Source organism: Pempheris klunzingeri, chromosome 14 (assembly GCF_042242105.1).
Source record: "Pempheris klunzingeri isolate RE-2024b chromosome 14, fPemKlu1.hap1, whole genome shotgun sequence".
Lineage (NCBI taxonomy): Eukaryota > Metazoa > Chordata > Actinopteri > Acropomatiformes > Pempheridae > Pempheris > Pempheris klunzingeri.
The window spans coordinates 7,648,387-7,720,475 of record NC_092025.1 but is presented as its reverse complement, the minus strand read 5'-3'; the positions used below and the strand labels follow the sequence as shown (position 1 = coordinate 7,720,475).

Below are 72,089 nucleotides of genomic sequence, written 5' to 3'. Positions count from 1 at the left end.
AATCACTGAAATATAAAAATCCTAATAAAAACATGTCCCCCATATCTAACCCTAACAGAATGTTTTTTTTCATTAAACAGAGCATCACACAAGTGTATGACATCAGAGCGTTAATAAGAAAAATCTGGACTTCATTCTCAGTAACCCCACCTTTACCTCCCTGAGTCAGCTGCTTTCTGTTTTACAAGGCCTCAGACAAAACACAGAAAAGCTGGAAAAGAGCTATCTGTATTCCCTCGCAGCGACATCTTTGTTTTCCCAAAAACCCATGGGCAGATAATTCTGCAATTCTGATTGGATGACTAGTGACAGCGCACAAAATAATGACTTTGCTAATTGCAACACAACATTTTCAGCATGCCAGAGACTGCGGTTGCCTTTGCTGTATATTGATCAGACATGGTTGCTTTTGCTGTATATTGATCACACAAAACACACACACCACCAGGCTCCCAAAATATAGCCTAAGTATGCGGTTTGATCTCAAAACTCCTAACTATCTCATACCACAAAACTTCAAAAGATGCAAGTCATAGGGAGCCAAGCTTGACCTAAAGTTCAGGTTTTTGAAATAATTCAAAAACACATCAGGGATGGGGGAGTGGCAGACTGAAACATCTCCTCCAGCTGGAGACCTATTGGATAGGCCTGCCTCGGGGCAGCTATTACTCCAGGCCAGAGTGAGTTTAGTTTAGCCTTTTCTGGTGATTTTATTTCTGTTTGTACATTTGACCATTTGCGTACGTGTCTTCTTTTAAGCAACTTAAAAAAAACATAGTGTTGCTCTCATGTGCAGATATTTAGGGGTAGTAAAAACTTACAGGAGTGGATGTATAAACTGGGAGGCATTTCATTTCCAGACACAACATATTATAGTAATGTATAACATGATTTCTATGAGATATTACAGTTATGACACTGTGGCTGTGGAAACGTACACCACTGTTTTAGTTGTATACATTTTGGAGGGGTGGCCCACCGCTCGAAATAACTTCCGCCGCTGCTTTAGAATTTTATGACGAGTTCAGAGCTGTTCGCTCCACTGAACTCAAACGAATGGTCGTCCGCTCGGTCTCCACTTTGAGGATAAGCAACTGTGACAGTGACAGGAAGTCAATCACTCACAAATTCATGACAACCAAATGAACGAGAGTGCGGGTAACTTACAACAATGTCTCCTCAGACAGACAGACAAGCAGCGCAGAGGATAGGATTATGTTACCAGAGAACGAGAGGAAATGCAGATGTAACTAGTTCATCTTTGTTTAGTTTTAACAAAACATTCCCAATGTTTTCTCTATGTTCATGGCCCTCTAATTATTACTAATAATATATCATGAAATAATGTTCCAGCTAACATTAATTAAATTATTGCACAATTCATTTAACATGATTAACTAATTACATTTTCAGAAGAGTTGGTTAAAATATTTCTCCAATAAGAGAAAAATGCCTGATACCCATGAAGAAGATAGTCAGGTAACATTACTTTTGCTCAGGAGGGTCTCGAGGTTCATAGCAGTGCCCTGAAGTTTGAAAGGGAGAGAAATAGCATTAGGTATGAAGAAGTAAATGCAATATGTGTACAGAAATATGTTTTAAAGTTGGTCTTGCATTCAAGTGTTATTTTAGTTCATATTTATAAATCACCCATTGATGCTAACTCTGTACGCCAACAGCACGTATACCACCCAGGTACAACAAAACCCTTTCCCCCACCCGCTGCTGAAAAAAATCTTCAAGGAAACACTGTAGACCATGTTGCACCTGGAAAAATGTTCTCATTCTTGCTCTGGCTCACATTTTTATAGTGTGGGACTTTCAAATATTATCAAAGATATTCAATTCCCAGTCAAACTACATCACCTTGTCATAAGTGTATAATGGAGACATTGTGATGCGACCTGCGGTTCAGCCTGTTCCACGGTCCCACAGCTTGTGTGACATGTGACAAAATAAATCCCACCGTACTTCTTTCAAGAAAGCCATATAAATAGATTTAGAGAGGAGAAAGAAGATTGCCTGATGATTGCCTGATGGGATGTTAACATCAGGTAGACAAGCTATTTGTTGTACCATGGAGAATTCATTGCGGACCTCACAAGACAGGAGATACACAGATTGTTTTTGCTTTGAGCTACAAAGCATAGCTGCCAATGTCATTTTCCCCAACTGTACTTTGGAAAGACACAATGAATCAGTCGTCACTGTCCCTTAGCTCAATCCAAGCTGTCACAGTCTATGAAAGAGTAAATGAGTTATGGGAACATAAGCAAGAGCAAGTATTGTGAAAAGCAATCATCACTGGCCAAAGAGCCATCTCTTCAAAGGAGCTTTAGGAAGGCAGTGATGTGTTGCTCTACAGCCTTAAACAAAAAGACATTAAAAATAAGTATTACGGAAAAAAATAAGAATTATTTAAACACCATACACTTGTTGGTTCAATTCAAAGGCTGAGGGGATGGAAAAGTTTTACAGGAGACGAAGTTGGTGCTGCATGAATGAAACATGATGGCAACAGAAAGCTATTTAAAATGATGGAATATGGAGCCATTGATCAATTGATCAATACTTCTCTGTATAACTGTTGCAACATCAATAAGAAAATAAAGACATCACATCCTCATGTGAGTTTACTTGTTATCTATGAGCCATTCAGAAACAATTCTTTGGTCAAATGCATGTTTTTCAATTAACAGGGAAACAACTAGGACGTCTGCTTTGGAATCTTTGGCTTAATAAAGTGACATACTGAGCTGCTTATGATGAATTCGTACTACATGAACATATATTGAAATTCCCGGATTTGCAATGCGCACCAGGTGATGTTGTAGGTAATTCATATCTGTCAAGTGCTGATCCAAAACCTCAGCTGCATGTACCCCGACCTGCTGATCACAGGAATTATGGTTAAGGGGAAGGATGGGCAATGGGCCCCAGTGAAAAATCTTCACCCTCTGGCAGTGCCCCATGGAAACGCCCCAAACGCTGTACGGATTCAAACATATCAGGGATTATTAAGAGACCTGAGAACAAGGTCAAAGACTTGCAGAAGAACACAGAGCAAGTTAAACTTAACTTCCACTTCATCCCCGAGGCTCTGAAAATACTTAGGAGATAGTTGAGGCAGGCTCTGTTGAAAGCTCCCCCGCCGGCACGCAAAGCTTTACTTTTGATGTTAATTCCTTGAAAGCTGTTTCTTTAGCTGGGGATTAGTGCATGAAGAGCTAGGCTTACCATGCTCTGGCTAATAAAGATGAAACATCTAACACAGGTACTCTTACATGCACTCGCCTGGGAACAGTGCCTATAAAGTTGCCTTAATTATAGGGAACTCATTTCGCTTCAGTAAGTGTAAGAATAGGACGACATTTGTACTTTGAAAATGCTGTGGTATTAAATGTTGAAAATCCTTTGTATTCTTTAGACACAAGTCTTGAGGTAAAATAATGAGTATATAGGCACATCACTTTCTCAGCTCATGTGATCAAAGCTGCCTGCAGTACGCTCTCAGCCTCCCCAGCTTAGGTCTCCTCACCATACCGCAAAAGACTGACAATTATGAAGTGTGTCCATTACAGCTGCTGATTAGCCTCCATGTCTGTTCTGGCTTGAGCGACTGTTGTAGCTAATGATTCTGTGACAGCGTGCATAGAAAAGCGACACCACAATTCATCTGCTCGGCCAAAATCTTGGTGATTAATAGGTGTTTCACAAGAACATTCGCCCCTTTGAATATTTGAAATGGTTCTCCCCATCACTGAGTCCTCTGCTCTGACAGTTTAAGAAGTAAATTAATCAATCCAATCACTGCATCCATCCTGCTTTCAAGTACAATGAATGGCTTTCCTTTCATCACTTACTTGGCTATTTTCCAATAACTAATACCAAGATGATTAATTCCAGTGACCTTTATTTACTATAACTATAACTATAGGTATTGAACATTGCACTACACATATTGACAGGGAGGCAATATCAGCTAATTACCTCAATAAGGTTTATAACCTGCTTTGTGTATTAAAATATAAAGCAACCTCAAACAAAAAATCCTGCTATCACCCAGCTCAGTGAAATTTCATTAGTTGTTGGATCACGTAGAGAATGGACAAATGCGCCTCTGTTTGTTTATTCTGTGTTCATCCTTGCCATTTGTGTCCTATGCAAACCTATTTTAGAAGGTATATTTTGATTATGGATAAATCTATGACCCAGTTTGCTCTTACGGGAAATGCATTAATACACTGTCGTCACGGTTGTCACCTTGCATACAGTTATATCACAAGGCAGGAAGGCACAATTATGTTAAAGCCAATGGGGTCTGTAAGAGGGTGGTAAATCTTATCTATCTAATCTATAATGATATGGCAGGAAAACACATTTGCCCCACTTGTCATCATGCATATTTTGTGTACTTGGAAAAAAAACATTAAACATCTGCATAAAAGACTCTAAGGGGAAATGGTCGCTGAAATTCCTGTCAAGTTGTAATTTTTAAAAGCTGTTAATTAAACCATTAATTTCCTTGTTTCATGGGGCCAAATTGCCTCACTGGCAAACATTCCCTTAGCATTTCATTGTCTATGTTGTAATTACCGATTGTCAACAATATTGTCCTTGCACAATTGTCCTAACTTTGTCACTGTGGGTAACAAATCTAACAAATGTGTCTTTCACATTGCACTGGCATTTTACAGTCTATGCTGGGCTATTTCTGAATGCTCAGGCACAGTGAGGAAAAGGTGATTCACCTGTATATAGATGACATTAGACTCCATTTCCTGAGGGCTCCAAAGAAAAACATAAATCATCACCCTTCTGTCAGAGTAAATGCGTTCTTTGGTGCAATTTCACCGTGGAAGTCAGGTACATTTAGCTGGTTCACTTACTGCCCAAAGCCAAATTTAAGATTGAACAACCCCACTGCATTCCCTGGCACACAGCCTTTATTGGCCATTGCCAGTTAAAATCTTAACACAGTAATTATCTTTAACCCTTACTTGTAACACATTCAGTGTGTCACTCATGGTCACACCTAAGAACCATACACATTTACTGGGTTAAACAGAGAGAGTGATTTAAAAAAAAAAAAGTGCAATGGCTGTGTTTTCACATACAGTGTCTTCAGGGTGATAGTTTATATTTTCTTTGACACCTCAGGACTGGGACCCCAAATGTCAGCCATTAGCGTACCAAGGCATACATCACTACATGTAAACACAGACGCAAAGAAAACACAGTGAAATGGAAAAATGCAAAGAACTGTAGATTTAACGCCTAGGGAAGTAAAGTCAGCGGCTGCATTGTCCAAAATACAGTTAGTCAAGTTATGTGGTGCATGATGGGATAAATGAAAACCTCAATCCATTTTTATGTAGCCTAAGGACTGTCAAGTGCCAGTGATCTTTCTCGCCTTTTACACAATACCAGTAGAATGTTCTTGTTTTTCATAAAAACATCTGAATTCCACATCTCACCACTTAGGAGACTTAGGATATAGTTGTTCTTGTGGCTTGACATTTGGTATGTAAAGGAAGTATTAAGCAAAAGATAATGTGTGACAGTAATACAAATTAATGTGTGATATTACACAAAGGTTACAACAAAAACATGTTTCCTGCATTGTGTAAATGTATGATCTAACTGTGTCTTGCATTGTACTGTGCAGATTATGAACTTTGCCACTGAATGTGCAAAATGAGAAAAAAAAAAAAAAAAGAAGGACCAAATGGCTTTGATTTGCTGCAAGAGAGAACATAAATCCAGTTTTATACTCCAAAGTAGTGTACAGCTGACATAATTTTTGGATTCTTGTAATTATCTTATTTTTCAATAGTATAAAACTCATTGCTATGAATTGCATCACATGAGAATTCAATTCTTACACCCAGGCAAAACAAGGGAGAGAATGGCATTACTCGCTGATGTCATCAGATAAGTTGGCATGGAGAGGCACTATTAAAACAGTAAGGATGAACGTAGCTTGTATTACTGGGACATGTCATCAGCACATAGGTAGCAGGGATCCACAATGATTCCATCAAGTGCCAGAGAATATTTCTTAACTATAAAAACTGATAAAGGCCAAATTTGCCCCAATAAACCAGACTGAAGACAGGAGGTAAAGAGAAGAGAGAGGCATATGTGCAGTATATTTTCCCCTCAGGATTCCCCCACAGTATGATTAATGCAAAGTGTTAGAAAAGGATGATTAATATAACACTTCACATGTTATCTAATAGCTTAAAGACAGCAGAGGTCCCTTAAATGTTAAAGGGATGGGCATGTCACTTTACCATGACCCAGTCCCTCATGGAAAATCTAAACGTGGACACTTATTAACTATTCACCTCAGTCGTTTCCCTTTCTTTCTGGTAAGATGCTCTTTAACCTTTAGTTCACCGGAAAAGGAAATGAATTCATAAAATCATTAAAAATGCTGGCAATCTAGCTGCTGTGGTTCCATCTCAGCCACCTCCCAAACAAGCGCAATGAACTGGGTCCAAAACGGGCCATCTTTCCGAACCATTAAATAAGCGAATTAATAATTCATTGTTGTGCATGCAGCTTGAAACTTTGAGTTGAATTGGTATGTAAGCACATTTACTGACGCTGATTTAAAGAAAGGTGGTTTTTGTTCGGCACCATTTCATGAATGATGATTGCTTATGCGATAGTGTGTGTTTAATATCTGGTTGAATGAGTCTTTAGAAAGGGAGTGCGTTAAATTACCTCGCATGATTAGCTTTGAATTACTGTAAGGGACTTAAATAACATTATTGGACAAACTGACCTGCGTCCAATAAAACGCTGGTTGATTTTATTGGACAGCACCTTGTGTCACATCATGCATACATAAGCCGTTAAAAGGGCAGTGTCCACTTGCCAAAAAATTCACTGAGCGAATGCAGCTTGTTGTTTGAGGACATCAAATTTAAAGGCTCTGAGACTCATTAAGCTGTTGGTCTTTAAAGACTGGCAAGGCAAGGATGCAAGCCCTGGACCTGACCTGGCTACAGTTACAGTACATACAAAACTACAGTATACAATACAGTATGTATTGAATAACTCTGATCAAACACTGCCCCTTTAATCCACTACAATAGTTGAGTCCAGGTTCCAAAGTATTAAGACTGAAAGAAATATCTCAAGTATCTAATCACTCCTTCAGACATTACTGTGCAAAAATCTCACTTTTTAATGTATCTTACACGCGTTATCACATGGATAATAAATTTTAATGACAGTCTATACTCAGGCATTACCTCATTAAGTACACTTTGTTTAATGTGATAACTGTGGAATGACTTGCTGAGATGGTGGTTGATGGATACCTTGTCTGTTAATTGCAATTGTGTATTTTATGCTGCACAGTGAAGTGACTTGTTGAGGAGATGAATGTTTTCTTATCTAACCGCGTCCCTGGGCTGTTGTGTTGGAACCATATTATTAATAGCATCGCTATTGATGAACTGTCAAGTGCTCAGCATTCGGCAGATGGACACTCGTATTGATAACATGTTTGAGGCTAGGGGCCATGTTCCATTTACAGAGCTGAGGGATAGCAGTGTATGTGCTGTATCATACTTGACAGCTGCACCAACACTAATTTGGAGTTGTTCATTACTGTATGATGTGCGTTTTAGATTAATACCCCAGAGCCACATAACAATGCATGTTCCCCTTTAAAGAATTTCAGTTCAGTGTGCATGTCAATGTTTGAGCGTGCATAGATGTTTTCCTTTAACAGGGATTGCTTCTTGTTTGAAAAGGAGAAAACAGAAAGGCAGGGAATAAAAATGAGCCAACCACCTTACCAGCTTTAACACCGTTATCCCTGTAGTGGCGCCCAATCAGGATAAGTGCTTTATATTGATTCAGCAGTCTGTTTCAGGCCCTGCTTTTGATTTCCCCCATTAGGTCAACAGAGAAGGTGAACCTATTATCAGCATGCTTCATCTTGATAACTACCATTTGTTTTTTGTTTGTTGATACCGGTTGCTCCTATACTGGATTGTGTGTATGTGCATGTGTGTGCACGAGTAAGAAGAAGAAAAAGAAGAAGCAGAAGCAGAAGCAGAGATCTGCTTCAGTCTCTCAAAGCGTGACATTTAGATGGGCGCTTGATGTGCGAGAGTTATGAGTTGTACTCATCCGTCTCTGATATTTAGTATAAAGTCTATAAATGCTGCAAACGAAACGAAATAAGGGTGAGTAATTTGGAATGAGGACTGTTACGACGAGGTTGAATTATAATCTCATCAAGAGCCTGTAGATAATCCTCTATACGTCAGTTCATAAAAAAAAAAAAAAAAAAATCGAAGGCCCTGGATTCTGAGCTGTCAAATCACAGGAGCTCACTTTTTGCCATGATACTGAAAAAGTTCAACATGGGTTTTTTAATGCAAGCTTCAGATATTTAATAGCCGTCTGCCAAAATCAAAGTAATATTTCACCAAAATGTACAGAAAGTCACACCACATCTATCTATACCCAGATTTAAACGTAGAAGCAGATACCAGTGAGTGTACATGCACATGAATGGCCTGAAAATGGCCACATGTACTGTAAGTCATTACAAAGTCATTTTGAGTTTTAAATAACAGAGATAAGCCCAAATCTTTAATATGAAAAACATGAAATTTCTAATTTGGATACACTGATATTAATCAGTATATTCTGGCATTCAATGCGAGATTAAAATCACTAAGCAGCGCAGAAAATATTAAAAACACACTGCCTCACCTAAAATCCCTTCTGAGTGGAGTTTTAGCCCACAGTCAGGACAAAACTCACACTTTGAATACTAATTAGCATGAGCAACAGTAATGGGCATCATTATGTGCTGAAAACACATTTACAGTGGAAACAGCAGAAAAAATGTCTGCCTTTTGTAACCGCAAAGAAATCTTTGGTGAAAACCCTAATTTATTTATGACTGACCGTCATCTCCATCTTGCACAAATAAAAAAAAAAGCTGTGGCTTTCTTAGAAGCTAGTGACACATATGTTTTTCTCTGTGACAAATAAGGAAGATAAGCAGGATATCAGAACGAATCCTGTCTGGGGATAAAGATCGACAATCAAGACTGTCCTGATATCCTCTGCTGTCTGCCACAGCTCCATTTCTTCTTGCTCCAGGGAAAAAACTGCATCGTGTCATCCAGCTGAGAGGGTCATTGCTTGCCAGTTGCTCTCCACTGAGCAGTCGCCTAATGCCAGAGCAAAGAGGAGGGCAGGGAGGATTGCCTCCGACACTGCCCACCCAGGCAATCAACTGTTGGAGGATTTGTGGGAGGTGGAATTAGTCCATCTCCACTGGCTCTGCCTGCTGCTTCTGCAGCCTCTTCCCGATACCTGTCCGCCTACTCAGTTAGCCCTCCAACCTGAACTACATCTCTCAGCTGACTGCCTCCATACAAACCCTACATGCTGAATGATCCTCTCTGTTTATCTACCGAAAACCAGTTGCACTACCACGTTTTCCTTTGCAGTACTGTCATCTTTCCAAAAAGAAAAGCTTCTCTGATGACTCTTAACAGTTTCAGTGAGATAAGGGACCCAATTTAACATATTCCATTTATTTCATTTTATCTAACATCTGAAGTCTTAAGTCTGTCGCTATCATACATTCTTTTGCTGTAGGTTTCTCTATTGTCTACTCCAGTGGTTCCCAGCCTTTTTTGTCTGACTTACTCTCGCTGCCTTGTCAGATGAGCTCAAGTACTCCTTTGACACCACCCATCATGTTCCAATGTGTTCATTGAAATTCCTCGTGAACTGGATGTTATTTAACACTATTAACTCTATAAAGGTCAATCCTGTTATACTGATAGAATTGTTAAAATAACAAACAGTCACCTACAATGACCTGATCTGTTTTTTTGTTTTTTTTTCCTTTTTTCAGTAGATTCAGCGTCAGAGAGGCAGAAGCAGAACATTTCAACCATTTATCTGTGCATTTTAGCTATCAATTTTGACTTCCCTGCTTGCAAGTAACTAGCTCTTTTGGCTCTCAGTTTCTGGTGTTGGCATTAATCCAGCTTTTAATTTCTCTTTAAGGGGGATTTATGCGTTAACTCAGGTTGGTGAGAGACATGTACTCTGAACTCAGCCTATCATTGATAGCTGGTGACAATAAGCGTACTGAAGAGTAGCCTCACACTGATTTGTAATCCTATTTGTGTGTTTATTTCCCTCCATATATATGAAAACAAACCATATAATATATATAAAAAATATATATAATATTATACCACATTGGTGATTGTATATAGGAGGCTGTTTTCATCCAATTCCTGGACAGGAAATCTGGATAGAAAAAGGAAAAGATTAATGCTTTTCTCTCCCTCTATAGCTACTGACTTGCACTGGAGCATTGCCAGCTGCTCCACTGAAGCTCCTGTTTCCACGACACTGTTTCCAAGACACTCTTGTTAAACTAGGTGCCCCCTCAGTGTAAATACTGTACATCAGTGTGAGGCAGTGCTTTCATAAAAAATGGACATTCTAGCACAGCAGAGTTTGTGAAACATTTGCATTTGTTTCTGCAAGGCTATACGATTCATACAACAGAAGAATAAAATCCCCGTGTCAGCTTTCACTGGAAGATCATGCAATACCTATGCACTCTATAACACAGCAGTGAGGAGTTTATCATTTTATTCACCAACACTTCAAAAGCGAAGTCCTGCTGAAAACTGGCAATGCGCACTCTCCTGGTGCAGGAGGTTGGCCCAGAGGTAGGGATGCCGACTGATGAATGAAAGGCTGCCGTTTTGATTTCTGGTAGCAGCAACCTGTGGGTGTACAACGCTGGAAACTACAGGGTGACTGATAATACATCCACATTACATAGAGCCATCATGGAGTCCCTTTGAATGTGGCACTGAAGCCCAAACTGCTCCAACAGCACCGCAGACGAGACAATCGCGCTCTGTGGCCTTTCCAATTAAACACATGTGTCAAATAGGCTATTTGTGTGTGTATCTACAAGGGGTGTTCTGATTAGTAGATTAGCTGATGTAATGTTCATCTCGGCCTCCAACTGAAATATATAGCAGCAATGGCAATCAGCCAGGAAAATGTGCCACTTTTTTAGTGGAAATTAATTTGTAAATTAAATTGCAAAGAGTGGTAATTAATTTATATGTTACAGGCTTTACCTGAGGCATAGAACATTTACAAATTTAGATATTAATCCATTTTGGCATGTTTTGACATTGATAGATTTCAGTTAATTAGAATTGGTTTGATGAAGCACTCCTACAACTACTCCAAATACAGGGAAGAGAATGAGAAGCTTTGAGAAAGGTAAGTTATATAGAATGGTACGCCCTACACATATACACTATCCCGTGTTTCAAATATCTAAGTGACACACATTTTAATGACTAATCAGGAATGTTACACAGAGAAATGCCAATTGCCAGAGGGAATTTTAGTTTTGACGGGTTCTGCCTAATAATTGTCAAGCCTTTGAATCACTATGTTGAAAAATGGCGCTGGTATGACATGAGCACTAACAAGAACTGACACAAAAATATTAATTATTTCAGCATACAGCTGCAAAAAAAAGAAAAAAAAATCATATTCCAACTTGTTTTTTGAGATTTATGTGTTGTGAGTATTGTGTAAATACCCTGTTAAAAGCCATCATATGCAGTTTGATATATTTGTTTCTTATTGCAACATGTATACTTCTTGAATAACAATACTCATAAATCAGCATTATTATTTTGTGCCAGAGGATCAGTTACTTTTTGTTTTCTAAATAATAACCCAAAACAGAATTGCTGAATCATAAGCACAAATGTTTGCTGTGTTGCAACAGTATTATTTCCTGAATTAAGTATTATTTATCAAACCCTGCTGTGAAAGCAGTGGAGTGTTACAACCTTGGTGATAGTTCAGTTGAAAGCCGGATCAGTTAATAGCCGTTTTTGTCCCTGACCATTTCAGTAATGATACATTTTGTTGTTTTTACATGTGCCAAGGTTATGGTTGAGAAATGTTTGCGGTATTTCCACTGTGAAAACACTGTTTTAGCTACCGGAGGGGGAGGCTGTTAAAACTCTGTCCATATAATAACCATATTCCATTAGAAAAAGATTAGACAGATGCTGACCTCTACAGGTATGATGTTGCCTTGCATTCTTGACAGATATCACTTCAAATTATAGAGCACATTAGGGGGCTTTTATCAGAATTAAAAACTGAAATCAATTGCTATCATCAACAACCCACAAATCGTACTAGGCAATGTTTGCAAGCATGCATGTACTATTTAGATGCTTCAAGATAGGAAGACACTAGTTCATTAAATTGAGCAAAACGCTGAGCATGAGGTGCTGTAAGAAGTGCGGTCTTGCTGAGGCACTGATAGATAATGAAATGTCTCACTGGAGCCAAAATGTAGTGGCAGAGCAACAGGGAGGCAGACAGCTAAACCAAATAACTGGGCTATCAGCCTCTACTGACAAACAGCCACAAGCCTGACTGAACTGGGAAAAATAGAGCAGTGGAGAAGACACGGTGGCAATGGAGCACAAAGTGGAGATGACAGCCTTTAGGACACAAGTGACAGCAATTGAGGGTAGACTGAGTACAAGTGAGTGTCAGGCAGAGGGAAAAGCCATGCTGGTACAACAAGCATTAATGGTGACTGGCACATGAGCTAAAGACAAACATAGGGGTCTCATGCACATGGTCCTCTCAAGATGCGACTTGTTGTTTCCTGGTCAACTGAGGAGTATATAACGATTTCACACTGCATAGATTTTTGAACCTTTTTTCAGGTGAAGTTGACAGAGTTTGCTTGTACTTTTTCAGTCCTGCCAAGCCTCTGACTTACAATAAGGTCCACAGGAGCTGCTTGGGTTGCATACTTTAGTTAAGGGCATCTCACACCACGGAAATGACAAGTGGTCTTTAACTCTCGAGGTTGAAAATTGAACAGTGCTTACTTAAATCGAATCAAAAAGCAGTAGCACTCAAACTATTTGATATGTCACAGTGATTGCTCGGGGACTGTCTGGTATGATGTCTCTAGTCTAGTCTAGTCTACCAACCAACAAATTTTAAACTTTAAAAGAGTGTGTGACCTCATATTGGAAGACATATGGGTCCCATACAAGTTCACAGAAATGAATAAATCAAGAGGACATCCAGAGGTCGCAAAAAGGGGATCTCCTGAGTGAATGGTAAATGGTCTGTATTTGTATAGCGCCTTTCTAGTTATTACTACTCAAAGCGCTTTACATCACATCCTCATTCACCCATTCACACATCATTCATGCAGGAGGAATGTAATTTGGAGGAGACTATTCTTTCATACTCATTCACACACTGAAGCCATGCTTCAGGAGCAAGTTGGGGTTCAGTGTGACCCATAGGAGCTGGGGATCGAACCCCCGACCTTCTGATTGAGGGACGACCCACTCTACCATTGAGCCACAGCCGCCCCTGAAAAGAACAGTCTCCCCTTATAACACTATATATTGTAATATAGCCTTACACCCTAAGATGCACATACAGGAATTCATCATATCACTCATCCACTGGTAGAAATTAATCACCTACATGACTGATAGCATGAAAGGAATCCAGGGCAATTAAGCAGCGGCAGTGAGACTACGTTTGACAGGAACGACTGCTACATTTACAAACACAAGCAATTTTAGGGATTTACATGATCCTAGATGATCCCAGTGATGGCAAGTTCACTGTTGTACTGTTTTAGAGGCATGTTACATCAATGTAATGCTCATAATATTTGCCATAGAGTGGAGCTGTATGTGTGGTTGCAGTGTAGGTCTAATACTTGGTAGTGTTAAAATGTACACACGGGAAATAGGCAAAATAAGTGTGAATACACCAATGAATCCGCTGGACCGTATCAGCTCTGACCCTATGAAGCAAATTGAGTGTCAACCTGACGTGACCGATCCATACTTAATAACTTTCTTCTTCAACATTCTAACAATATTTATTACTTTATATTTTATTACTTTCATTCAGTCAAGGTAGGTCGTCAACTCGGGGCTCAACTGTAATTGCTCAAGTGCAATGACAAGCTCTGTGCGCTCAGACTATGTGACCGTCAACAAGCACACTTGCTGTTTTGGTTCACGTAGGTGCAGCAGTGCAAAAAACATTTGCAAGTGTTTAAGGGTTTAATTAGCATTAGCAACACTAATGGGCATCACTGTGGGCTGAAAACAGACTTAACGGTCAGCGGATCAAACAGCAGAAGCAACACCTGACATGCTAGGTGAAGTAGAATGTAGATCGAAGGGAGTGCTAATTAACAAATGTGCTCTCAGCCAGTCACAACACCAGTGTCATCTCTCTGAAGCAGCTGTGCCGAGCACAGTCAGTTATGACAACGATCCTTCAAGTTCCACAAATGAAGAATCAGCTTATCCAGGACATCATATTGTTGCTTGGATGGTGCACACTGAACACACAGCCCCACAAATCTGCAGCCAGAGGCAGATGGCGTGGGGTTTTTAACAGTTAATTAGTACAATGATGATATAAACAAATATAGAATACAGTTTAGTAAAGCTGATTATAGCTGCATAAATCCAATGCTATTTCAGTCATATTAAACTATGAACAATTGAATTTTTTTTAAAGAAAAAGTTGGAATATTGGCTCCTCCGGTGATCCTACGTCTCAGATATGAAAAGGCAGAATACTGAGTTATAATGGAGCCGCCGGACGCGTGTATAAGTGTATGTGGTTATTTTTTTAACAGTCTGGCTTCATGTGCACATGATCTAATGAAGGAGAAACCAGTGGACGGTCGTGCGTGATGGCGCTGCGCTCAGGCACTTTTCAAACCAGAGGCAGCAGATTTATCAACATGTGTCCTGCTGCCTGAGATGGCTGCAGGGATTTAATGGACTTAAGGAGAAGCTTTTCATACAGTATAAGGCAGCTGAGGACAACATGTACCGTAGGGATCACTCATCATTTTTAGATCAGTGCAGATGGTTTTCCGACATTCAATCAATCAATCAATCTTTATTTATACAGCGCCAATTCACAACAGCGTTATCTCAAGACGCTTTCCATAAAGAGCAGGTTTAGACCAAACTCTTTAATTAGAGAGAGACCCAACGATTCAAGAATTCAAAATTAAGGATTCAAGAATCCCCACATGAGCAAGCATCAGATATTATATTGAGCAACAGTGGCAGGAAAAACTCCCCTTTAACGGGAAGAAACCTCGAACAGACCCAGACTCAATGTGGGCGGCTTCTGTAGGGGTCTGCATTGGGTGGAGGTTGGACAGAGAGACAGAGAGGGAGAGAGACAACACAAACAGCAACCAACCTGTTCCTGTTGAACCACATTAAAAGTTGTTTATCGATGCCCATTTAAATGCATCTACTGGCAGAGGAGTGTTTAATTAGATGGATTTATTTACATTTTAAGAGCTATTGTGTTATTGCAGTGCATTTGCTCCAAATATGTTTGCTGCCGTTGACAAATTCATCAGATTAGCAGCAGACCAACGGTGCATCAGGACCACACTTGGTTCTGAGGCTGCCATTCTCAGTGCAAACAGCAAAGTGCCAAAAGTTTGCTTAGCACTGCCTCGTTTGAATGAGCATCAATGCAATGTAAAGTAAATTTTAAGATCAGAAAAATACCATTTCTAGTGCCAATGCATTTCTGGCTTCATGTTACCTCACACAAAAATAATGCAAATTAGCTCCACACAGTGAGGTTTACACAGCTCTTTTTTTACCCAAATTTAAGATACACTGTTGCCCATAAAGTTGGAATAATTGTTCAATACCCCCAATTTTGTTAAAGCCTGAATCCACAGTTTGCAAAGGTTAATTGTGGTTTAAGTTTCACTGTAATATGTTTGGAAGAGTTTGATCAATAAAGTTGAGAAGATATACACAGATATACAAATCACATTGTCACAATCATTTCATGAGAAGAGGTAAAAAACATTTTATTCCAACTTTATAGGCAACATTGTATATGAAATAGATAAAACATGCAAAGCACAGGTATCGGATTGGGGTTCAACATAAAACCTATTATGGTACTTTTTCTTTTAAATGAACTGATATTGGTCCATATATTCAGCTATTTTGACATTTTATTGCATTGATATGTAGATGTGACATCCTAATGTCTTGTTTCTTTTTGTTTGATTTTGATTTATTTACTGTGCTTGCTTATATTATGCAGCATTATATTATCACAGCAAATCCTGCATTTTTACAGCAAAGCGTGTCGAACAAACACTATTCTTCTTGTAAAGTTTTCAGATAAGGTTTATCAGCTTGTTGTTCTGTTCTATATGAATATAGCATTTTTATCACAGCCAGGGTATCTTACGGAATGCAAAGCCCAACGATGTTTTTCCTCTTATCATCAGAACGGATTCATTGATGAAAACAAGGGTCAAAAACAAAATATTATTTTAGATTGGTTATCCAAGGCCTTGAATAAAACAGATTACAATATAGGATTGGTTTAGATCCTAATGGTACCCACCCAACACCATATACTGTGAAGATATGGTGACATGATAGTATTGTACTAAAACCCAATATTGCCACTATTCTAAAGCCATAACAGTGCTGACTTAACTGGTGGAGCTTTACTTATCTAGTGAGACAAACATTATGGGACACCTAAATTGAAAATCCAGAAAATCTATTTTGATATAATACCAAAAGCTATTAAATAACCATGCTTCCAATTATATGCAGTTATTACAGCTCTTACAGTCCTTGTTCAGTGCACAGGAAGTGATCTGCTTCATAAATGTATGCGTTAGCAGTCAAAGCTAACGATATCCGGTGTTGGGTGACTGGGTCAGAGTATCTTAGTATCTCCTCCGTCTCCTCCAAATGACATTCCTCCTGTATGAATGATGTGTGAATGGGTGAATGAGGATGTCATGTAAAGCGCTTTGAGTAGTTGAAATAACTAGAAAGGCGCTATACAAATACAGACCATTTACCATTTATACTGAAACACTGGTATGGACGAGTCAAAGTGGCAAGATACACTTTGGACACATGACAGCTATGAGGGGACGACACCGCTCAGAAGAAGAAGCAAAACTAAGCTTGGAAAAAAAAAAAAATAAGTCACATAGATATGCTTGGTTAACAATAGCCAGTTATTGATTGTCTGACACAGAAGGCTGACATAATAATAGGTTTGGGCTGATAGAGGATGAGAGATCGAAGGAGCCAGCAATGAAAAAAGCAGGCTGCTATATTAAAACGTGAATAAAATATTGAAATGAGAGCAATCCAGCATGTTACAAGAACCATGACGGTATACAGGCCAATGCAGCAAAGCAGCAAAGTGGCAATAAGAGATTACAATACTTCTAATATACCTCAGATTTGCCAGTTTTTTTAATACAATTAATGCAGCCTAATACACTGGTCCAGCAACATTTGCAGTCTTACTTCAAAATTAGGTTGTTCAAACTGCAGAGGTGTTGATTCAACTTTTTGGGCATTTTAGAGGCTTTTATTTGTGCTGTTGAATCCATTGCATTCTACCGTGCTTCTAATATTTTGCCCAATCCCTTTATATCACTGAGGGTGGACTAAATAGGCCTACCTCTCAGTGTTGTATAGTTGGGTGAGGTATTGTTTTTTATGGCTATTGTTTTAGCCTTCACTGGTTTAAGTTAGGTGTGCCATCACTGGCAAATGAGTTTAATTCCACAGAGGGTCAGGCATATAAGTTTCAGACAGATTTATTAGCAAGCTTAGAGGGTATTCAACAAGGAGGATCGACCAGACTGCTCTCCCATGAAGGGCACAGTGACCCAACCAGAATAAACAACAAAAGGGAGCGCACACACACAAACACTGTGCATACCCAACAAACCACTGACTGTCTTATTACATAACATTCACATTGCAACACCATGAACAGTGTTGAGGGTGCAACAGCACATCAGAAGAACAACAAAACCATGATATTAAAAAAAGAAAAAAAACATTATACTATTATACGTTTAGTAAAAATGAGGGGAAAGTATGGGAAAACAAAGCTTCCTATGCTGCAATACAAGTCGGAGCTCGTTTGAGTCAGTTACAGAGAGGGCTGTGTGGCAGGAGCTAGATACCTGTTTAGGAGGGGGTTAACCGGGGTGGCCTGACCTGGATCGTGCCAACCCCTGAGGTGTTAGCTTCACTAGCTTGTTTAGCTCTGCCTGGTCCTCCTCATTTTTTCCTCAAGTGCTGCTGCATTTCACCTGCATGACGCTGGTCGACCAGTTGCTCACATCATATATTAGCCAAAGAATGAGAATGAGGTGTGGTTTCCACCATTGGCAGCTTATGGCCGTCTGAGAGAAGTCCCTGTGCACAGGGGGCCTAAACCAAACGCCACATGAAGTCCACAGTATGGCAGTACTGGTAAACATTTCTGTGATATTCAGTGAATCATGGTGGTGGAATAACAAGACAGCTGGATTTACACAGGTAGTGTACTTGAGCAGTTTGAACTACTTTCCCTGCATGAGCAAATCCATTTTGTGCAGCTTTATACTTCAACTGTTATGCTTTTATGCCACTGTATTTGTCTGACAGTTTGTTACTACTATACAAAGCATATAAAGAGTAAAATATGATACATTACCTACCTACTTTAACTTGGATAAAATTACATGACCAACTTCAAGAGTAAAATACCACTTGCGCATGAACGCAACAGGAATGATAACCCATAAATATGATATTTGACAATATGCCATTCACATTTCTCTGCATAATTAAGTCTGGTTTCATATTTGATATTTTAACTTTACATGTATATCATTGTGCAGGCGGGACTTTTATTTGTAATGGAGAACCGCTATACAGGCCCTTTACAAAGCAGCTATTCTAAATTGTCATAGAGGGAAAAGCACAGGTGTTATTAATACCTCGGCTCTGTGAGCTGTGGTAGTGTGAACAGCTAAATGCAATTCAGCCATCTTTCTCTCTTTTTTTTTTTTTTTTATTCACACCTGTGTTTTTCCCACTGTGACATGTCAAAATGTCTTCTGTGAAAAAGGTCTGTTGCTACTTTTACTTTAAGGTCTTGCACACCACCTCAGGTGTTTCTTCTGGACGGTCAGACCTTCACTCAGGTTGAACGTGGGTGGAAGAAGCTGAGGTCACGGGGCTTCATGTACGAAGGCTGGTACAGCTTTAATTTGTCCCACACAAACATGTGCAACAGCACTAACAGGAGAGCGAGGGAGACGTGAATTAAGCACTGTCGGCAGTGTCTGTACAAACACAGTCCTGATAAATGGTCTAATCAGCCAAAATAATTAGAATACTCTGTGGGGGTTTACCATGGGTGTGCAGAGTCTTAAAAGTAAAGGATCGGGATACCTCTTAGACCATTGATGAATACATTTTAAAAAACTGGTTTATGCATTTATCTAGCAAAAGGTCCAAAATAAGTTTTGGTTTCACCATTTCAAACGGATTTGCCATTTTCTTTCCTTTTTATGATTGTAAATTGAATGTCCATGGGGGTTTGGGCTGTGGGTGACCTGAGTGTCATGCAGCGGTCTAAATGACAGTTGCATTGTCAGCATACACAGACACTGTACATGTCCCACTCTGGTTTAAAGGCCCAACTGTCACATCACAGTAGGGTCCTGATGGTCTGCATTCAAATTACAGCCTGTACGATTGGCAGGAAAATATATTTAAAAATTGTGTATATAACACGGATTTGGAACTGGGACTTTTTTTTAAATTGATTTTATTGAAACCTCCCATGTCACATTTTTGGTATAATAAAATAAGAACATGATAAGCGGAATTTTGAATGTGCATATTTTAGAAATAGGCAAATGGTGAAATGACATCTGTGATTTTGTTGATTAGAACTGCAAAAGCGATAGTACAAAACCTTGAAATATAAATACCAACTGCCACCTTTATGATAGGTCAACACAGAAGGTCAGACTCAGTCAAGAGCAGTCTGCCTCTCCTCCCTGCAAAAATAATGATCACAGCAACAGAGGAGAAGCTTCTCAAATTGGCTGTCTAACAGTTTGCCCTCTTGGGAAAGAAGACCATGCTACACAGACTGAGCAGTCTCTCTATTGATGCATGGTGTTGGTGCACTGTAGCACGGAGACAACAACTGTTGGTGGGTGCGATTGTTCGGTCTCTCCATATCCAGCGCTGACCTGAATTGCTCCATAATCTCTGAGTCTGCATTTAAAGAGGCGGGGTTTTTTTTCACATATGCAAAATTATTTACATCGTATGCTGCTGATGTATGCAAGTAGCCATTTCATTGATGGCGTCTTAGTAGAAACTACAAGTATTTTAGAACCAGATAAAGGTCAGAGTGGACAGGTGATAGGAAGAAGTGTTTAACTGCAGGCGTGATTACTTTTTAGAAAGTGTGAAAACCAACCCTCTATAAATGTAGGTAGGTAAATGGTACTTGGTCCAAAGCAAATTTCTCTTACCATTACTAAAGCCATCAGTTATGTCTTAAAAACCCCGTATAGAGGACCACTTATTAGAAAGTGGTGTAGTTTTTGAGGCAGTTCAGAAAAGGCATTAAGCACTCTGGGGAAATCTGAAATGCTAAGGTAAAGCATGACATTGCCATAAGTTACTGCCGGCTTCCTTCTGTGGACTGCACGCACGAGGTGACTGCTTACAGTTCATGCCATGGCAACAACATATTATAGTGACAATGACACTCGGTGAGGTGCTGATTGCCTCATGCACACATCAATTTGTATGTGGGGGGAAAAACAGGTTCTTCTCAGTGGGTCTGCCTTTCACTTTCCTCTGGCTGTGGACCTGAATTTAGCACTGATGATTCAAAAGCTTCTCTGAGCCAACTATCAGTGTGACAATGCCCCTGTGTGACATCTCCAATAAACGCTGTTCTGCTCTCAGCTGCTCCTCTTTCCTCTGACATCCATGTCAAGTTTCAACAAACACGTCTGATAACTCAGGTGATGACCTCACGAAAACCTGCTCCTAAATGTACAGGAGCCGATTCAGATAAAACTGGAAAGGTGCTTTACAGAGAGCAGAGACACAGTCTGAGTTGGATCTTAGTTACAATACCTGTGAACATAATATTGATGCAATGACAAATACTGGCTCCATAACAGTTTCTGTAAGGACAAGGGGCTCATCTCCTGGATTTTTGCCATAATAATTGCATAATTTATAAATAAAAATCTATGCTGACAGATGGAATACCCAAATTGGAGCCAAAATCCCCTTTTCTGGGAATGTTACTTGTAATAAAGTCAAACCATCATTTCCTTTCTGACCAACCCACACGTTAATATATGCACATACACTCATATTATGGCTGGATCTTAGTAACAGCCTCACGCTACTCACAATCCTCCAGACATTAATTCATGTCTGTAGCTCCCCGTTTGCATGTCATGAATACAACAGGAACATAAAAATTGCATTCGTGTATGTGCCAAGACAAACATTAGACGTTAGAATTTCCCTCATAACCAAAACTGTCAATCATGCGAGAAGTCTTTGCTGTCAGTTTGCTGTTGGCTCCTCATACCAGGTGGTGCAGAACATCTGCAACGTTTCACAAGAGGTTAGATAGAATACAGAATAATTAGTTGCACTCAGGACATGTTACATGACGGCCATTTCCCCATTTTAGCGGAAGGCACACCGCAGTTTCCAACTAAAACCGCTTATGTGTTAAAAGCTGCAGAATATAGGCTAACCTATTCTAATCCTACAGTTTTAAAGCTGGAAAGTAGTTAAAGACAAAGGGATTGATATTCTACTTTTGCCCTTGAGTGAGAGAAAGAGAGGGAGGGTGGGAGGGACAGAGAGAGAAAGAGAGGTTGTATGTGTGTTTGAGTGTGTGTGTGTGTGTGGGGGGGGGGGGGGGGGTATGTGTGTGCAAAAGAGGGAGAGGGAGAGTGACAGAGAGATAATCTCTTTTGTATTTTTGATCCCTAAATGTGGTGGTTGTGTCCCCTTATCCCAGCTACTTAGTTTCTGCAGTGCGTAAGTGATGCCATGCACTTAGGCTGTGAAAAGCAGGTCAGTATGACCACTGAGAGAAAACCACATGTGCATCACATGGATAGCCCTGGGATTATTCCTCACAAAATGTCTTAATTCCTCTGTTCACTAATGATCCAGGGAAAATGCCCTCTAATCTCCATTCCATTAATTAAAAAGAGCATGAGCCCATGGAAAACCTCACCATCTGCTGCAGTTTTATTCCTGCAGACAGATTGTGTTTTCAGTTTTTAACCAGGGGAACTGGGTTTTTTAGAGCAAACGGATGGAGTATGCATTGAGGTGGATGGTAAACAGATACAACTGCTCTATTTGAGTATTAATAAGCTGAAATGTGCTGGAAAACTTTGTTTTAAAAAGGAGCCATTCCTGCCAGAGCACTGTGATGATGTCTGGGAATTTGAGCTGCAGAGGACTTGAAACTTACAGACTTCAAACCCAGACAGTGGATAGAGTCACTATAGCATTCCTCTTTAGAGACTTCATAGGCGTTTTATAGTAAGTCTATAGTAACTGTTTCTATGGGAAAGATATGGACTTGATTTTTTTTTTAATGAGAAGTGCCGTGACACATTCCCTGTGTTCCTTTAAAGGATTTATATCATTCTTTTTTCATTAGGTAAGGTCTTTAAAGCTGGTTTGAACACAGGCTTCCTCTCCTCTCTTTTTTTTCTGATTTGATAAAGTTTCAAGTGAAACTCACACTTCCTCTAATAAAATGAATAAAATATATCTTATTCACTTATTGATTTATTTTCATACTTGCAGGGTTTTTTTTCAAAGAGTTTATTGAATCATTTCTTATAGAATTATTTAATTCCAAATCTCTAGAAGTACAGTTTCATTACATTACACACAGTCACGTGCTGTAATAAAGATGATAATAATACTCTATTAAAGAAGAGATTGTATTTAACTGCTTGATTAAGCTTGATGAAGAATTAAAAGTTTTTGGGAGTCGGAGTGAATATGCCGATGGAAGGTTTGTTTAGATCCGATTATACTTAACTACAGGTTCAGTTCGAAATAATGAAACCCTCTTATAAGGAATTGAATCAAGTACGTTTGACCTGCGGTCAGAGCCTCGAGACTGTGACATGAATTTGATCGGGCTAGTAGGCAGGAAAGATTATCCGAGCAGATGTCGGTTCCCCCCTATTGGAGCAGTAGGGCCAATAATAAACACACACCCGCACACACAGACACACACACACAACGCACACTAATCTGAGATAGGCTAGTAGCCCTTGCACATCCCTTTCTCTCTCCTCTCTTTTCTCTCGGGCAGACAGTCGCTGTTCCAGTCCCACCAATGTCAAGTTTTTTCCACTCTGTATTTTGCACAATTCTGCCTTAATCATCCTGTCTGAGAACACTACAGGCTCAGTCCTTGGTGTGAGTTGCGGCATTGCTTCAGCCTACAGATGGACACACAAGGGGCGAAGATAAGACTGTATAGGAAATGGCACGTATTGTGCAGTTTGGCGTTGTTCACTTGTTTCCTGGATGCAGTCTGGGGACAGATTCGCTACTCAATCCCCGAGGAACTGGAGCATGGAGCTTTTGTTGGCAATATCGCAGAGGACCTGGGTTTGGACTTGGACAAGCTTTCTGCTCGCAGATTCCGGATTGTCTCAGGTGCCAAGAGGCAATATGTGGAGGTAAATTTAGAAAATGGGGTTTTATTTGTCAATGAAAGAATTGATCGTGAGGAACTGTGCGAGCAGAGTTTGTCTTGTTCTTTTCACTTGCAAGTGGTCATAGAAAACCCTCTGGAGCTGTACAGGGTAGAGATGGAAATTCTGGACGTGAACGATAACTCTCCTAGTTTCCCGTGGACCGAGTTTAATCTGGACATATCAGAGTCCGCTGCGCCAGGATCCCGTTTCCCACTTGAGAGCGCACAGGACTTGGACGTCGGATCCAACTCGCTCCGCACCTATTTGCTGAGTGTAAATGAGCATTTCCTTTTGGATATACAGACGCGCAGCGATGGCAGCAAATTTGCAGAGCTGGTCCTACAAAACCCACTGGACAGAGAGCAGCAAAGTGCGCATCAAATGGTCCTAACGGCGGTGGACGGGGGCGCGCCGGAGAGATCCGGCACTGCGCAAATTGATATCACAGTTTTGGATGCAAACGATAACGCGCCTGTGTTTGATCAGTCGTTCTACAGAGTGAGGCTTGCTGAAAACGCACCCAAAGGGACAGTGGTCATAAAACTCAACGCGTCCGATTTAGACGAGGGTCCCAATGCTGATATCACCTATTCATTCAGTGGCCACGCTCCCTTAAAAGTGCGCCAGCTTTTCAGCGTAGACTCGCGCACGGGGGAAATCAAAGTCAAAGGAGTGATAGATTATGAAAAGGCCAGGATGCATGAAATTTATGTGCAGGCTAAAGATAAAGGCCCCTCCGCTGTGGCAGTTCACTGCAAAGTGCTGGTGAACGTTTTAGATAAAAATGACAACCTCCCAGAGGTGATCTTGACGTCGGTGTCCACACCTGTGCAGGAGGACGCGCCCCCGGGGACGGTGATAGCCGTCATCAGCGTCATGGACAAAGACTCAGGTGAAAACGGGAACGTGGACTGTGAGATCCCCCATCACGTCCCATTCCAGCTCCACTCCTCCTTCAAGAACTACTACACGTTAGTAACTTGTGATTTTCTGGACAGAGAGACAGTGGCGGAGTACAACATCACCCTTACCGCCCGAGATATGGGCTCTCCGCCTTTATTCACCAGGAAAACTATTTTGGTTCAAGTGTCCGACGTGAATGATAATGCGCCTCACTTCAAACAGCCTTCCTATACTGTGTACCTGACTGAAAATAACGCGCCGGGAGCGTCAATTTGCTCGGTGACTGCACTAGATCCAGATTATGGTCAAAATGCATACCTCTCCTATTCTATACTGGATGGTGACATACAGGGAATGCCCGTGTCCACATATGTGTCCATAAACTCAGACAACGGGAACATTTACGCGCTGCGCTCGTTTGACCACGAGCAACTTAAAAACTTTCAGATCACAGTTCAGGCACAAGACGCAGGGTTTCCGCCCCTGAACAGCAACGTGTCAGTGAATATCTTCATTCTGGACCAAAATGACAATGCACCTGTAATTGTGTCGCCAGTTCCGCAAAATGGCACGGCACCCAGCGAACCAGTGCCCAGATCGGCTGACGCCGGTCACCTTGTCACTAAGATCAGCGCGGTGGACGCAGACGCAGGTCAGAACTCGCGTCTTTTTTATCAAATGCTCCAAGCAACAGACCCGAGCTTGTTCAGCATCGCTCTGTACACGGGCGAAATCAGGACGATACGCCAGTTGGTGGAGAAAGACCCCACGAGGCACAGACTGGTCATTCTTGTGAAGGACAATGGTCAGCCACCCCTCTCGGCCACAGTTTCCATCATTCTGTCAGTGGTTGACAGCCTGCCAGATTCGCAGCCCGATTTGGGTGACCTGTCACTAAGCCCGCATCACAGCTCCAACTTCACCCTGTACTTAATCGTGTCTCTGGGCGCAATCTCCTTCACATTCCTGGTGGCTATTATCGTCCTGGTAGCGGCGCGCAGACTGAAGGGCAGAGCGTCCAACAGAGAGTCCAACTTTCCCTCCATCAGCGGGTGCTGCTGCTGGTGCTCTCGCTCTCCAACATCCGCCACCACAGAGGTGTTCAAAAAGTCTAACTTAAACGTTCGGATGTCCTCCGGCGCGTCTGGCTGCGCGGAACCAAACAGCAACGGCGCGCTTCCCCAGGTCTATTGCTACAAAATGTGTCTGACACCGGAGTCGTCCAAAAGCGACTTCATGTTCCTCAAGCCCTGCAGTCCGGTGATGGCAGTTCAACAGAATAATGCCAAGAGCACAGATTACCTGACATCTGGCTGGAGCGCACTGGACCGCAATGAACTGGCCAATAACAGAGCAGCGACCCCAAACGAGGTAACACACACATCAACACAACAGATGGGTTATCTCTCCTATCATCACACCTCACGAATTACACTTATCCCACCACTGCATCCACTATACTACTGCTGTAGCACTTCAATCAGAAAAGTTGACTACAGGGGCAAATGTCACAAGTCATTTGACACACTAGGGGACGCTCTAATAGGAGCTAAACCTGGTATTCATTCACGTTTTTGTATGAAGGGATGTTAAACTAAGTTTTTACAATAACTGAATGTGTGAGGAAGGATCAGATATGTTAATACAACTAGTTGGACCCCAGTTTGTTATCTGAGGATAATAAAAACATCAACAACACACAAATGACTATTTTGCAGCTGCAGTTTTTTGTGTGCGAGTTATCTATCCGAAAAAAAAAAAGTAGCTTCAACCAGCCCACATGTTGTGACAACATACCCTGCAGTCTGGGCAAATTGCCACACTGCCAAGGTGTGTGACACAGGCACAGGGATAAAAGAGAGATCCACTTTTATCACAGACTTGAAGCTGTGTCCTGATCTTGCTGCCGGGGGTTTGCGCTCTACTCTACAGCATGTGCATCCGTCAAAGCGAAACCTCACATTAGTCACATAAGCAGATTAGTTGGTAATGTTCAGGAGACGTGACATCCTCTCCATCATTGTAGTGCTGCATTAGAGAGCTTATTACGTCATTTGTCTGTGTAAGAAATGTATAAGACAATGTAGTTTTTTATTTTTTAAATAGTTTGATAAAATGAATGAATTCATAGACTGGACATCCTCAAGCTTTCCAGCTGTTTCACTGTAACTTGACTTTGTTAAACTTGACTTACAATATTAACTGTTGGCTTTCAACATGACCAGCAGACAAAAAGGCATGTCAGCCAAACTGACTCTGACAGTATCACCCGTATCTGATGCCTTTGGCCTCGCCATTATGCATCCATGGCTGAGTGCTGGGATGAATTCAGTGCAACTGTTCTACTTGAGCTGGTCACTAAGCTTTTTTTTTTATGTTTCAACTGTGCAGCTCAAGTATTTAAACAGGGACTGGACCTGGACCAAGAACCAGCGCAACTCAGCACACAAGAGGTGAAGACATAGCTGAGCAAGCTGCAACACACACACACACACACACACACACGCACTTAAACTCATACTTGTGCTGTCTCTTTATCTCTTCAGGTACAGTTCAGCAAACATGGGGGGCACTCTTTCTCGTCAACAAAAATATGATGCCAATAGGTTTTCCTGCTCCGTAGCGCCGCAGTATTGGACCTGGGGGAACCATATGAATGGTAGGTGCCTACTGTGCAATTTGGGTTTGTTATTGTTCACCTGAAAGAAGGTGGTGGAGCAGAGGTTCTCTCTATGTCTGTCCCTGAGGATTTAGTCTGAAATATAAAGTGGTGAGCTGAAAAGCAGATAACGCCAGGCCTCACAACTGCAGGGGGGGGGGGGGGGATTTGAATGCATCAACACAAGGATTACTTAAGTCCCTGCAAGAGGTGTTTTGCTTTTTTTTTTTTTTTTGTGAAAAAGCTGGAATTAAGAAGATGCCTTTAAAGCCACCTTATTCAGATCAAGCATTTTGTATGTAAATATGAGCTCTTTGCAGAAATAATCTTCCAATACAAACTGTAATTTATGCGCATTTTTACAGACTGCAAGATGTCTCTTCAAGAGGGAGCCGTCCCCAACTACTCATGGGCTCCAAAGTACACTCAGCCTCATTCTGAGCCACCAGACTACCAGCACAATGTATACATACCTGGCACCACGTCCGACTACAGCACTCTGAAGCTGGCACCCAGGGGAGAACTGGATGTGTACAACACTTTCTCTACTTTTGGAAAGAAAAAGAGATTCATCTCAAACTATGAACAATCTTTTGACGCAGATGACGGCCTCATAAGCAATGACATCTACAAATGATACACCAACGCTGTATAGTTTGTGTGTGCTACATGTGCCCAGTTCCATTAATAACTTTAAATTGCTTCCTCAGAGGAAGTGTCGCTCTTGGAGGCTAACAGACTACGTTAATGCTTTTTCCAGTGGAATTTAATGCCACTCCTTAATACAGGTTATATTCTTATTTTTGTAAATACTGAAATAAAGAATAAATAAAGGCTATGTTGATTCATAGTGGGAACTCCAAGTAGCAGAGGTTGACTTTTCCATCATGAAGTTTTAGTCTAGTTTAAAAGCAGTAAACTGGAACGCTTTTCCAGCAGCAGTGAGCTCAGGCACATGTGATTTGACCTGTTTGGAGGCCACTGGTTCTCAGTGAGATCATAGTGAATGTTTAATCTCAGAAAGGTTCACGATTTCAGCTGCTTACAGTCTATTGCACAAAGGTTGCACATGTACCACTCATATCTATATAAACATTTTTTGTCTCATAGGGACAGCTGTACTGGGTGCAATGTGTGTCAAAGTAGTGAGCCAACTAACTGTACAAGCAAGAAACTTTATATTTACCCAAAGCCAACATATCTAAGATATGTATTTCATGGAGAGAAAAAAAAAAAGTAGAAGAGCTACACATATATGAACAACAAGAAGAATCTTTGTGGACATTATTTTTCACAAATGCGGTAAACCTTGGCAGGAGAATCAAGCTGTGCTACAGTTACAGTTGTCTTAAAAAGTTCAGCTTCTATCATCCGGTCATACCTGGAGCGCTCAGTGACAGGTCATTAATTCGCAAGTCTTTTAAATGCGAATGCATTCCAGGCACGTCGCACAAGCAATACAAATGGATGGTAGAGGTAGCGATCCATTTAGAACGAAAGAGACTCGCAACAGCGAATGCATCTGATTTCAGGAACATGACGTTGAAAGGATGAGTGTCACCGCACAGCGTGTCCATCAGGATGTAAACAGCCAAGGGGTTCGCTGAGGGATTGTGGTACAAGTAGGAGGATCACAGCTGTGATTTTCCTCATTGGTCTTGTGCAGTGGACCATTACACTGACACATCACATCCTACTGTTGACACTTAGCACAGGTGTAATGTTGCTGCCTCTTGGACAACTTAGACGTTTGGAACACGAGCATCTGTTGAGTAAACGGATATAATTCAGTCATTGGTTACATGCATTCCAGATCAATATTCATCATTGAGTGTGATTTGTATGTTTAAAGATGCCTACACAGTTATGCTTAGTAGGACTAATCAATCTGTATATAGTCTAATATCAATAAATCTATCATCAAATCTGTAGTTGTTGTTTTTTGAGAGAGAGAGAGAGGCCATACTTTATTGCTTTACTTATTCCTGTCAGTGGTGGATGACACGCTGAATCAATGGGTTTATGTGGCATTGAAAAAACTACTAGAGTATCATAGCACCACGTTCACCATGTATAATACATCAAGCAAGCAGTAAAAGTAAACTCCTGAATGTGAAGTGGTTTGAAAGATTACTCCACCATCACAAAAGCTGACACTAAGGAGTTGACTGCTGCGCAAACAGTGCGAATCACATGTATTTATTTATTTATTTCATTCATCTATTTATTTTTTTGGCAGATTGACAAGATCAAATGCAATCTCATGGCAACTGAGTAAAATCTGGAGTACGATTACAACCTCTTTGGAAACAAGCACTTCTTAGGAATCAAAGTAGTAGCAGAACTGGAGAGGCTTCTGCTCATCTCCCCTGCCCTGGCCTTACACGGCGCCTTCAAAGAACTACTTATAATTCATTTTTTACACCAAGGTTTGTCTCCACAGGGGTCAGAGGTGTTGAACCATGGGGTCATATTTTTGGGACACTACTATTAACCCCATTGCACAATTTGAACCATTCTTTTCACAGTTTTCCTGCCGGGATGTAATCAGGCAGTAGTATTTTCAGCCAGCTGTGCTGAATCTAGAGGGTCTTCACTCTATGACATGGACATCAGTTTATATGAAACCTGAGGAAGAAGAAGCTGTTGTTACTTAGGGCTCTGAGTGTCATTTAACCTTCTATCTTGACATCCTGGTCTATAAACCTAGGGTTTCAACTACCACTCCAGGGATAATCCTCAAGATCCATCGTCTCTAACTGAGCTATTGCAGACCAGTGGGTTAATCTTGGGCTTGAGCATGGCTCCCTCAGCAAACTGCTTCATGTTGAAAAATCGGAGCGCCAAGGGCCAGTTTCAGATTTATTTCAAACTCTGTGGAGATCGAGTCAGAAGGATGAAACCTTTGAGGAAAAAATGTAATATATATCCCCCGTCATTTAGACACCACTAGGAATTTAAAACACAAATCCAGATAGGCCCGCAACTACATCCTGCCAATAACTGCAGATAATCAAGCCAAGATTTATCTTTGACTGTATCACCACCAGCACCAAATGCAGCCAGGCTTAGCAATTATAATACTTCCCATGTGCTATAAGCACAGGCAGATAGCATACGTTTAGGTTCTGTGCCATGTAAAATCTCTTCAGAGCCCAATCTGTGCTTTGTTTTTCTTTATCTCCCTCCCGTCTCTCTAACACTCTAACAATCCACAACATCCACAACTGTGATGAGAAGAAGACTCTGTTTCTTTTTGTCCACTAGAGGGTGCCTTTCTCTCGCAGATACAGTGCCCATGATGGGGAAACTAACCATACCCACAGTGTATCTGAGCAAAATCCACCATTTCATGTCCATATTAATTACTAATATTACAATTAGTGTGCATAAACATATACTGCATTTAAATGAGTTTGTAAGAAAGGTTAGAAATATGACTTATATATCATCGAACATGCCAAAACTGCAACATACATACATAGGGGCAAGTGTAAGACACATTGATGCACTATTTCCATGCCTCATACTCACCAGGAGCTCTAAAGTATCCTGTTTCTCCTGCTCTACACACAGTAGGCTGTGGTCAGGTGGCCCTGCCAGTATAAACAGTATTTAACACACAATATGGCCTTGACTCATATATCCCTTGATGATTCTGCAACTGGGTGAAAAAGGCTAAATGTAAATAACAAACCAGGGCTCTCCCACAACCCTAAAACACCCGCTACAGTATACATTAAAAAAAAGCCAAAATGATTTTGTTATGAATGATTTTATCCATACATAGGTGACAGTGGCAATACTAAAAATACTTAATAATAACATTTTTGTTCCCAGCTAATTGTTCATCCTGTTACTTGTTTTACATGTGATCACTAAGATGCTGATTCTGTGTGGATTGAGGGAGTTGAGGGTCTTGGTGAGATGTTACTGCATTGTCTCTTGTTACATTTGCCTGATAATACCTTGTATCTCTATCTCTTCAATTTGCTGTCGTCACTTTAACCAACACAACAAAAAGTTGAATTAAAGATTACAGCAGACATGAAGCATCTATCTCTTTGAATAAGCATCTTTGCCGTGATACCATACAGTGTGAACCACAGAACAACAAGGAAAGTCACCAAATCATAGGTTTACTTCTGACAAAGCCACATGGCAACTCAGTAAGACATGTACTAGTTATTATTATTATACAGTTTTTACATCAGATCAGATACTTAAGAGCTTGTGTTTTTGAGCCCTGTAGTGACAAACTTTAGAATTTTCAGGGGTCTAAAGTCTTATCAAATATGCCTCTGAGATCTACCTTTATACAGTTAGTGCGACACAGATATTTCCTCTTGAATACTGCAAACACGTACATTTATTCAAAATAACCCTTTAAATGCATTAAAGGTAATAGATAATAAAGTGTGTGTGTGTGTGTGTGTGTGTGTGTGTGTGTGTGTGTGTGTGTGTGTGTGTGTAGTCCAGATCTTCCAGTGATTCTCAAAGTTGACACCAGATGGAGCCAACAGAGAGGACTGTAAGGAATGAGAGCCATCTTCATCTTATCATCCTTAATGTCTGTCCATGATCCTTTTAGTTTGGGAAACAAACCACATTAAAACAGAGCGGTGACCAGTAACAAATAAGGACAGCGACTAAAAGCCCAGTGGTCACTGTGCCCAATATAAAGCTTTATTGTAGCTATTGTAGGAATAAAAGTGGATTTTAAAACAGAAACATTTTTAAAACTCCATCTGTTGTTGGTTTAGAGACTGGGAGAGTATTAGAGTACAACACAGACTTTACCAAATATCAAATGAGATACAAAGTGATATTAATTTGCTAACTATTCTCTGGCATATCTTCACCAGATACATGGTAAAAGCCCCTTGCAGTATCACTGTATTGCAGTAGGATTCTTTTTAATAACCAACAAAGTGACAAAGATATAAATGACTCAACATACCCAACCAAAAAATACCAAACATAATACTCCTTTTGCTATTATTTCCATTCCATTTCCTAATTTAATTGTAACCTTCAGAAGAGATTCTGGGAATATCCTGGTTTGTTTGTTCTGAGAATTTTCACAGAATTCAACAATTCACTAAGAAAATAACCATAATCATTATGTAGCCTACTGTAAATGCTGTCGTGGAATCTGTTGATTTTCCAAACTTTTTTATTTCTAACACAGCTCCACAAAAGGTCTTAGAATTTGGAAAATAATACTAATACATGTATTTAAACTATCTCTACAGTGGAAGTCAGTATAGAAGTATTACACCAGATGATGAATTTTTTTTTTTTTATCTATTTTTCTTTTTCCGCTCATTCTGATATGAGCCTCCCCCCCCCACACACACACACACATGTGCAGCCCTTAGTGTGAGTGAGGCCACCCAGCCCACACAGACGCTGCCTCCGCCCCTGCAGAGCATTGCTGTGAGAGCCCGGCTCCTCCGGCGGTACTCTGCCGTACATGGCCTGCTGCAGCCACAGCTACAACTCGTGGAGGCGAGAATGACACCGGCGCTCCCCAGAATCACCCCGACGCCCCGATCGTAAGGACGGATCTGTTTCATTCCCTAGATTTAGAGAAATATACCGCGACGATGGCGCCTGTCATTGCACCTTCACGGACGCGATTGATGGTGGCTTTTTTTACATTCCTCGCACTGTGGGGACGCGCGCTCTCCATCACTCGGTACTCTATTCCGGAGGAGATGGAAGAGGGCTCCTTTGTTGCCAATCTGGCCACGGATCTGGGTCTGGATGTTCGCAGTTTGGTGCAGCGCAGTGCAAAGCTCGATGTCATTCACAGCAAAAATTACCTTGACATCAACAAAGAGACGGGGGAGCTGATAATCCGCGAGAAGATAGACCGGGAGGGCATATGCATGACTAAAGCAACCTCGTGCTTTCTGAAAATGGATGTCATTCTCGAGAACCCCATCCGCATTTTTAACATCGAACTGGAAATCATGGACATCAACGACAACGCGCCCGTGTTTCGCAGAAGGACGATCCACTTGGACATCTCGGAAGCAACCCCTCCCGGTGAGAGATTCTCATTGACAAACGCCGTGGATGCGGATGTGGGGGCGAATTCGATCAAGACCTACTATCTGAGCGAAAGCAAATACTTCAATATCGACATCCAGACTGGCAGCGATGGCTCCAAATATGTCGATTTGGTGCTGAGCGGTAATTTGGACCGAGAGGAGCATGCAGTTCACAATTTGATTTTAACCGCTGTGGATGGAGGGGTGCCTCCCCGCTCCGGCACAGCCAGCATCATCATTAATGTCCTGGATATCAATGACAACGCCCCCCTGTTCAGTCAGCAGGTGTATACAGTCAATGTCTCAGAGAACGCGGCCGTGGGGACGGTGGTCATGACTGTGAACGCAACAGACTTGGATGAGGGTACAAACGCTCAGTTGGTGTACTCATACACACTGTACACCTCGGAGAAGACCCAAGAGCTCTTCTCGCTTGATCCCAACTCAGGTGAGATCAAGGCGAAGGGGGTGATCGATTATGAGGAGAGTCAGAGTTTCGAGATGTACATCCAGGCTCAGGACAGAGGGGCCAGCCCGCTGTCGGGACACTGTAAAGTCATGGTGTTTGTCACGGATCTGAACGACAACTACCCAGAGGTGACCATCAAGTCTGTGAAAAGCACCCTGACCGAGGACGTCTCCGTGGGAACGCTGATCGCCGTGATCAGTGTCAGCGACAGGGACTCTGGAGGCAACGGGGAGGTGGAGCTCGCTCTGAATCAGCAGGAGTCTCTGCCCTTCCTCCTGAACAAATCCTCAGAAGGCTACTTTGAGCTGCTGGTTTCAAAACCACTGGACAGAGAGGTGAAAAGCAAATATGACATCACGCTGAGGGTGAGAGACAGAGGCACGCCGCCCTTATCTGAAAACGAGACCATCACTTTAGAGATTCTGGATGTCAATGACAATGCACCCAAGTTCTCCCAGTCCTTCTACACCATCCACGTTGTGGAGAATAATCTTCCAGGGGCGTTGCTGACTTCTCTTAGCGCGTTTGACCCAGATCTGAATGAGAACCAGTACTTGGTTTATTTCATAATGGAGAAGGAGATTGTTAACACGTCCATGTCGATGCTGTTCTCCATCAATCCTGAGAATGGTGATCTTTACGCCCTGAAGACCTTCGACTACGAGAGAGAGAGGGATTTCCTTTTCCACATTGAAGCCAGAGACTCAGGTGTTCCCCCGCTGAGCAGCAATGTGACTGTTCACATCATCGTTCTGGACCAAAATGACAACACTCCTCTCATAGTGTCACCTTGGCGGGCGCAGGGTTCTGTCGTGGAGGAGGTGATACCGAGGTCCACAGATAAGGGGCACCTGGTAGCCAAAGTGATCGCTATTGATGCCGACTCTGAGCAGAACTCAAGGGTCACGTATCAGCTCCTGCAGATCACTGATGCCACCCTCTTCAGCCTGGATCAGTACAATGGCGAAATCCGGACAACAAGGATGTTCAGCTACAGAGACCCAAGGCAACAGCGGCTGGTGATTGTTGCCAAAGACAACGGCCAACCCGCTCTCTCTGCCACTGTCACCATCAAGATATCAACAGTTGAACATGTCATGTCCTTCTCAGAGACCACAGAGTTGCCCATAGAGTACGACGTCTTCACAGACCTAAACCTGTATTTGGTAATCGGTTTAGGGGCTGTGTCATTTCTGCTACTGATAACTATCTTGGTTATTATTGTGCTCAAGTGTCAAAAACCAAAGCCAAAGGCCATCAAGATCCCCCCAGCCAACAGGAACAGTGTGATCAGCAGGAACAGCGTGATCAGCCAGAGAAGCTCCACCATCGCAGACTCCACCCTGATCTCCAGCGATGCCTACTGGTACAGTTTGTTCCTCGCAGAGACCAGGAAAGGCAAAGTGGTCGTGAGACAGCCGATAATTCCCAAAGGTGCAGGGTATTTTGTGTCCAGTATACCCAGAAGCATAGGGCCAAGTGAGACCACAGACTCCAGGGCATCTACGCTGGAGGTACGTATGAATGAAGTAGTCGCTGGGCTTGGATGTGATTTAGTGTCATTGATCATGAGTAACAAAAATGTGGTTTTAAAGGCGTTTGAAGGAGCTGAAAGACGGGGTGTTTACTTACAACACAGAGAAAGCTAGAGAAAGCGTTGATGAGACAACTAAATAGTGTGTTCAAGGACTTATTGTGGTATTAAAAGTTTTTTACATATATTTCTGGTCCCTGGAAGGTCCACAAATGTTTTGTATTTAACTGTGGATGCAAGTTTGTAACACTGTTAATAATGTTTGCAGGTTTAACAAAGTGTCTTTACTACTGTCCAGTACGTATCCTACAGTGGCCTCATTTTGAAGTCAAAGATACATGTCACTTATGCAAAAGTGAACAATTTCCTGTGACCTCTTGCAGTGTGGAGGTCGGGCTCCTCGTCATGTGTCAGATGTCTATGAGTTGTTAGCAGTTCCTCCTCAGAAACACTTCCCCTCTAACATCTCAGATGGTTTCGTTCAAATAAGTATTCTAAGCTTGAAAAGGTCTTCTATGTTGTGGCCCTCTGGAGGGGGTGGGGGACGTCTTGGTTGGAAACCACTGGACTAAACTACATAACTGTATATAAAGCTTTTAATATGCAGTTTATGATGTAAAGGAGTTCAAATTAAGCTCCACTCTGACCAGCTAAAATGGTACTGCACATTGATGCATCAGTACATAATAATGCCTAATATAACAGCACCACTCACTGTGGCCTCTTATTCTGCAGAACAAGTACTTTTATTTTTGATACATTTAAGTACATGTTGCTGCTAATATTTCTGTAGGAGGGTTTTGACTCTTACATACTTTGAAATGCCAATGACACCAATGACTGAAAAATCAAAGCTGTTGTAGTGTTAGGAGTCTGAGGTTTGCAGTGCGGAATTCCACTGACTGATAATACTCTGAGGGCAATGAACTTTTTTTCTCAGTTATCTAAATCATATTGAAATATGATGCAAATGAAAACAAGAACAGGCAATGTGTCAGTGAAGTTGATCAAATGAAATACTGCATTAGGTCTAAACCTTGTCCTAGTCATTCTCCTATGCTCATATTTTGCTGTCTATACAGTATGAGAAGACGTTCATTATTAGTGTATTTCTAGAGCAAACTATCTCACTTTCTTTGTATAATTAGGCCAAACAAATACCCCCCAAACTGAAAATGTGCCACTGTTCCATGTCTCATGCAGTATGTAGGTCACTTATTGCAGATGCATAACACACAATCAGCGTATAACTAGTGGTCGCGAGAATACTTCAAAGAAGCCCAGACATGGAGGGCTCCTCTTCAAGGACAAAAGATACTGCTGCACTGAATGAGATGCATCACGCTGGGGGGGGGGGGGGGGGGGTGTCTGTGGAATCTCCAGCAGCAGTCCTACACGGCGTAGACTGTAATATTATGGCTGAAACGGATCCAGATGTTGTTTGCTTTTGTACAGCAGGACCTGCAGCCTAAATTGCAACAAGTGCTCCACTGAAAGATTAAACAGCATGAATATGCATAAATGCACAGGTGCATGTGGAGAGAGAGAGAGAGAGAGAGAGTGAGAGAGAGATTTGTATGTGATGTGTGTGAGTTTGAGTGTCTGAGTTTCACACGTACCACTGAACTTGTCTCTTTTTTCTGTTCTAAAGTACTCAAAATGAAAGGAAGTCCATTCTACAACTGGAGGTATGCTGGTTGCTAACTACATTCTGTAGAGCCACTATAATTGTGTAGACCATCCTTTTCTATTTGGTATGCATTCTTGGTTTGGCTTAAAAAATCTGGTTTGACGAACTGTCAGTGCAAATCTTTGGTGTAATCCTCTGGTCAACATATTCTCCTGATTAAATAGAGCAGAATCAAATATTTGTCCCCAGTCAAACTCTGTCCCTCACCAACACAACACTCTGTTCCAGTGCAACGCCATTGTGAGCACTCAAATTTAAATTGGCCAGTCTCTCAAGTGCGAAAACCTATCAGCTTACTGAGAGCTGAGATTAGAATAAAATTGGCTGCTGGTCAGACTTGTGTTGTGCACATCTGGCTAGCTTGGCGGATATTCAGGGCAATGTGATGGCACAGACAGGAAAAAAGAGATTAGGGAATAAATTGTCCTGAATAGGCTCTTAGCATGTAACATACCTGAGAGCAGTGAATGTATGAACCGTCTCCACATCCTTGCACATGAGCTCTGTGAGAGCATGTTGCAAATTTGTGGACAAAGTCCTGCAATAATATGGAGCCTATTCTCTTTTTCCCTCTATAGTTCTAATATCGGCCCACCAAATACCAAATAGCACATTGTGATGCCTGCTTGTGCATGCTTTAAATACACCCTCTGCTTCCCTAGTATAATTAATGGCTTTGTCATATTTATTATAGCTCTGTACAGTAAGTTAGTCTGATTTCTATGGACATTTAGAACCCTGATTTGAAAGAATCTTCGTCACTGATTCAGCCCTGAATTTAAATGTCCCAGAAACCAAATGACATGTCAATGATGGTGGCAGTAACCAGTCACAATCCACTGTTGCATGAGTGAGGACTTTCTACAAGGTTATATCTAGGCTGACTCTCTGTTTTGGCTAATTCTAGGCTCTGTCTCTTAACAGGAACCCAGAAGAGAACTGCCATGATATAATCACCTCTTCATGGGAGTCTCTGGCTGAAACTCTTCCCCGTGACTCACAAAAGAAGATGTAGGACAACTCTCCTTCCTCAGCCCACTTGCTTCAACTATTCTTTCTCTCTAGCTCATCCAGTCCCTGGTGCAAGAATCCACCGCCGATCACCTCAGCTTTCTACCTTCTTTTCTCTTTCTAAGCATGAATCTGCATGATTCTACAACAAGTTCAAAATATTTGGACATAGCATTGAAATCATTAATGGCAGGATATTTGGACATTTCTTGAGTGGCCTCATGTAGTCAATCTTTCCATCCTGAACGCTTTGAAACTCCTCACTGGACAAATTTGCCTTCTCTCCAAGGTTTACGCCGTGTGCTGTAGATCTAGGAACCATCAGTAGCTCCATATTCGCAAGTCGCCATCTGCATCATTTTCTAAGCAAAAATTCAAAACACGCCTATTCACAAATATGAATCAGGGTGAATATGATACTTCCACAAATCTGATAAATACTGAACTGTAGCTGGTTATGTCAGTGATTCAGGCTTTGCACTCTGTGTTTTTCTTTTTCGAACAATCATTTCTACTGTATTATTACGAGTCGCGTTGCCCAGCGAGGCTCACACTTGTCAACTAGTAACTTGCCGTTGAAAAAACCAATGATCTGATTTTAGATTTCTCAAATTTTTTTTACAGTGTTTGTTGTACTCAACAGTGATGAATGTGTGAAAATGACAAAAAAGAATGAAAGAAAACTGTAAAATGAAGAAAAAACAAAAATATATAGGGTAAACATTGTTTCACTTTTTATTTGTCGGTAGATTCTGTAGTTCTTTAGAAATGATAATGAGGTCAGAGAAGCAAAAACACTTTACAAACCTTCAGTGACATCAGGTGTTCGATTCAAACCTTGTAGAAATCTGTGCTGTTACGAAGCATCTAACTGGGCGTAGAGGAGGCACGGGTTACACTGCAATATTTTTCTGAACTGTGATCATGTCAAAATCTAGTATCTACACTATTTCAGCCTGCCTACTCTTGTCTGGGTGAGAGACCGATTGTGTATGAAGGGGGCGTGGCCTCGGATCAAATATGTATTTCAGTCGCACTATGGCATCACAAAATGGGGTGGGGCCAGGACACAATGAACAGTATTTTTTTTTTCTTCTAAAAACAGGGTCAAACATCAGTTCATCTTTCTTTGTGACAGCATTTTGGATGTCGCACATAAAAGCTATAGTTGTTCGAATCCAATTCTCACTTTCTGACTTTTCCCAGGTTGAGAAAGATGAAAATTTGAATATCAAACTCATTCATTTATTGCACACAGTGCAAATCTTCTTAATCAGTAAAAAAAATATACAGTTACAGTGGAAATAAAAAAATGTTTTGTAATGATAACTTAACTCTGTTTATTGATAAGAGGAACAATATTAAAATGTATTTATCTTTGCCATGGTACAAGGGAATAAAAGATCCAGGCAAGGTGTTGTTTTATGAATATTCATGTTTTTATAGATATTTTATGTATTGATTTTTAATGCTGCTTTTGTGAGCTTCTTCAAGGGCATTTTGTGTTGCATATTTGTAGTTTAGTGCATATGATGTTGTTTTGATAGTGAACATAAGTTAGAAATGAAACTAGAGTACTTTTCTTGAACCTCAGAGGTAGCGCTGTTGCACTACTGTGAAGCCCGGGACTTAAATTTGTCAGAAATAAGGAGCTTATTAGGGGCCACTCATCAGGGTGCTAAATGATCACATCTAATTGGGTGAGATCGGTAGATTGGATCGCGAGAAGAAGAACATAGTGTTAATTATGGTAGCAGTATTCTAGTGCTGACTCTGCAAGTAACAAAAACACTGCTGAACACATAGACAGTGCATTAAAAAAAAAAAGTATTGAACAGATGACAGCGCTATGAAATATGCGCTGACTCTAAATGTGATCCCAGCACTCACTCAGTAATGCAGCAAAGGCAGGATATTTCTAGATGTATTGAGCTACATGTTCTGAGTCAGTGAAATCTAACCTCTCTTTTCCTCTCCCTCACTGTTGCCGGGTGTTGGCGTTACACCAGGCTGCCCAGACATAAACACAGCTGGCCGTCTGTCTGTCAGACTAAAGATGTCGCTCAATGAGGGATCTCTTGCTGTGGAGTACATGTTATGTGTGCAATCAATGCCTTGATTCCAACGGTGTTCAAAGAGTTGATAAATTGCACATATGATGAGCTTCTTGCGTGCCTTCTGCATCGTAAAAGACGTATAAGACTGTTGATGAATGAAATAATGGCATGTCATATACAGTATTATAGATTACAGTTACCCCAGTCATAAAATACCTTGAATTGCTAAGGCATTGTTGGATAGGAGCTCGGCCTTTTGTGTTCAGAGCAGATGTTCTATAAAGGACCAGTAGATGCATTTACTGTAAATTGAACTGCTTTATACTTTGTGTTTTTTATACAGTAGACTTTTTTGATATCTTCTGTATTCACTGTGATCGAATGGCACAGGAGGTGCTTGTGCTTGGCATAGTAAAAGTGTTATTTCTCATTTGTGTACACAGCTCAGTTTTTCCTCTGCGAATTTGCCGGTCCGATTGTACAGTATGCTTCAAGAGTCGCATCAAACCCACTCCACTTCCATCCCTCTTAGTGGATCAAAGACAGTATGGGAGAGAATGGTCTTGCTTTATTTTACAAGTCTAGTTAATTGTCAGATTTTGATGTTGCTTATTTGGCTTAAATGTTCTGCCTGATCATACTAGTTTGAATAAAGCTTTTTAATCTGTCTTTCTGTCGTGGCTGTGATGAAAAATGAAACAAAGTTATCAAAAATGACTTCTTAAATGTGTCACTCATGCTCTCCCTCTCTCCCTCCCTCCCTCTCTCTCTCTCTCTCTCTCTGTCTCTCCCCCTCTCTCAAATTCCCTCTCATACACACATTTTGACCCAGTTTCTCTGTATAACGCTCTGTGCTAATTCTTGGAAATTGAAAACTAAATAAAGGAGATGTGCCTGCAGTTCAAATCGCAGAAGCAGACAAATAATAGCTTTGTCAGGATTAGTGAAAGCCTGGAGCCAAATTGCATCGTCTGCTCTTCACTGTGACCACACAGGGCTCTCAGTCTGCATCCTTCAAGAGACTGATGAGTGAGGACCCCGTGAATTTGTGTGGTCTGAAGCAATCCCCACTATAATCAGTGGCATCAAGCTTACCTGCTCTGTCTACTGATAACTTGGTGTGAAGTTTATTTATGTATTGTTACTAATTATTACCAGAAATGCGAGTGAATTTGCACACATGGGCTAAATACAGCATGTCATGTACAACATACAGTGCTAAAATGTCAAGTAAATTCCCATCAGTCTCTTTTTGGGATATGAAATGCAAACTAGTTACATCATATGTTGGATAGGTGGTGAATGGTTACCACTCAATCTCTCCAGCACTTTGCAGCTGATGTGCTGCTATATTAAAGGCCTTAAGGTCTTCGGGTTACTTCTTCTTTAAAAGGACTGTAAGTAGGTCGGTGGAAATAAGTATTGCACCTGTGGCTACGTTCATGTGGGCTGAGTTTTGCTGTAGTTTTCTTCCACTACCATCAATTCACCTCCTCTAGCGGTCTGCATTTTCAGTGCTGTCCGTGGTGCTGAAAGTGTTGCACAACCCTGCTGTGGGGTGCTAAAACAACTTTTTATTATACTGTTTACTGGAGGGTAAAACTGGAATCTTTTATTTAACATAAAGCCTCTAAAACATTTTCATACGCCATCATATTATTAAAGTAGTTTCTCTCTATGGTATCTTAGGTAAGAATAGCATGTAGGGCAGCTTTGAGTAGCTGCCCAAAGTTCTGATTCAGCAATTCAAATAGTATGAATGAAATTGAATGAAGTTGAACTCAATGGGAATTCAGTTTCTGGCCAAGGTCTCCTGTCCTGTGCTGAGACCTGTTGTGGAAAACTGAATTCTTTATGATCTTGCGTAAGAGAGTCAAGTCAAGAGGAGTTGACTGGCACAAAGAGATAACAGAGAGAATTTTACAGGCGGTTGGGCGTATCATAAGCACAAATGGTTTTCCTTCTTTATAAGGTAAAAATCTCAGTAAAACATAGCATTATAAATCACAGACACAAAGTGCGACAACAGCCGGGGCAACTTCCTGTTTTCTGGTCGTCTGCGCTTTTCTTAGAATCAGTTGCTGGGCTGCTGCAGGGCAGATATACATTTGGCGTGTCTCAGTGTTGTTGCACTTTTGCTTTCAAAGGTCATCAACAACTAATTGCCATTTCAGCATTTTCCATCACAGACCTCAGTGTGTTGGCCATGTGACTGACTGGTGTCCCATAAAAAAGGTTTTTTTGCTTTGCTCACTAGGCTTGAATCTAGTCCTGACATGACCCTGAGAGCCCCAGACACAGGCTTGTCTAGAAAATCAATGAATGCACTGTGTACTTTTCACATAAGGGGGAAGGGATCAGCAGTTTACTGACCACGTAGCCTTTTTTTTTTTTTTAAAGGTGCTTTTGAGGGTTTAACAGTGCACTTATATCTGTCAGTCACATAAAAGCAGCAGCAATGACAAACTTTCCCCTCTCTACAGTAAAGTAGGAGTAAAAGCGTCACCAGGTGATGATTTGTGGTCTTGAAGGGGTATGCAATTAAGCACCATATTGTACATCATCAGGGTTGCTTTGTGCAGTGCTGCAGCTCATCTCTAGTCTTTGGGCTTCATTATAAATCACTTTAAAAACTCCTGCACAATGAGAGAACTGCTTTTGTGTGCGTAGAGCTAGACCGGTAGAAAGCTGCGTATTGATCCAGTAAGTGTGTTGCAGTATTGAGTATCATCTGTTTCTCTATTGAGCACTGGATTTGAATGTTAAAAATGGAGATTTTCAGACGTGGGTGCAAGCCGCTTAAACATTTTTTAACCAGATTATCTGGATTTGCTCAATCCTGTCTAGATTGGGCCGGTATAAAAGTCCATTCTATATCAGTTTCAAATTATGTCTTTGCGTTAACACTTTCCAACATGAATATTAAACCTAAAAACTAGTCTCCCCCTTCCACTCATTCATGTAATATTACTTTTGTCCTTAATAGTATTATTTGGAGGCCATTCCCTGCTTATGGCTGTAGATGGCAACAGTCAGTTCAAACTTTGTCATGCAGTAGAAGTTTGGCAGGAGTTCTCTGGTGCCCTCTGTCTGTGTTTGGAGGCCTGGAGTGTGTGGAGGATGTGCTAGTTTGTGGTGTGTCATCCTCTGTGAGGAAAGGATTTGGGTTACTATCATAATTAATGCAAACCACAGCTATAATTACACTTGTCATTTTGATGGGATTTTTAGGAATAGATTTTAAAACTTTATCAGTGCAACTGACTGCAAATGTCAAGTCATTTTAGTCACAAAGGACATTCTAAAACTAATAAAACATGAAGGAGCAGTAGTTATATTCTAAGTATCTTGTAGATATCTTTTATGAGTTTTGGACAAAAGTAGCCTGTGGCACTGAACCAACAAATCTTCACTTGTACCAATTCCAATCATTGCTTTCTTTGTTTAAACCACGCCGCACTTATAGTATCAGTCAAATTGTGAGACTGGCTGTGGGTGCTTGACCCATTTGTATGAGTGAGTCAGATCAGCTGAGAAGATACCCTGGCTGCAGCCCACACACAATGGGGTCATGAGTCTTAACACCTAGAGCCTCGGTTTCCACCACAGCTGGAGGGATAAAGCGAAGAGGTCTTGGGCAAGTGTCCAGTAATGTGCTGCTCGAGCAGAAGTCAGAGAAGGGACTGATGTGTCACTCGTTTTATTTTGTGACTGGGCTGTGTGAAGGGATAAAACAGTCATTGCGTCGCAGCAGAAATGGATATGAGCAGGTTGTCACTCTGATTTAGAGACATCCTCTGGACAAGGCAGGAACATAAATCTATTAGTGCATCTGCAAAGTCTGATTTTACACACTAGATCTCTACAGACAACATCTGTCTTGTTGCCTTTATATTACGTCTCTGAGATCTTGTTTTGCAAACACCGCCGTAGATCACAGAGAATTTATGAATTTATGTCTTGATTACTGTAATATTCATGTATAGAAGAGTATACATGAATAAGGAACAGGCTTCACATTCACGGGGGAACCAGTGACTGAAGTAGTAGTCTATGCTGATCTGGTGGCCAGGCTGACGTAGTCCTATGATGGAGTTAAGTGCAGTGAGGTTTAAGCTCCATCTTGAGTGACGCCTGTGGCAGGTTTTTTTTTATGTGTGGCTGCCCTTGCCATGAGGTCACTGCTGCACTAGTTTGTGTTGGCCTTTCTGTGCTGCTTGTTTTATGATTCTGCCTGCAAACTGGAATCCTGCACTAATACTGTATATTTTGGCAAAACAACCATATCCGTCTAAAAAACATAGGCAAAGGTGCATCACATAGCAAACACTGCAAGATTAGTGTTTGTGAGCTTGAGTCTTTTAGACAATTGGTATCGCATGCAATGGACAGATGGACAGACAGACACAGACTTGCTTAAGGACACTGCAGCTTTCTCTACAATCACAGCTCTATCCTACTCCCAAATAACTTATCAAAACGCGGATTAAACTCCCATCAAAATGCGTATTTGTTTAAAGAATGCAAATTGCAAAGAGGCATCAGTATTTTCTTCATTTGGTATTCCCAACATGGCTTCCACAGACTTTTCATGTAAATGTAAATGCTTGTAAATAAGCATAGTTTTTTGTGTGGGGACAGTACATCATATTTAGAATGTTGATCACAGCACAGCGCTTCATCAAATTGCTGTTGCTATGGAAACACAATTTTCTGAGTCTTATGCAGCAAATCCAAAATGGTTCCTATAACCAAGCAGGTGAACAATCAGAAGTGCACATTCAAAGGGGGGTGTATATTCTGTCAATTCAAATTCCTTGAATGTTACATAGTTACTCTGCAAATCTGTTGTACGGTCTGGTGACTGGTCTGGTTACACAAGTCGAACTCAAATACCAGGAGGACATAAGTACTGTGTGCTTTCATATGCTTTTATATAATTATGTCCTCATTAATGTGAGTCTTTCCTGTTCCCATATATCAGAACAATTGATAACTGACAAACCCAGGCGCAGTTTCACTTTAGATTAAACATATATCAGTTGAGGATCATATTGCTCATCTTTCCTTCCACAGGCTGCACAATTTATTGGCTAGTTGAACGTCACTGTGAGAGATACACAGGTACCTGGGTCTCTTTTCAATTACCTTTCAATGTGTTATTTAAAAATGTATTTATAGCATATTTTTTTTAAACCTATTTTCTTTTATTCTCTTTTATTTTTCCCTGCTGTTGTTCCATTATGTATGGACAGATGTGTTGTGTCATGAATGTACATCCACTCTATATGCCATGTCTGTTTTAAATCATTTTTATATTATTGTTATTGTCGTCTTACACATTAATATGGTAAAAGAGACTGTGAGTGATATTCCAGCAATTTTTGTCACAAACTGGACCATGTCTCTGTCCCTTCATTGTTTGATGTTGACACATTTGTGACCACCAGATTCCACAACAGTTGTTAAGTAAAAGCTTTCATAAAACTTTTTTTTTATCATAAAAGCATCTTATGGTGTGTCCAGCTGACTCTGCATAGATTATTATTCAAAGGAGCCATTGTGGCTCTCCTCCATTAAATGCATTCACCCAGTGATCCATCCTGCTCGAGGCTATCAGGACAGCACTGCCCTGCCAGATGTTGTGACCGACTTTGCTTGTCAGTTTTGGATGGATTTCCCAGACACCCTCAGCCTGGGCCAAAAATAATGTAGCTACACTCTCACAGTGTGATGTTGGTACTGATTTGTCATTTTTAGTGGTTTTGCTGCTTATATCAAGGCATAGTTTATTGCTGATGTCGTTCCTTTTTACTCGACTAAAAAGCCATGCATGTTCCATATTCAGTGGGATCCTTCCAGTTTCTTTTTTTGGTACATGAAGCAATGACTGCTAATTCATTCACTGCCTGATGGTTGTTATCTCTAGGCTCTACCCCAAATTTTACACAAGAGAGCCATGGTTACTGACCTAGCAATCCCTCTTCAGTCTCATTGTTAATGACTCACTTGCTCCTTCAAAATGTTTCCATAACAGCTCCTGTTTTGGAGATAAACCTAATATAGTTTATGATATACAGTCAGACATAGATTACATTTTAATCTAAGTATATAGGGATTATGGTCCTAATGACCACAACATCTGGCTCTGACATAAGTAAATAACTAATTCTAATTAATGTTGGAGTAAGCCATTCATCTTCACTAGATCCATCTTATTAATTAGATTATGAGCTTAACTGGATTTTCATTCTACATCCAAATATCCCGAAGCAGGTTAAATGCATAATGACAAAGCATACTTCCCATTGCAAAGCCAGTCATTATACAACTACGCAGATGCAAAGTGTTGTGTTGTGGCTACATAACGCCTTCACTCTGTCACCTCAGCACGTCTGCCTGCTGAATTCTTTAGCTGATGCTTCCTTTGCTGTGCGTCACATTCCTAGATTGCATAACAGCTGAGAAATACAGCCAAAGAGAGAAATTTAATTAACTCTGTGGTAGGTATTTTTTATTCGTAAGTAGCTTCCAGCAGTTTCCATTCAAACCAGTAACCAGAATTTCTCTTGAGGTCTGGACTTTTTTCCTAACACAAAAGTCGTACAAACAAATATGTAGTATATCAAATACATCTTCGATATCCAGCTCTTGTTCATCCTCTCTCTGTTTGAGAGAGAAGTTTGTGAGAAATCATGGAGAAAAGAGGAATTTGTATTAAAATTGGTGCTACCACATCATGTTGTAATAGTCTGCAGCCATAGTAATGAGTCAAGATGCGATGCCATAATCACACTAGAAGATCATCATGATGCACTTAATGAAAGCAGTGGAAACTGCTGTCCTAGGGTTTTTCTCTAAGAAAGCTCTAATTGAGATGTAGGTTGGGTAGACAGACAGTAACAATATGTGTGCGAATTTCTTGTCCATCAAACCATTAAGTGCACTTAGAGCCTGTGAATGACAACATCTTTGAGAACTCCACTATACTCCACTCCTTTACCATAAGATACACTTATAGAATGCTTCAGAAGTGCTATGTATTGCATGATTCTGACCTTCTCTCTGCAGGGTTAACCGGATGTTAACCATGCTATGAAAGGGTACATCAACACCAATATACGCCAATCATTCAAAGAATAAACTATATTAAAAACAGCTGGTGGGATCATTGGTAAAATACAAAGACAATGTCCACAACTGTCCACTTGGAGTTACTGGCCAGGGTGAGGGTCACAGTCATGCAAAAAATAACTGACTCACACACAAGCACACAAAACAAAAGATACAATATGCAAGATGCAAACACAGCAAACATTTAACCAGCACAGTGGAAGGAGTGGTCTAGTGCTTCACAAGGCACTGACAAGAGCCGCTAAGTGGGCAGTGAAGAAGGTTCTTAAATAAAAATAAAAATGTGCTCAAACAGCTCTCGTTCAGGGCAGGAACAGACGTTCACCTCTGCAGTAAGAAACATGTGACCGAAGCACCTGTGTTACCAAGGATAGGATATGCAGCATATCCTGCATACATTTGTCACCAGTCACAAATAACCCAGGAAATGTGCTTGGCGTCAAGGGAAAACGTGGCCTACCATACATCCCCAATGCATTAGAATGAGAAATAGCTCAAATTAACTCTCAACACAGGACCAAAGGATGAAGAGCAGCGTCTGGTACAGCCTGAGACTCTACCAGGTACGTGTAGGAGATATGCCTACTGGAGCCTAATCAGGTTTAAGGTGGACTGACTTTGAAAGATGATGAAAGGACCTCCTAACTCTACTATACATCCATCCATCCATCCATTTTCTTCGGCTGCTTAAATAAGACAGGGTGCTGGGCAGCCTGAGGATGGGATAAAAACAGTGGAGAAGAATTGAGAAATATGGAGACTAGAAGGTTATTATCATTCCCACCTGATGTAATAATAATAGTCTGATTTAATGAACATCACAGCCAAGTCATATCATAATAGGACTCATATGAAACGTCACATAAATATTAACCATGATGTTAAAGCACATGAGCCTACAGCGACACTGGACCTAAACTACACCGACAGGGTATATTTATATTTTGCTATGTGGGCTGTTTCGACAATCATTCATAATTATTTTGCTGTAACATACTGCACGTTAACATCTGAGCTAGTATTACAGATTTAATAATAATAATAAATAATAAATAATAATAATAATGATGGGCTTGGGTTTTTACCACACACATATGAGACAAAACAATTTAAATCAGAGAGGTGCTTTGACCCTGATCTTCTTACTTTGTGTGTGTCCTCACATGTCGCTGTGCTTGCTGCAGCTGAAGCGTACTTTGACACAAATAGAATAAAAGCCCTAAAGCTTCATTCGTCTTCATCTGCCTATCATTACAGTTACCGCCCTGGTCAGGTTGCCATGTAACATAGACCATAGACAGCTGCAATCTAAACCTTCAAGCTCACCGAGAACATGCAAACTCAATCAATGTGAACACTTGCTTGTGTATCCCTCATTTCATCATGTGTTTCCTTTAGTTTTGACCACCTGCTGCGGGGTTGGAAAGCTGATTCCCAGAAAAACAGTTAACAGAATGAGTGAAAAGAGTGCAAATATTAGAATGAACCATAAAGGCAGAAAACACTTTGAATTATAGGCTGGGTCTTCATATTACAGCCATCATGCATATTTATTGATACAATTAATTAACATTTTACATTTATTATATACTAAGCTGTATTCATCAGCCCTCTTGTGACCCTACCCATATACAGGCTCACCCTATATCATGTTTCTCCTCGGGACACGAAAGGAAATGAGACTTCTGCTGTATGGGGTCTACCACGGGCATCTTAAATACGATTATGTGACCTGACAGTCTGAGGTCTACCACTGACAGTGATCCATGTGGAGGGAAGGTTGTGATTGTCAGTGCGATCCTTTCTTTCTGCTGCGCCTTGCCCAAATGCTCGCCATGCGGTACGCTGCGCTGCAGAATCGCTACCGGCAAATTAGCGACTCCAGAACAGACAAAGGAGGACAAACAGAAGCCAGTCCCCCAAACATGTGTCTGTGTCTGTGACCACGTTTTTGCTTACCATCTTCCATTTTGTGGGAGGTGGCGGTGGTGTTGAATATTGTGGATATTAGCTTTGACCTTGGCTTTAAGAGCACCAGGGAGTCCAGAGCCATTTAAAAACCTGTAAATTAAATCGTTTAGGCACATGTTCGGGTTATTCTTTCAATTTTAATTATGCCACCTTTGATCTTTCTGCTGCGTGCTGCGCGGCAGTTATGATTTAGGGGTTGACTGACAGGTGTCGCGGCGGGATGAATGCATATTTCCATATTTTACGCGGCCACCGTTCTTTATTCTGCATGTGCTTTCATGTGTCGGTCCGTCTGTTAGCTCCCAGACCCTACACCGACATTGCAATGGGGGGATGAGAGGAGAGAAATGGGTGGGGAGGGAGGAGGAGGGGAGCTGCGCCACAGTGGAGAGGAGAGAGCTGGAGACTGAGTGCGCGCTAGGGTGGGATACTGTCCCCCCCTCCGAGGTCAAGTCAGCGACATTAAGTGACATAACTTCCTGTTACGGGTTTAAAAATAAATGCTCCACAAATGAGCGTGAATACAGTGCTGCTAGAAATTCAATGAAAACACACAGACTCTTCATGGGGATACGTGCAATATAGATTAAACTAAATGTGTTGGTTTAGTCTAATGGAAGGACAGTTAAAAACCCAGAAAAAAAAAAAAAACAGACAAACTGTGATTCAAAGACTTGAATTTCAGCACTAAGACGCTGCAGGAGCCTCTCCAGCTTTGAGCCTTGCTTTACGCCTTCCTCCTTCTCCTCCCTCTGATTGAGCTAACCGAACTCAGTGGAGTGAAACTTTAAATCGTTTTATTTTGAAAGGAACCCGTATGTTTTCCGGTTTTTTGGGGAGGGAACATTTCGGCTGTCTTGACTGATCTCACAGCTCCAGCGGCAGGGAAACACACCCGTCAGCAGCGCGCACTGGAGACAAAAAAAAAAGCGCATCACGGACAAAGGAAATATGGGTGCGCTGGAGAGGATTCACCTCAGCCGGGAAACACAATGGATGAGCCGCTTCTGTTTCATTTACCGGGAGACCAATTAGCCCACCTTAATGAGGTGCTGGGATGCAAGATACTGCAAGCTAAAGAGGCGGAAGGCTGCGTTTAATCCGTCTGCGGATCCTATGAGCTTGCAATGGCTGTGGCGGGGATATGCAACTGGATAGGGAATAATGTGCCTTTTTATTTTGTGATATTTTCCTTATTTTGTGGCCTTTCGTTTGGACAGTTGCGATATTCTATTACAGAAGAACTAGAAAATGGGGCACTGGTCGGCGATCTGGCGCATGACTTGGGGCTGGATATTCGAAAGCTCGCCACCCGAAAAATTAAGGTAACCTCCAACAGCGGGAAGCGCTATGTGATTGTCAACCCCAAAAATGGCAAATTACTTGTCAATGAAAGGATCGACAGGGAGGCGCTGTGTGATCTGTCCAACACCTGCCTCATTAATCTGGAGGTGCTGGTCGAGAACCCCACCGAGGTGCACCATGTCGAGGTGGAGATTGTGGATGCCAACGATAATGCGCCGCAGTTCCCCAGAGACGAGTATCAACTGGAAATCATAGAATCTGCTCTGCCAGGGTCCCGGTACCCAATTGAAAACGCGCAAGATCCAGACATCGGGTCCAATTCAGTTCGTATGTATCAGCTTAGCACAAACGACCATTTCGCGCTGGTGTCCAACAAGCCCTCCCTCAATACAAAGCACATCGAGCTTGTGCTCAAAAAGCCCCTTGATCGTGAACAGACGCCTTACCACCAATTAATTCTAAGTGCTGTGGATGGTGGGACGCCAGAGAAAACAGGCACGGCCAAAATCAATGTCCGGGTCCTGGACTCAAACGACAATACTCCCGTGTTCGACAGCTCAGTGTACAAGGTGAAACTGTTGGAAAATTCGCCCAAAGACACCCTGGTAATTAAACTGAATGCAACTGATCTGGATGAGGGCACAAATGGGGAGGTTTACTACTCATTCAGCAGCTACACTCCAGAGAGAGTGAGGCAGATGTTCAGCATGAACACCAATACAGGAGAAATAAGAGTGAGGAGCAATGTTGACTACGAAGAGACCAACTCCTATGAGATGTACATCCAGGCGATGGACAAGGGCCCCGGGGCTGTGGCATCACACTGTAAGGTGGTAGCAGAGGTGGTGGACGTGAATGACAACGTCCCTCAGATAGTCTTGTCATCCCTGTCGAGCCCAGTGAGGGAGGATGCCCGCGCAGACACAGTCGTGGCCCTCATTAGTGTAACTGACCGAGACTCTGGAGCTAACAAGCAGGTGAGCCTAGAGATCCCAGCAGGCCTTCCTTTCAAGATCAAGTCATTCAGAAATTACTACACTCTGGTTACCTCAGCCTTCCTGGACCGCGAGACCACCGATGCCTACAATGTCACTCTGAGTGCCACAGATGGAGGAAACCCTCCCCTTTCCTCCCAGAAGACCATAAAGGTGGACGTGGCTGATGTTAACGACAACCCACCGCGATTTGAACAGACTTCATATACCGTCTATGTGGCTGAGAACAATGCCCCCGGGGCCTCTTTGTGCACTGTGAAAGCTCAAGATGCAGACATCAAAGAGAACGCGCGCATCACCTACACAGTGCTCAATGACAACAACCATGGCATCCCTGTCACCTCGTATGTGTCTGTGAAGGCCGATACTGGGGAGGCTTATGCCCTGCGAGCCTTTGATTATGAGTCACTGAGAGAGTTTCACTTCCAGGTCAAAGCCCAAGATGGGGGCATTCCTCCGCTTAGCCGCGTCGCCACTGTCTACATCTACATAATGGATCAGAATGACCATTCACCACTGATAGTCAACCCTCCCGGCAACGGCACGCGCTCCTTGGAAACGGTACAAAAGAACGCAGAGCCTGGTGCCTTGGTGACCAAAGTGGTGGCGTATGACGCAGACGCTGGTCCAAATGCCTGGCTGCTATACGTGCTGGAGACGGCCACTGACATAGACCTGTTCAAGGTGCACGAGCACACCGGTGAGATCAGGACCACTCGGAGGATCCTGGAGGACAACTTCACCTCCTTTGCTCTAACCGTTGTAGTGAAGGACCACGGGCAGCCTAGTCTCTCCTCCACCGCCACCATCAATGTGGCTGTCATGGAGGTGCCACCCAAAGTGGCCCCCGATCCCAAGAGGATCATCCGACCCCACAGCACGCTGCTTTTCTCCAACGTGACCCTCTACTTGATCGTTGCGTTGAGTGCCACCACCTTTGTTTTCCTAGTCACTGTGGTGGTTCTGGCCATCGTCCGCTGTCATGCCTACTGCACCCAGCCTGGGTCCTGCTCCCCTTGCTGCGTGTCACAGAAGCCCCCTCCAGATGGCGGGAGCAGCAGCGTAAGCGCTGGCGGGGGAGGCGGCGGCGCGGCCGGGGCACAACCTAATAACAATGTGGTGCTTCGGAGAGACCTCAAAGTGGAGCCTCACTACATCGAAGTGCGTGGGAACGGCTCCCTCACAAAGACTTACTGCTACAAGACCTGCCTGACAGCCACCTCTGGCAGTGACACTTTCATGTTCTACAACACAGGACGTCCCATCAGCGGCACCTGGGGCAGCGGTGCCGACCGCTTCTTCACGAGTGGAAGTGGATTTGTTCGCAGGCTGAGCATGCCTGATGCTTCGCTGCAACTCTGCCCAGAGGTGTGTCATTCATTTTTTATGTCCACATAACTGGAAGGCCATGAATCATCATGTTTACATATTTCTTAGTTCCACACAATATAAGACCTTTTTAAGTACATGTTCAAAGTTGCTATTCATTAAGGGTATAGGTCATACAGTGTGCATGGCTGTCATAATTTTTTTGCCAGCGTTGTTGCTGCAGGATGATGATATTGCTGTGTCAAGTGTGATCCCCTCTTGCAACGAATTGAATCCTTGCAGGCCTCATTCTCTTTGTTCAGCTCCCACTTGCACTGTGCTGTCGCTCAGCCCAGCTCAGCTCAGCACTCACACTGCATTAGTGTCAGGCCTGATGCTTTTCAGGGTCCTGTGTTATTTCTGATGATTCAGAGATTTGTGCTTCAGTTTGAGGTTGTCATCACATCTACACTATGAACAGGTCATGCAAGTCTTCACTACTTGCTCATTGCCCGTGCAAGTGGGTTACACTTGAGTGTGTGGGTGGGTGGGTGGGTGTGTTTGTGTGAGTAAAACTGTGACACTGGAGCAGTTGACTTGAAGACTAGTTGTTGCCTCTGACTATGGGAGAGTTATGAGTCTACCTGCTGATGATGCTGTGATGAGACTGGGTATTGTTTGAGATTAAGTGTTTTATTTTCTTAGTCTTAAAGGCTGGATTACACTTCAGCGATACAATTTTCTGAATTTGTACAGATATTCTAGATGAGTACCTGCTAGGCCAAATCTGTACCATGAACTGTTTAATTTCTCGCACACTGTATTAACAATCCCTTATTCACATGAAATATTACAAAAAAAACACCAAGAGTCACACCAGAAATACTATTGACAGTTACTTCATGCCTTCTCCCCTAGCAAGAAATGCACTATTTCCACAGCCTTTTAATGTTGAAATCTTCATGTGGTAGATGTAAGGAATCAGTCACTCTGCTTTTAAAGTGAGATAAGGGAGATTGCTGGCTTAAATATTGGAATAATAGCATTTTTATTGTCAGATTGTTCAGGCAAAAGCTCCCAATATCAAGAAGATATCTCTGGATGCATCTTCCTAATTATCAAAAGCCAGTCACTGGTACATTAGTTATAAAAAAAACTCCTACCAAGACAAGTGTAGCAGTGTAAATTAAATTAACCTCGAGCGTCTGTTCCTCAGCCCTGCAAATTAGATTTACTCAAAGAGGCTGGGTCTACCAGCTCAAAATACTCCCCTCGGAATTGAACTGAGGAACATAATGTGCCATCTTTATCTGGGACACTTGCTACTGCCTGAGCAGGTCTGTGTCTTAAACACAGCTTTTTCTTATTCAGTGCTCTTGACGTCCGAGGCTGCAACCCACATGATGCTGACAGATTTTAGCATTAGCTCCGATACAGATGTTCACAATCATTTCAGACATGTGCGCAGTGCCTACCCACGAGGAAAATAATTTTGAAAGAGCCAGGCATAATTATTGGCTATGAAAGATTAGCTCATTAAAAATATGACTTTTCACCCTCTGAGATTCATATGGTTCTTTGAACTTAAAGGCACAGTCATGAGCAAAAATCTGGCAGTTGTGACAGGAAAATGAATGGGAGTATGTGGGAGTGTATTTTCATTTATATATCTTTTAATTCTCAGAAACTTAATTCTTAGAAACATCTTAATGCCATGTTGCACATCAGGTTTTTAGTGCAAACACGTGCTACCAAAAGGGTGTCAAATAAATCGAAATCAAGTAAATCTCCAAAGCAAAAAAGATGGAAGAGGATTAAATGACTTAATACAAGACTATAAAGCAATAATCCGTGTAATGTTTTTGCTGATCTATCCCACACATTGTCTTGCACTAAATCCTACACAATAGCAATACTGTATTTGCATATGATTGCATGCTCTGTACGTCCTGTGCAGAGGTCTAGTGCAGGACTTGATGTGCGATGAAGGCTATTTCTTCATGGTTTTAAAGGCAATAATTCACCAGAAGCCTACGGGGAGTGTCAAACACTCAGCTCGGGTTCATCGGGGGCAGACAGATTTACTGAAGTTACACACAAACATGTACACATCGGTCTGTACAAACACCCCAGCACTCAGGAAAAGGGCACAAATCTCCCAGCTCTCACATTTATAGAGCCATAGAGTGAGAGACTGTCCAAAAACTCATCAATATGTCTTTCAGTGACTGGCCTTTTTAAAGTCCGTCTGTGTCTGTGTCTGTGTGAATATCAATATGTGTGCATTTGTGTGTGTGTGTGTGTGTGTGTGTGTGTGTGTGTGTGTGCTTGCAATGGGGGACATGACTGCAGTGTTCCTATCACGTCCAGAGCTGGGATGTGTATCATGATTAATTGATGAGACCATGGCCCAGCCTGGCTCTGCACTGTATGAGATCAAACTAAACTCTCTCTCCCCCTGTCTCTCTCTCTCTCTCTCCCTCTCTCTCTACCTCTTGCTCGCTCAGCCAAAAGCCCCGAATGCTGACTGGCGATATTCTGCATCTTTGAGGACAGGGGTGCAGAGGTAAGCACTTTCCATCCTTAACTCTTTTGTAACTTTTGATCATCTAGAAGAAGTTGCACCTATTCATCCTCCAGATAAGGGCCTCACCCACTCTGTGGTACCACTACAATGACCCCACATGTTGCTCTTTACCATTGTGAAATATGTATTGACACATCAGACTTTGCACAGATATTTGAACCTTAAAATGACCCCTGTTAAAATCATTAAAAAAAAAAAAAAAGCTCCATAAATAACACTGCAGATCAGCATCTGCCAATATCAGAGATGACCGCTAGTGGCCCCTCAGCATCCGTTTGAACCTCAATCCTGTCCTCCTCCTTTGGGAATGTGCGGCTCCCATCCGTGGATGCAGAGTACTCCTCCTCTGCAGTGTAATACTATATAGGTCATCTACATTCTGAGCGTCGCTTCCCCCAGTTACAGTCTTTAAGCAGGAAGCATGAAGGACAAATGAGCCGACCGTGACCTTTCTCAGATTATCAGATACACACATGCATCAGTGTCCGCGCGTACAACTTCCCAGCATGCACACACACGTGTGAGCTTCTGTGCGTGTTTGTACATTTTTGTCCAGAGATGAGGGGAGAAGTTGTGAACACAGACAGCAGAGGACATTTTGGACTCCAGCCATTCCCTAGATGTGCTTGCACGCACTGCTTTCCCAGACATGGCTTCATAAGGCTTTATTGCCGGATCAGAGTCCAATTATAGATTTATATAAAGATAGATAAACAACATGTGGTTATACACAATTTGACATAATTATACATTATTATAATTACGATTATGATCATTACACTGAAACAGGAGTCAGATAGGTTGTCAGAATCATTTGCAAATGGGTTCAGGTCTATACAAGGTTGCCATCTCCTAATATTAATGAGCAGGTTTCTATAATTAGGGTTAAACGTTTATCTGGGATAAAATTAAAGAGTTTGCTGAACAGAATAAGATTGGAATAGTCCCATGATGGAGTGTTGAATAATGAAATGCCACAAATGGAAACGAATTCTCATTGGATACATACTGCAAATCAGTGAAAACTGAAAATAGCGGGATCTAGCAAGTGGGATAAAAGTTTAAAGTAAAAAAAAAAAATCTACATCTGTCACTTAAATTTTGTAATGATCAGGACACAAAAGTTGTGTTAAAAAATGTAATGGAGTGTTTTGCTAATTTGATACGAGGACAGCTGGAACATCAGGGACTAATGAGCTTTACCTCCACATGTCTGTCATTTGCGCTGAATTTTCATAATTTCATGCTAACAATGCTTAAAGCTCAGTTGCGCAGCCTTCTGCTCCATCTAAGTTTGATTTAATTGGATATTAGCGTTAATTTCTATGGTGCGGAGGGTATCATAATGTGCATCATGTCATCAAGTCACTGTAACATGACATGGATTAACATAAATCATCATTGCAATTTGCCGCTGCCATCTCTGAAATGGCAGGGCCTGCACTGTAACGCACATAGACACAGAGAGGCTCATATTAATGCTCTACCCCACCACACTCATGCTGTAATGCATCGCAGTACACACAGCATGTAGCACTAACATTACTGACCCACATTCCTGGTGTAGTCAGTAAGTGTAGAAAACACCAGTCCTGTCTGTGTCTTATTCTCACACGTTAAACCAGAACCTTTGCTTATGTAAAAGCTTAGAAGCCCACACACTGCTCAGAATGTACATAGCCATTTTATATTCATGACAAATCCCTATTCAACATAACAAGTGTGTTGCAGTTTGAGATAGATGCTGGATGTGCTGCATTGCAGAGGCCCCAGTCAGGGTAGGTCCTTCTATACAGTGAGCTCTGTATTCATTATGAATGTATGTGGTGGGGGTGGGGGGGGGGGGGATCTCAGCCTAGGTTGGAGACTGCACGCACACACTTGGCCTTGGATAGTTATCACAGTATCAGTACAGAGTTTATAAATGTCAAGACATATTTGTAGTGATACAGTGTGGCCATGTTTCCCCAGTATTGTTATGTTTCTGAGGGAGAGCGGTTTGTCTTCAGCCCCCACTGGTGTTTGCTAAGACTCGGATTCAAACAGCTGTCTTCTAACATCTATTTGTCCCTGCTTTGTTTCTTGTAGCGCAATTCAGTATTTATGACGAACACATCCAAACACCATAAATCCACCTTATTAAAAAGGAGTAGTTCAACATTTTTGGCAATAGGCTTACTTCCTCTCCTGCCCAGAGTTGGATGAGAAAATTAAACTCTCATGTCTGTCTCTCGTGCTATATATGAAGTTACAGACACCAGCCAGTGATTTTAGCTCAGCATAAGGACTGGAAAATGTTGGAAACAGCTAAGCTGGCTCTCTTTAAGGTTAACAAAAAAAACACCTTCCAGCACCTCCAAAGCTCACTAAAAACACATTTATCTCTTCTAATTTATCCGTACAGAAACAGAAAAAAGGGGAAATTGTGGTTTCACGGGGGGTTATGTGTACGACTGTTTCTTGGCAGGGTGCACTGACTTCTTGGAGTCTCCACTGGGAGCTTCACTGTGGACAGAAACACGCTATTATATACTGAAAAGTAAAATACATTCTTGATTTTCAATTTTCATTTGAAGTGATTAGCTGTTTTCCACCTAATGGTTTTCTAATTTAGGATTTTCTACTGAAAGTCAATGCAATGTGACAGTGAACCTTAACAGTGAAAGTAATTGTTTATGCCTTGCCACCTCTCACTGTGCTGCATGCCCACCAGCAAAGTAGAATGAAAAAGTAGAACTCCGAAAAGTACAGCCTCTGGGTTTCCACATCTATGGAAAATAAATAAAATAAAAGATATAAAACATTTGAAACTTCACGATCTCCACTTCATCCTGTGAGTCTATGTTGTGCTTGTAGTGTGAATTTTTGGATATTTTTCATGTGGTAGAAGTGTCCTACTTTTTATAAACATAATTATTAAAAAATAACTATAACTGCTGCTGAGATCAGCTGGAAATACATACAGCATGCCATTAATGACATCAAATGTGTTATGTACTTCAACTGAATATGTAAATAAATGTCATCTAAAGTATGCTGACAGAAAAAACAACAAAAGAGGTACAATTAAACACACATTGCACATTGAAACCTGACTTAGCTGTTCAAACACATGAAGGTGGATCACAACAGACACACACTGCATTTCTAAATGTAGGATGATCCACAATATGCAACACTAATGGTGGATTTGCGCAAGGATTGATACTCGTCTTGCACCACACCTTGGTGTGAGCGACAATAATCAAACTTTGTAATGGATGGCTGGATGAAAAATGGCACAGGGACACATGTTGCTCATCTTTGAATACTTGACTGCATTTTCCTTTCTTTGCTTCCTCCAATATCTGAATTAAGAATACAATATTTGAAACAAATCAAATGGCAGCTATGTACAGGAAAATGCAAATGTTGACGAACTTAAAGACCTTCAAGTGGTTTGGAAGTAGAACGTTTTTACTGTGAACCAGATGCAGTCAGCATGAACAGAGCAGCGCTCTAACTACACAACAGACCAGAACAAGCAACCAACAGCAAGTCCTATTTTACTCAGGAGCTTAAAAAAAACAAAAATAAATAAAAATACTGAAACACACAAGATACTCAACTTACCGGAGCAAAACTTCTTCTCCACAGTCACCTGTATGGCCACATACTGTCTATTAACCCAGTCACTGCACTGTGATGTGGATATATCTACACTGAGGCTGCGGACTGTAGACATTGCACTCAGAATATATATAATATAGTGAAGATGCAGTGAAACTGCAAATAAGTGCAGCATTGCATGGCATTTCAAAACCAGTCCCCTCAACACTAAAGGCTGACCACCACTATCAGTGATATGATTAAGACATGAACAGTTTGTGGATAAACTAAATTGAATGAAACCTAATACATCAACTGCCATTACTCAGACGTCACATGATACTTTGCACTGGTTTAATGGTCCACAGCAACCAGAAAACAATTGATTTAGAAGTAAATGAGCGGACATATTACACCGGAGACACCACATGCAGAAACCATCAACTATCTGGTCATCAGCAGCACTTTTGGTTTTAAGCTGCAAAATTTGAAGAGAACAGTGTAGAAATGATTTGGTGTGGTGGGCAGATTCCATGTATTCTTATTCTGAAGTATGAAAAAGTTCAGAGCTTTTCCATGAAAGATATTTTGATGTGTCAGAAGCAGGAAAAGCACAGGTATAAGTCACTGAATGTACGTTGGCTGAATTATATTTAGCTGCTTTGTTTGCAGTGCCAAATGTCTTTTGAGGTATGTTTTAAAGCAGTCGATTCTACATGAAGGGTTGGAAGTTTTCTTTTTTAAGATATAAAAAGTGGAAAGTGGTTGCCAGAGGCAACCAGACCACAAGAAAAGGGTGACAGTAATCTAAAGCTAAAAGGCCTTGGGCAACCGGGCAACTGTTGCTGTCAAGGCCTGACTAACTAGTGACTAACACTTCATGAAAATTTTGACACTAAAGGCATTTTTTTGTGTTGGATTAACATTTCTGTTGAGGTTTTGAAAATATCTACACTATCAAGGAAATGTCTAGAGGTTAAATCCCAGACTAAAGAGTCACTATTCGATGCAAAGGTGGAATTAATATTTGATTTGATGTGTCTCTCTGAAATTGCTGAATGTGTTCTACCTTCCAGTTCAGTCCACATGGAGGAGTCCTCTGTGATGCAGGGAGCACAGGGGATGCTGGTCCAGAACTGGCCCACCGTGTCCAGCGCTGCAGGTGAGTAGAAGTCGAGCAGTCAGGGTAGAGTGAAAAAGCACCCAGAGTGTCAGGCTCTTTTGGTCAATGGTGACACAAAGCTGATACAAGTAAAGAAAAGAAAAAAAAGGCCATTATACTTTTTCATTTAAATGGAAGCAAACAGAGCAAGATTTCATAGATCTTGCATTGAATGTGTGAAAGGTAGAAGATGTTTAAGTCAGGTCTACGGAAATGTCTTTACGCTATATTAGCTAGTGTTGAAAGCCATGTTAAAGCTGGTATCATTAGGTCTTGCCCAGCACTACAGGCACCTGGGGTTTGAACCTCTGTTACTTTGGGTGAGGGTGCCATGGGTGGGGAGGCGGCAAGTGTTCTTGTCCATGTCACTGTAGGCCACTTGTATTACTCCCTCCTGATGAAGCCAATTGGTCTCATGTAAATATATGCAGCCAGAGCCACGAGACAGTTAGCTCAGTATAAAGTGGGGGACACTTTCTACTAGCCTGGCTCTGTCCATCGTTAACAACACTCTACCTACTAGCACCTCTAAAGCTCATTTGTTTAACCTGCGTAGCCCGTCGACCAACTATGTAGAAAGGGTTCTTTATGCCTTTTTAAGTGGTAGATTAATTCAATACTATGATTAATCTTGGGTCAGGAAATAAAACTTTTAACTCGATGAATTTACCTTCACTTTAGCAACCTTTACAGAAAATAGTTTAGCATACTGTCCCTTTAAACCATATATGAACCCCCACTTTGAAAACAACAAATAAACACGCAGAAACTATATTAAAGCAAATTAATTTACTGATAAAGCAAAAAATAAAATATAATTTTAGACCTTTAAGTTTTTTTCCCCTCTCCTGTTCTTTACAAGAGCTGCACACTTTTCCTTTATTTCTTTCCGTTTTGGATTTCACAACAAAAATATTTTTTTTACCTTCAGTTTCCTTGACATCCAAATACACTAAGCCGGCAAAATAAAGTATCTTTTGAAATAACATTTTTTTTTAAAAAAAAAAAAACAAACAAAAACGTAGTGGTCACTTCCCTCAAAAGAGCGACATAAAATAAAAGGGAGAATGAGGAGAGGACCTCCATAGAGATGGGTGCTCACCAGCAGGTAGATCCACAGAGTCCAGAGGAGCTCTGCACATCCTAAGCAGCTCACAGCGCGATCTGGTTGGTTTCTCTTAGTTTCCAGCTGGAAAACGGTCCAGGCGAAGCCGCTTCTTCACTTGTTTAACGAGCATCTAATGAAATGCCACCGCATATAAAACCTTCGTGCAGAAGTTCTGCTACTCGGGGCACTTATCCTTCAGTAAATTATCTTAAAAATAATCCTAAACGTAAATAAACACACAGTCTTGGCGCACATCTTTCATTAAATCCACACGGACCCGGAAAAACTCCGGCATGCGTCAGCTTTTCTTCCTACGTGCCGTCTCTACGTACACGTCACGTGATCCAATTAACACACCTATACTAGTGGAGGTACGCTCCTCCTAGAAGATACAACTTTTTACCAAGATCTATTAAACAGAAACAGTTGGTAAACATTGGTGATACATTTACATGAACTTTTAGTACAATTTTACAAGAAAAATATGTACTTTTAACCACTTCTTTTATTTATTAACTTATTGAAACAAATATAAATTATACACCTGTACAAAAACCAAAGAGTAAAAATGCTAAGTTTTAGTGCAAAGGTTTCAGTTTATTATTTTTGTTTTAGTATGGATTAAAGTGCTGAGCTAAGCTAACTATCTCCTAGTTCAAGCTTCATTTTTACCGTACAGTGGTATCAGTCATCTCATATAGCTCTCAGCAAGACAGTCACAGAGGTTGTAAACATGTTAGTTTAACCCAAGTGTCAAAAAAGATCTACCTAAATGCCGATTATACACATCACGCATTACAGTTGGTCCGGATGATATTGCAAAACTGGGGATTTGACAGAATTATCTTTGGAATATCTAAATGATCTTGAATTTCTGTGTGATGTTCATACAGAGCGTAGCCGAGGTGCCAAAAGCCTGAGGCCCTCATGCAGAACTACAGATAAACAACTGTATCGTCCCGTAAAAGCAGCCGGCAGCACGGCGAGCTACAAACTGAAAAAGGCGACTGTTTTTTAATGACAAATGAGGAAACATTGAAAATATGTAGCAACAAAACATAAGTGTAAAAAGAACTGAGTGAAAAACCTGTGCATCATCATTTACAGAAACACTGGCTTAGAGCTAATGACTAACAGCTGTTGACTGGAAGAGTTTTGCAACTAAGATTTTGAAACTGTGTTTGGAACATTGTGAGCTTCTCTTTCCTTCCCTCAGCCAAGCCTCCCATCATTGATTTTCTGTCTTGCTGAAGGAATTAGAACATAGGTACAGACTTGAGGGTGAAGGGTAGCATCGCAGTCAATCACTCGGCGAGTCAGTGACAAAATATATCTCACTGTCTGTCAGCTTTTCACTCTGTGGAAAAGAGAGCTGGGGAATTGTTTGAGATACAAGCTGTACCTTTTTCCCAGTATCTCTGTGCCAGTTTGCTGCAGAGAAGTGTGTATTTTTGGAGAGCAGATGGAAAGCTTCCTCTTTGGTCATGTAAAGACTCAAATACTGTCTGGATACAGACTGCACAGCGTGCTGCACACCTACCAGGGGTGCATTGTTGCATTAGGAAATTATTTGTTAGGAGTAGTGCAAAGGCATAGGCATGTATTGGATTGCAGGTTGATCCTCTTTACTATGCACAAAGAGGTGGAGCCTTTTTGTGGCACATTTTCACGTCTGCAGTGAATTGTTACGACGATCACGATGAACTTGTCTGATATGCTGTGATGCATCTAAATGCGGTACCCTCAAAACTGTGTTTATGTAAGTGACCCATGGCGCAGATGAGGAGACATTTGTCTAATGCCATAGGGGGAGAGAAGCTATTATTTATGAAAAAGAGAGATCCGGTAGCATTAAAAGCCATTTTGGAGAGGAAGAGCAGAGGAGACGTACAGGGGGATGGAGAAAAAAAAAAAAAGCGAGGTGTGGGGGGATGGAGGAAGAGAAAGGTTAAGAGGATTGGCAGGTTCCTGCAGTAGTGTTGTTGCTAGGGAACGCCATGTGACCTGTTGCCTGGCAACACTGTCTAACTGAGAGATTGCTGCAGCAGCCGCACCCTCCATCAGCAGGGAGTGGGCGAAGGCAGTTTCCATGGCAACCGGTCATATCTCTGAATGGAAGATTTAGAGACAAAAAGGAAGGAGTGGGGAGCGGAAACGGGGAAGGGGACTCGGCAAGGGCAGGTATTAAGAGGAAAAAGAGGGCACACAGTAGTTGGGGAGAAACAATGGAGGAAAGAATGGATTAGGTAGATGTGTCTCATACAAAATACATGTGATGTACCACACATATTTACACAAGGACTTGCACGCCTGTCAGATTTGTGCATGTGCTCCAAAACCACCACAGGGATTCATTTTAGATGGAATTATATCTTGGACTAGACAGGAAATAACATAGCCTATTTTAAATGTAGGACATCAGGTTACAAGAAATGAGGCTTCAAACACACATATCTACACCAGGTGTCATGGCAACCTCCTCACAAGGAGCTGTATTGACCTGCTTACCAGCAGTTACGCCATAATCCGCTTCAGACGTGTGTTTGCGGTGAAATATAGGCTAATATGAAGCAATGGCAGAGTTACAACTAATCCTCCATGTCAGAGAAAGAGTAGCACAGCTCTTCAGAGTTGTACCAACTCTTCCAATGCTGAGACGTGACCTGCTTGTTATGAACTGATTTTTTTACACTCACACACACACACACACGCTCACACACACACAGAGGAACATCTCAGATTAATACCTGGGCCAGGATTCTAATTAACAACATCAGGGGTTTGGATGTGTCACAGCCAGTGCAAAAACCCCTGGATGTCCCACGACACCAAGACAATATTCGCTTGATTAGACGTTACGCAGACACTTGACATTTTAGCTCAGTTGGTCATGCACATGGATATGAACTGCTCTAGCCCCATCAGGTGTACATAGACTAAAAAAGCTTTGTGTATAGCTGTGATAGTATGCAACTCACCACAGCAACAACAACACAGTAATTATATTGCAACTTACACCTTAACTACCAGTTCAGTTATCTTGCACACATCTCTTACGCTTAGGAAGGTTTGGATTAAGACTTTACCATAATGTTAGGAACACTTTCCAAGACCATCAATGTCTCAATAATCACTATAGTTTAAATTTAAGATAGCGATTCCTCACACCTTGATAGAGTAAAGATACCTCAAAAATGACTAGCCAAATCTATATAGAATCTCAAGATAATCTTCATTTGCTGCACAGTTTATGGTGAAGAGCAGTCTGTAGGTATTCAATAGCTGGCCAGATTAGGTTTAATGCTGTGGTTTCAAATTTCAGGGTTCCATACAGTAACCTGTAAAAAAGAAATCTAAGCTATGGAAAGAAAAACCCTTTGATCAATGCAAGACTGTCAGTAGCACAGTATTCCCAAACTATTCTGACGGAGCATCAAGCCACATGCTTTTAAATAGTAGCATTAACAGGAAAGGGTGTGTCAGTTCTATAAAACGTAGGTGCGTTATCTACAGGGAAGCAATGCACAGCGCTACATCACTGGCTCAATAAGCTCATCCACATTCTGCCTCACAGTACATCTGCACATCTCCTGTCTTTTCAGTTTATTTTAAGCATGGTTGTCCTCCTCCACATAAGAAGCAGTCTTCCTTGCCTAACCACTGAGAGCCATTGAATGGGACTTATTCAAAACACCGGATCCTCTTCCTGGGTTTAATACCCAGATTAAATACAAACAGACAGACCATACCATCAAATGTCATAATCCTCAGAAACAGACGAGCATTACAGTATTAAAGCACTAACTCCACTAATGGTAAGATAAGATGATAACATCTGACACGTACTAATCATTAAACAAGCTTAATTACGCAGGTCAATTAGCTGCACTTGACTTTTTTTTAAAATTATATTTAAAAAAAAACATGAGACAACATTGTAAAAACCAAGGCTTAGTTCAAACTGGAATCTCCTCAGCAATCATGGCTTCAAATTGTTTATTTGTTGCCCTGGTCCTTCACATGCTAATTATTTAATGTAGCTTAAAAATGAATACTTCTATTTCTGGAAATAGAAAAGAAATTATTTATGTGCGTCTTTGTTCTTTTGCTCCCGTCATTATGTTTCTCCTTTGCCACTAAAAACCACAACATCTGATCTCGCCTACTATCAGCCCATCACAGCATCATATCTGTACATGTAAATACGAAATCAATTTTCAGTGAATCATGGCTCAATAATGTATTATAGCACTCTCTGAAAAGTGTCCAGTGCTCTTTGTGTGCTCTTTGCAGGAGTGGTTAAACAGGGCAGCAATGCAGAGCTATATATTGAGCAGTGTGACAGTGTCCATTACATCTGCTCTTATTATATTCTGTGCACATCATTTATTCTCACACCCGATGAGCTCATTGCAGGCACTTGGTGTGACACTGTGCGTATGGACAGTGTCTCATTTTATTTTTTTGCGATTTTGTCTATTTAATGGTGTACTTCCCATTGGGACAGTGGTTGATACCATTTCAGAGCTCCAGCAATGTCATAAATAGCCTACAAAGAAAAATCAAACAGAATCTTTTTGCAAGGGCCTGTGTTTGATCTAAATAAAATTCAGACTGAAAGTAGGTCAGTGCAGAGGGAACTGGTGTGGGCCTGAGAGCACCGTGTCTGCAAAACCCGCCCACCCCCATCTTCCTTACTGCCTCTCTCTCTCTCTCTCTCTCTCTCTGTCCCTCTCTCTCCTTATCTCATCTAACATCCTCTTTCTTTCCCATTCTGGTATCTTTAACCTTTTGACCTTCATAGCTATGCCTTATTTTCACTTTACATACTAATGTTTTTTCTATATATAGACATTTTTTTTTTTTTTTACGACTTGCTGTCTGGGTTCCTTTCTCTGTCATATCCGTGCTGGAGCACTAAAGGTTGAATCCCTGTCTCTGGTCCCCTATGAGAGTAGGATTAAGCTGCTGCCATCATCCAAACACAAATACAAATCACATTGCCAAGTTAAACATCCCTGTGGTTTAAAAGGTTAGGCCCCTCCAGTGTTCCCTCCTGTGGTCTCGGCTGCATTGCTGTCCTGAAAAAAATCCACTCCCTGTGGCTATCGCTCCATTGCTCTGCTCGCTTTTGCCTGATTTCGTCTATTTCTTACATGTCAGATTTTATGAACATCTCAAAGACCAAATGATAAAGTCTAAGTTAGGAACAGTGCATGACAAGCAGGGCAGTTATTGAAAAATTCACAATGCGAAAGCTAATAGCAGAGGGTGATTTACTTTACTCCACGTCAGAAAGGGCTATCTGTACTTAAAGGTATAGTTTTTTGGGAAATAAGCTTATCTTTTTTCTTAGTGAAAGTTTTATGAAAAGATTGACATTACAGTCATATGTGTGTGGTAAATATAAAGGTGGAGCCAGCAGCTGGTTAGCGTTTTCATCTTTTAGAGCCATGCTAGCTGTTTCCCTTGCTTTTAGTCGTAGTACAGAATACCATACGCACAGAATAGTGGTATATGTTTCCTCTCTTTAAAAACACTCTGTGGTTATGAAGATGATTGAATAATGGTAATGAGTAGCCAGATTTGACATGGTTTCTTTTTTCCATCATCCCTGTGTAGATGGAGAGGGTGGGGGAGAGCTATCACCCCCAGTGGGCGCTGGAGTCAACAGCAACAGCTGGCACTTCAGGTACGGTGCCGGACAAGGCTACGGCCCCCCCCAGCCCCTGAAGCCCGGAGAGATTCCTCCTGAAGCCTTCATCATCCCCGGATCCCCAGCCATCATTTCTATCCGCCATGACGCCGGCCCTGTTGATGACAAAGGTGACTTCATAAGCTTCGGCAAGAAGGACGAGGCCAAGAAGAAGAAAAAGAAGAAGAAGGACAAGAAAGACAAGAAGGATAAAGGAAAGGATGATGGAGACGAATAGAGGAGAAGGGGTGACTTGAACAGAGCTACCAACAAACAACTATCCCAATTACAGAGCCAGAAAAAAAAAAGCCAAATGCATATTGTAGAACTGATGAAGCCTACCTGCACCATATTTGCATAGACATTGTACAGCGCCAAGCCCTCATTAGACCAGGCATGGCTCCCCACACCATGCGAACTTGCTAAACAAATGTTTCTCTCTCTTTCTTGGCTCATTCGGCCCATAAAGTTGGCCTATAAAAGTCTAAGGTTCATGGTAAACAAATGTTCTTAGTAGACTTCATCTAAAGGCTGGACCAAATTAAAACAGAAAGGGTTTTATTGGATTAGATTAGCCTTTCTGTGATTTACCGCCCCCACCCCCACCTCCTCAGTTTGTATAATAAAAACAAAACCACCTGAAAAGGTGAATTACTTGTATCTGACCATTGTCAGCTGAGGCTGCCTGTGCTGGCATCTCTGTCTTTATGCAGCCCCCTTTCCTTTTTTTGGCTCACCCAGTTGGAGGTGAAGTGAAAGCCAAACTAAAAAAAAAAAAAAATGAAGCAGAGGCTTTTGTCTTCAGTATTATTATGGAGGCCTTGTAGAAATTCAGAAAATGTGGTCTTTTGTAAAAAAAAAAAACTGAAAAATGAAAAAGTAACAACATACAGTATATGTACCATGAGATTAGCACCTTTAAGAGACAGAGGGTGCTGAGATAAGCAGGACCACACTCTGATAAATAGCTCTGTTTTGGTGTAACATAGCACACTGCAGAGGCTGAGGAACTGGACTGGGTTGCACCAACTATGCGCAAGTTTGTTCCCAGGTTAGGGCATAAAGTAGTGACTCCATAACTGCTAGTTAATTTGCAATTAGCAAATTAATAAATTCGATTGTACCATGGGGTAGTAAGGGGGGAATTCTACGGCTGTAGCTAGTTATAACATTTAGATTTCAGATACAAACCATATGATCTGTAGTTGACTAGATTGGCATTTGAATTACGATTGATGAATAGAATCCATATTTGACTCTTAAAGGACAATACGAGTTTAGCATGTTTTAGTCCATTCTCTACCAATCTTGTATACGGCACTGCTGGTGTTTTGCAGAGCAGACCACTGTATTTGTAATTTTTAAACCGTACAGGCAGCCATTATTTTTACACCAAGAGAAATTAGCTGAAACTCAAAACTTTTTTCTCAGTGACAAATCCATCACAGGGAACACAGCATGTGATTTTACTGTCGTTTAAGCAATATTTGAATCACATGGTAATGCAGCTGAGGGCAGATTCATTTGCATTTGAATCACATAAATGTAACAATTGCAAAAGTAAACACAGGCACAATGGATTATGCATATCAAGCAAGTCTCGGCATATTGATTTTAATATTGTATCGAATTGAATGGGAACCAGATTCTGCCTGAAAGAAGACACACTGACAAAAAAAATGGAAATCTAATCTAACTTGTAGAAAATGGGCAGAAACATTTATATATCTGTAGTCCTTTAAGTTGCAAAATGGAGTGGAATTACAAAAGACAAAATAAGATGTATGCAAAAAAAAAAAAAAGGAAAAAAAATCCTGCTTTATTGTTAGTGAGTGCAGTTGTGTGACTTTGTATCATTTGCACCTGCTTTACTGCTTGCTTAACTATTTAGTTGTTACTTAAGGTTACGTTGTAACAGGTTTTTGTGGTGCTACCGCTTGTGTTTTAGCAATGCGTGAATCGGAATTTGTGGCTACTCCGGAGATAACTAGGGAACCTACGTGCAGCTGATGCAACCGGCCCCTGACCTTGCCTCCTCTCCTGGAATATGGCACAGGTCAAAGGGGTCTTAACTCCCACTGTGTATCAGCACACTCAGTCTGACACACACACACACACGTTATTGCACACATACACTGACTCTCTCTGCCTCTTACACACACATACACACACGCTTTCTCTCTCGCTCTCTTAAACGAGGACATACCATACATACGAACACACAAATATACACTAAATAATACACACCCCTTTCTGGAAATTCCAACTCAAAGACTGAAGGCCAGAGCCATCCTTGATATGGGAGTGTATTATATGGCTGGGTCGCAGGAACGTTGCTTGTTGCTTCATTTCCGTTCAAGCCTGATCCTTCTACTTCTGTCTTTGAATGTTAAGTAGTTGTTCTTCAAGCCCTGCACCACTGCCTCGACTGCTTCAGTGCTTGTAGGATTTTGCTTGCCCGCTGCCTGTTTCCTCTCTCTACTCCTGTTTCTTCAAATCAACATGGTTGGACGATATCTTCCAAGTCACTCTCCTTCGGTGAACTGTGTCGTACACAGTAACATTTGTGTATTTGCATATTCACACACAGAATACACACATAGACATATTCACGTATTCTACACACACATCTTTTGCTGGGTCCAACTTCAACTGAGCTTAGGCGCTTCGGCCAGTGTCTCTTCTGACTGCTCATTGTGGACAGCTCTGTCATCTCTTAAATTGGTTCTATGCATTGCATGGTAAGGACATCTGACAGGTTAGCAGAAACTGAGATTATGTTGTACTGGATCTAATGAGACGAGATGGAGAGGCGAAAGAAGACGAGGAGTCATTGTAGCGTATTGTGCAGCTTCGACGTAGAGGAGCAAGGCATTCCTCTTTTTGCACGAGTGGAGGTATTACAGTTATTCTTCCGTATCGGCCATTAGTGACGATCAACTGGGGTCAGCTAAAACCACTTAGAAAGTAAGCAAAGTGTAGTTCAGTAGCCGTGTAAAGAGGTTGGTGGTTGGCGTGGAAGGGGAGGATACCCACTTAGGGGTTTATGGAGGTGAAACACACTGTCGCTTTGCTTGTTGTGCACCAGTGAGTGGCAACAACATGATGAAAGGTAGAACCAGGGAAGACAACGGCAGTTGTTCCAGCGACCCCAGTCTGAACTGTGTGAAGTGATCAGGCAATGACATTGTGAAATCCAGGTCCTAGCAAGGCAAAGGAAGAGTATTATGAGCAGTAGATATTGGAACAGCATCAACATGATGAAAAGTGTCATAAAATCTCACCTCAGTGTTCCTTTTTTTAGACCATCGTCTTACCAGTCACAGTAGGGGTATATAGGTGCTGCTATCAGGCTCAATCCCTCCCGTGCACACGTTTCCTTCCCCCCTGCCCCGTCCTTCAGGTGTACTTATGTGCTGTCAGATCACCAAGTGGCTGTTTGCATGTTATAAGCAAAGGAAACAGATACTATATAGATACTATATATACATAGATATGTTTTTCCACTGGGAAATGCGTATTGGAATACATATACCTCTGATACACATTCTCAAAGACAATACCCACACACTGGGAGACCCACACTCATCCACACATACATACATACATGCAGACATACATAAATATACGCTGTTGCAAACAGTAATTTGTGGAAAAACCTAAAACAATCACATTTTTTATCCTGTTGAAAATGACTTTAACCTTCTAGATATACATAATGCTATTGTGTTATGCTATGAAATGCTTTTTTTTTTTCTTTTCTGTTTTTACCCTCATGATTTTCATAGGTAAGAAAATCAAACCCTTAAAGTTGTGTTAAGCTTTGAAATGATGATCAAACAAACACTATTGTGAAATCAAATAATTTACTCACCCTCCATATCTATCCCTGCCCAGTAGGAAAAAAAGAAAAAGTAGAAAAAAAATCAAAATACATAAAACGGTATATAAAAAAAACAAAGTTGATGTATTCTCTGCTTGTGTATAGTGAATGTTCCTCAGTTGCTGGGTGTGGCAGTGAGTGGCACATGCCAGTGGACTGTGACAGTGCAGATCTGTTAATAACTTTTTTTGTACACCTGCTTATCATTGTAAAGGTGATAATAGTGATTCTTATGATTTCATCAATCTGGTAATGTGTTTTGTTAATAAGTCACAAATAAAGTTTTTTCTTAAATATCTTATATTTAAGCTGTGTTTTGCCTTGATTTCAACCAGCTGATGTTTCCGGCGTCTCGCCTGCAGCTTTTCTTCTGTACTTTCTTGTCATGGCAATTTTTTCTCTTCATATTTTATTTCGATTAATCAAAGACAGAGTTCGGATAACTGAATGTTATGATATGACATAGGTGTCAAAAGACTTTTTCTTTAGATTGAGGAGATTGGAGCCAGCTTGCAAGTTATAACAAAATGTAATCTTACATGTAAGAGGAGCGTTAAACAGTGCAACAACATCATAGAGGTTACAGAGTAAAAGGCTCAACCGGTGAGCATGTACGGTTGGTTTTTATAATGGGCGCTGTGGGTGTAGCTTTCATACATCGTGTGATCATCTACTGGCGTGAGGCGAAAGACATTTGGGCTATTCAGGTCTTCTTGTCCTTGTAGATATGAGGCTACACACCGTTGCAGAGCACACCCTGGGTTGCCATACTGTCTGACAATTCACGAGCATGTCCTCGGATGGGAATTCTCATAACGATAGGAACAACCTGCCCACTGCTGTTAATGAAAGTGAATGACAATATGTAACATTGACTGTCACCACATAGTTATTTTAGTATGATTCCATTCAATATTTTAGAATATTGTGAGCATATATGTGTATAGCCCACTAACAGAGGATGTAAGCCAACAGGGACTGTTTTTAAATAGTTTCAGTAGAAAACCTTTTAAATGAATCCCCTTGATATCAGATTCTTAAACATGTTCCTGGAAACCTCTGGACATAAACTGAAACACTGCATAATATGAATGTTTTGGAATTTAAGAAACAACTCAATTATTGCTCAATCACCTCCTTAACCACAGAGTTATGAGTTTCCTGTTTTAGCAGGAACAAACATGGAGAACCAGATGAAACTGTGCAAATGCCAAATGAAAAAAGAGTGAGATGAATTTTA

At 41.3% G+C, this 72,089-nt stretch overlaps 3 protein-coding genes across 5 annotated transcripts; all 3 read left to right on the top strand.

Annotated features, from left to right (window-relative positions):
- Positions 1 to 23,476: 23,476 nt before the first annotated feature.
- LOC139213346 (protocadherin-10-like) lies at positions 23,477 to 27,930 on the top strand. The gene is made up of 4 exons (XM_070844023.1): positions 23,477 to 26,005; positions 27,026 to 27,087; positions 27,181 to 27,293; positions 27,659 to 27,930. The coding sequence occupies exons 1-4, from the start codon at positions 23,477 to 23,479 to the stop codon at positions 27,928 to 27,930; spliced, it is 2,976 nt and encodes a 991-aa protein (XP_070700124.1).
- A 4,812-nt stretch (positions 27,931 to 32,742) lies between these two features.
- On the top strand, positions 32,743 to 40,396 carry LOC139213475 (protocadherin alpha-C2-like). 3 transcript variants are annotated; one of them, XM_070844181.1, is made up of 4 exons: positions 32,743 to 35,335; positions 37,007 to 37,043; positions 37,970 to 38,056; positions 40,066 to 40,396. In XM_070844181.1, exons 1-2 carry the CDS (start codon positions 32,903 to 32,905, stop codon positions 37,016 to 37,018), a joined length of 2,445 nt encoding a protein of 814 aa, XP_070700282.1. In that variant the 5' UTR covers positions 32,743 to 32,902; the 3' UTR covers positions 37,019 to 37,043; positions 37,970 to 38,056; positions 40,066 to 40,396. The 3 variants fall into 3 exon arrangements, with proteins under 3 accessions (XP_070700282.1, XP_070700280.1, XP_070700279.1); XM_070844179.1 differs by lacking the exons at positions 37,007 to 37,043; positions 37,970 to 38,056; XM_070844178.1 differs by lacking the exons at positions 37,007 to 37,043; positions 40,066 to 40,396 and having other exon boundaries at positions 37,970 to 38,003.
- Positions 40,397 to 50,169: 9,773 nt separating this feature from the next.
- Positions 50,170 to 68,091, top strand: LOC139213212 (protocadherin alpha-C2-like). Its single transcript, XM_070843859.1, has 4 exons — positions 50,170 to 52,886; positions 55,334 to 55,392; positions 60,078 to 60,163; positions 66,894 to 68,091. The coding sequence occupies exons 1-4, from the start codon at positions 50,346 to 50,348 to the stop codon at positions 67,202 to 67,204; spliced, it is 2,997 nt and encodes a 998-aa protein (XP_070699960.1). The 5' UTR covers positions 50,170 to 50,345; the 3' UTR covers positions 67,205 to 68,091.
- The last annotated feature ends 3,998 nt before the right edge of the window (positions 68,092 to 72,089 follow it).

What these genes read in the sequence shown, in the direction of transcription:
- LOC139213346 (XM_070844023.1), top strand. Translation starts at nt 23,477, where the DNA reads ATGGACACACAAGGGGCGAAGATAAGACTGTATAGGAAATGGCACGTA. An exon ending in GAGCAGCGACCCCAAACGAG is followed by an intron (nt 26,006 to 27,025) that starts GTAACACACACA and finishes TCAACTGTGCAG; the next exon opens with CTCAAGTATTTAAACAGGGA. An exon ending in CTGGGGGAACCATATGAATG is followed by an intron (nt 27,294 to 27,658) that starts GTAGGTGCCTAC and finishes GCATTTTTACAG; the next exon opens with ACTGCAAGATGTCTCTTCAA.
- LOC139213475 (XM_070844178.1), top strand. Translation starts at nt 32,903, where the DNA reads ATGGCGCCTGTCATTGCACCTTCACGGACGCGATTGATGGTGGCTTTT. An exon ending in CCAGGGCATCTACGCTGGAG is followed by an intron (nt 35,336 to 37,969) that starts GTACGTATGAAT and finishes GTCTCTTAACAG; the next exon opens with GAACCCAGAAGAGAACTGCC.
- LOC139213212 (XM_070843859.1), top strand. Translation starts at nt 50,346, where the DNA reads ATGGCTGTGGCGGGGATATGCAACTGGATAGGGAATAATGTGCCTTTT. An exon ending in TTGAGGACAGGGGTGCAGAG is followed by an intron (nt 55,393 to 60,077) that starts GTAAGCACTTTC and finishes TCTACCTTCCAG; the next exon opens with TTCAGTCCACATGGAGGAGT. An exon ending in CACCGTGTCCAGCGCTGCAG is followed by an intron (nt 60,164 to 66,893) that starts GTGAGTAGAAGT and finishes ATCCCTGTGTAG; the next exon opens with ATGGAGAGGGTGGGGGAGAG.